The 72,089-nt window shown below is 38.7% G+C and overlaps 1 protein-coding gene and 1 long non-coding RNA gene across 3 annotated transcripts; one reads left to right on the top strand and one right to left on the bottom strand.

Annotated features, from left to right (window-relative positions):
• Positions 1–19,245: 19,245 nt before the first annotated feature.
• Positions 19,246–48,853, bottom strand: G3BP1 (G3BP stress granule assembly factor 1). Of its 2 annotated transcripts, none has more exons than XM_020964240.2 (12): positions 48,739–48,853; positions 31,118–31,231; positions 30,613–30,694; positions 29,526–29,699; positions 27,487–27,577; positions 26,347–26,440; positions 24,719–24,920; positions 22,881–22,982; positions 22,592–22,703; positions 22,268–22,396; positions 22,057–22,166; positions 19,246–20,357 (listed from the first exon to the last, which is right to left on the bottom strand). In XM_020964240.2, the coding sequence occupies exons 2-12, from the start codon at positions 31,210–31,212 to the stop codon at positions 20,151–20,153; spliced, it is 1,398 nt and encodes a 465-aa protein (XP_020819899.1). In that variant the 5' UTR covers positions 31,213–31,231; positions 48,739–48,853; the 3' UTR covers positions 19,246–20,150. The 2 variants fall into 2 exon arrangements, with proteins under 2 accessions (XP_020819899.1, XP_020819898.1); XM_020964239.2 differs by having other exon boundaries at positions 22,057–22,187; positions 48,739–48,848.
• Positions 48,854–49,821: 968 nt separating this feature from the next.
• Positions 49,822–52,251, top strand: LOC110192843 (uncharacterized). The gene is made up of 2 exons (XR_002320277.2): positions 49,822–50,909; positions 52,221–52,251. It is a non-coding gene; the product is annotated as an uncharacterized LOC110192843 (long non-coding RNA).
• The last annotated feature ends 19,838 nt before the right edge of the window (positions 52,252–72,089 follow it).

Raw genomic sequence — 72,089 nt, 5'->3', positions numbered from 1 at the left:
AAATGTCAAGCCCTGATTTGTAATGTTTGCCAATTTCTAAGATATAAATGCTCATACTGAATATTTAACAATCAGCTGTTAAAAGCCAGTATGACCTAGCTCCAGAACACACTTCAGTGTATTAGCCACAGTCCTCGAAGTATTGATAAATCATTCCTTAGCAAAGTCGATTGTATGATTTCTTTGATATTCACAATTACAATAGATCCCAATGGGAAGGTCAGTCATGATCAGTGTTAATCATGAAGGTGAACAAAACTGGATTGGCTAGCTTTATTGAATATCAGGGGTATGTTCTTTGCTGACTTCCCTCAGGGTGTCAAGTATAGAAGATGCAGCAGAACAGAGTAAAAATAAGGAAAGGACCTATCTATGTATTTTGATCTTAACTCTACTTTTCAGCTGAATCTGTAGGGATGAGCAGGAATGCTTAATCACACTTGGGGGTTTGAGTGGACTTCAGGCTGAATATGAGTCAGCAGTGTGATGTGGCAGCCAAAAATGCTAATGGGATCGTGGGCCGCATTTATACAAGTGTGGTATCCAGAACCAGGGAAAGGAGAGTCTCACTCTTCTTCATTGGATAGACCCCATGTGGAGGTCTGCCCTCTCTGTATCCAGGCCTGGGTGCCACATTTTAGGGGGGGCACTGACTAGCCGGAATGTGTCCTGAGGAGGGTGAGCAGGACGGCAAGGGGACCAGAAACCAAACCTTACGGGTAACTGGAGATGTTTAATCCAGAGAAGAAAAGATTTAAGCGCTGATAACCATCTTCAAGTATTAGAAGTAAAGCCACGTGGAAGAGGAAATCGACTTGGTTGACTAGGTGACAGTTCAGAACTAGGACCGACGTGCAGAAGGGCAGATCATTCTGGTCATCAGTTTCTCATTCGTAAAATGACATTAGGCGAGGTGATCTTTACTATTCCTTCCACCGAAGAAAAACTTACTATAAAGTATAAGTTGCAGAGATGCAGATTTCAGGAGGAAAAAAGAGGTATACTGAAGATAGTTCCTTGACTTTGAAGTATGGCACTTTGCAAGCATCACTCACAGAGGGGATTTTTAGCATCAGTCAGCTATATGTTAAGGTGCAGGGCAGGCAGCTGCCAGAGCCTAGATGACTTCATCCTGACAGCAGTTCCTCCCGAGTGGAAAGTAGGTCCCTTCCTTAATTGCAATACAATAATACTGAAAGGAGACAGGGCGTTATTAAAATTGTGGTGTTAACATCCTTACTTGAGGATGCTGGCAAACACTCTTGAGGGACCTTTTTGAGCTACGTGGAAGGTGTTTTGAAGTCTGATTGTCTTTCTAATTTACTTATAGAGTTCCATTTCCTCCACCATAATCCAATCCTGTCCCAGTTTTGATGAGGAAGGATTATTTCCTATAATTTCCTCTCCCATTAGATTGACAGAGACAACAGCAACAGTACCAACCCACAAAAAAAAAGTCTTTGGAGAGGCGTGAATTGTATTTAAAGAAACATTGTTTTCTGAAAACAGTAGAGACAGGTAAGTATAGTAAAATGGAGAATGAGCCCCCTCCTCAGAGCTTGGTAACATGGGTTCTAGTTCAGGCTCTACCAACTCACTGTGTGACCTCGAGCAATCAACTTTCCCTCTCTGATCCTCTTGTCTCCTCATCTGTCAAATGAGAGGTTGGACTAGAAGGTCTAATGATCAATGATTCTCTATTCTAAGGTCTCTTCTACCTCTGACATTTTATGTCAGATATGAAGTGGTTCCCAACTTTTTTCAAATTCTCACACTTTTTAATTTAAAAAAAAAATTCCCCATGGAATTAGTTGTACTTTTGGAATCCAGTGATTGAGAAAACACATACTGACAAAAACTACTATAAATTTAAGAACACTTTTCAATGAATGTATGCTTTAATTACAATAGCATCTCTGTATACATACTTGAAAAATATTAATGCATGTAAGTGTGAGGCATTATTCAGTCTATAAAAGGTATGTTTGCTTAGTTGTAGGGTGCCATATGAATTTGCAATAATTCTGTCTCTCATCCCAGGGATTGGAAACCACTGTTATATGCTATAAAACCACTTCCAGATCTAAGAATGGTTAATGGTTCTAAGGATACTTAACTACCTAGCTGTGTGACCCTAGACAAATCTTTAACCCCCAACTGCCTCACAAAAAAAAGAAAAAGAGCTCCTAAGAATACTTAACTACACTTCAGTCCTTGTTTCCGGGCAAGTCTTTAGAAGCTCTGTAGAAAATGGGGATTACAACTATCTGAAGTCAACACTTTCCACTGTTCTCAGGACGAAGCAAATTATTTATGTTCTAGTACAGAAATATCACCAGAGAATATCCACATTCCCCACTCCATTTAAGCAGTAAAACATCTTGGGGGATGAAGAGGTAGATGGCATGGTATTCTACAAAGAAATATGGCATATCCTTAAGCCTACTTATTATACGCGTCCCAGGCTTTTGAACAGATTGTGGTAAAGACCTGGGTGGAAAACAGAGCAAAGTATTCTGGGGAAATCCCTTCTAACATATGGCCCCAAATGGCCCTAAGAGCTGTAATATCATTACCACTGCAAACATATTTACTTTACCCAAATTTGGCTCATCAAATTGGACAGACAGGCCCCATCACAAAAACACAAGATCACAGAATTTTGTAGTTGGAAGAGACCTCAGGAGTCATCCAGCCCAACCCATAAGTGAAAATGAAGGCCCACCGCAAGATAGTGGACAAGTAATTATCATCTAAGCTCTGCCTGAAGACCTCCAATGAGTAAGAATGAACCCCTTCTGGAGGCGGCTCATTTCACTTCTGGATAACTGTGTGAGAAAGACTTCCCTGGGCATCAAGTCTAAGTTAAGTCTCTTTGCAGACTGTCCTTAGTACTCCTGGTCTGACCTCTGGGGTCAAACAAAACAAATCTATTCCTTCTTCCCCATGACAGCCCTACACATATTCAAAGATAGCTATCCTATCCTCCCAACTCTTCTCTCCTCCAGGCTGAATATCCCCAATTCCTTCAACCAATCATCTCATTTTCCAAACATAACAAATTTCCCAAAAAGCAGCTGAGAAAAACTTTCAAGTGGTACCTTCTTTTTATTTACCACATACCACAGTATTTAAGTTGACCTTTTAAGATTACAAAAATCTTCCCCCAAACTGGCGCAATGTACTAGAGCCAAAACCTCCCTATTCCAACTTAAAGTATTTCTACTGAAGTCTGCTACCAATGAGCTTTTGGGACTAGGGTAAGACTCACCTTATGAGCAGTTGGTTCAACATAGGCTAAGGAAATCTCATAGCCTGTTAATTGCTACTTCAATGGGTTAATCTACCTGGCCAGTGCATCCTGAAAAATGGAGAGCAACTTTATATCACATCAACTTATACCCCTAGATATTCATCAGTTTTAATTCATAGCTAAAACAAATTGTGGAGATCTTACAAAAATTCTCTTAGCAGAGAGCAACTGAATATTTTAACAATATAATTCTGTTTCTTCACCAAAAGTAACCTTGCCTCTGTTCTCACAAACCAATTTAAGGAGTTTTAAATGAGAGTTCTTTCTGTTACCTTCTGGGGCTCTAAGGCCATCAGTCAAAAGAATGAACCTTTACACTTTCCAATAGGATGGCTGTGAGCAAAATTTCTTGTTCTGATGTATTGCTTTTTTAAACCATCAGCCTTAGTGTGTGGAAAAATTACATTTTCTGCAATGGGCTTATCCATACAATAGAGAATTTATGAAAATCCTGAAGATAGCAGAGCAGCTACAAAGGAATATCTTAGCTTCCCATAAATTTTAAAGAAAATAACATCCTCCTCTACCACTTCAAGGCAGGGATAAGCAAAATGACCTCTCACTAATCCCCAACCCCTAGTCTGAGGATTCTAGGATTCTATGGATCTTCAGTCACCCAACCAAGACAGTATGCCTTTGCCAAACCTTTATTTTCTTACTTTTACAGCTGGTACCATTTGATCCTGTTCAAACTTGATTCTAATTTCAACTCCGCCACTACTTCATCTTAGGTGAAGACCCTCCTCACCAAAGTCTATTTCTTTCTCCATAAGATGAGGTCTTCAAAGCTCTGGCATCTTACATTCTATCTTTAACATCCCTTCCAGTCTGACAACTGTTTACCCTGTGATCCTTCTGGCCTAATACTCTAGGTTCTAAGGTTCTCTCTGCCCATCTCTCATATTTTCTATTTTATGTCCTGAGACGCCTTCCAGCTCTAGCAGCCCCATTTTCTCTTTGTAAGTTTCTTCCAGCCTAAAGCACTGTGATTCTATGGTTTTAAGCTACAAAGAAAGGCATGATGAGATATAAGACTGCTAATATGTAGGCATCACTTGATGCCATTTTGACAGAAATGTGTGGTTATCTAAAGCATTAAAGTACTTGACCATTCTTGGGAACAGCAAGTTGAGTTCCAGAGTAAAAATTATTGCCCCAAAATTTGGGGAATCATTAAGACTTCTTCAGATGGTGTCCCGAGTCATTAGTTCTTCCCTTTTGCTATTCTCTCTCTCTCTCTCCTCTCTCTCCTGACCCCCCTCTCTTTCTTTCTCTGTTGGCATCGACCGTTTCATCAGTTTGAGCATCTCATTTTGTCAGGCAAACCTACGCCGGGAGATGCTGATTTATTTCCAGGGGGAATGGGAATGGGCCTTAGAGCTTCTCTCCCTTTCCCCTGCATTTTGAGATTTCATTGCTCTGGAAAATTTCCATCAGAACATTGGGTCGAGAAGTCAGAGCAGAAAGAATGGCAAGCCAAAAATATACCCTTCAGAGAACCCTCTGATGAAAATTATATTCTCCAGAAGGCCATTAGCCGGCTATAGAATAGCACTAGCTACCTAATCTGGGGATGAAAGACATTTGCAAGTTGCATACAGATTCTAAGCATAATGGCTTTTCCCTTTCCTGCTCTCTGAATCACTGCATCACCTTCTTGCCCTGGCTTTCTTTGGTTTCAATTGTTTTATAACACAAACTCAGGGTTCCATGAGAAACATGAAGTCTACAAAGGGGAGAAGAGGAAATAGTGTATTCAGGGCAATTAGGAAATGGTAAAAATGACCGCCAAACATTTAAAACTTATTCATACACAATTAGTTGTTAGGGTGGGAGGGGGAAGCCTAAATATTTTTCAGAAGTCCAAACTTTCATCATTCTTTCTTCCTTTAGTTAGCAAATACTCTTGGTCTCTTTGGCACTCTGAATTACAATTCTGTCAACAGCCCTCCTACTAAGGACAGGGCGTATCAGATCTATAAAACATGCCTCTTGGGTTCCATGTCCTATTCATGAAGCAAAAATGCAAGTCAGGAAGTTGTTCTGCTCAGGCTTTAGGGTTTATACCTGTGAAGTGGCTACAAGTAGTTTCCTCTGGAAATTGTGTGAACTCTTCCTCCTAGAGCTCTTTAAAGAACTGGTGAGATACTGATCACAGGCAACTTACTTAAGAGAATTCTACTGCTTCTCAATAACCACAGGGGTATGGAAATAAGTCTCTTCTGTAATCCAATGATTCTTCAGTGCACTGATCATACCAAGGGTCAAGAGAGATACTTCTTTTTACCTTTAATCTTTGTATTCTTAAGTGTGTTTCCCAATTAAGAGCAGAAAGTCAGTACAGATTTGTTTATAAACTCTCTCTCTCTCTCTCTCTTCTCTCTCTCTCTCTCTCTCTCTCTCTCTCTCTCTCTCTCTCTCACACACACACACACACACACACACACACATACACACACACACACACAATCATAGGGACTGAACCTGTGATTTCATTGACACAGGGAACTCCTGGTTGAGCGAATTCCTTCTACCAATGCAGGTCAGTATCTTCTCTTCAACTTAGAGTCTTAGAGAGTGCTTCCTATAGCACTAAGAAGCTAAATGATTTGTCCAGGGTCAAATAGAGAACATGTTTGTATATTATACAGCTTGGCTAAGAGTCAACGTGATATAGAAAAGAGACCCCTGGAAAAGTTGGGTTCTGGTACTAGTTCTGTTACTAATTTGCTAAGAGACCCTCAACAAGTCATTCCTTACCTCTTGACCTGTTTTCTCAACTATGAAAGGTTAAAATAGATGATTTCTTTGTTTCCTTCAAGAATGTCCTTTTTATGATTTTCCTCCTCTGTAATATGGGGATAATAATCTTTGCACCAGTTACCTCCCAACGATGTTACAGGGAAAGCATTTTGTAAACCTTAAAGCACTATAACAATTGAGAGCTATGATTATGATCTATGATGGCATATACACCTCTGGGGAAGGACAACAGGAACAGAGAACAACAACCAATTACCAAAACTAAAACGTGAGAATGAAACAAAACCTTAAACAGCTATGACTTCCAATCCCATATCCTCCTATTCTCTTGGTTCAGAAGATCCACTTTTATAACTGGCAAACCCTGCTCCTCCCTCCCTCAGCAGGGACACACTGATGTCCACACATGTTATTTTAGTAGGGTGCAAATTCATCAATTTTTTTAATAGCCCGATATAAGCAGGAGGCCTCTGTTGTTCCTTTCCCCTTACACTGGTTGCAAAATTAAATACATGGCAGATCAAATAGACAAGCATTTATTAGGCACCTAATGTGTGAAATTCGCTATGCTCTAGTTTCTGAAGACACAAAGATGAAACAAGACATGGCCCTTTTTAACAAATAACTATAATGCCAATCTTGATATGACAGATCTAAGAACAAGAGGAAATGAAGAGATAATATAGCCTAGGAATATAGCTGGAGAGTAAGAAGTCAGCAACAGCTTCATGGAGCTGTTAGTATCTAAACTTGGCCTTGAAGGAAAGGATTTCAACAGCCCTCCCCTAGCATATGGGAAGTAGGGGTGGGAGAGTTGAGGTGAGAGAGCGTGCACAAAAGTACGCAAGCAGGAAAGGGCACGATGAGATCATGAATTAGGCAATTGTTCATAGAGTAGGTAAAGGGAGCAATGTGAGAAAAGGCAGAGGCAGGTAGAAGGCAGATTGTGGTAGAGGGCTTTGAATGTGAAGGCTACGTACAAAGTTTGGACCTCATGGGCAATGGGAAACCACTAAAGGTATTTAAGGCAAGACAGGTGCATTAAGAAGATCAGTCTGGCAGGAAGCAAAGAGGGGATAGGAAGGTGAGAGATTGGAGCAAGGACTGACACCTTTTCCCTGTGCTGGAAAGAATAAGTTACCATTGTAATTTCTTCCAGGAATAACAGAATACAAGCCAAATAGTGAATAATTGGCTCTGGGTTCCCCCTGCTTTCTTTGCTCCTAAGACCCCATGAAATGACTCAAACCACCAGCCAACTGAGAATGTTATATAAAGCCAGCCTCAGAAAAGAACGTTCTCCAGGGAAAGAGAAGTAACTCCCTGCCCCACTCTGCAAGTCCCATTTGCTACCTCTCTTCTTGATACTAAAATTCCAGGCTTCCTAAATTGCCTTTCTACATATACTTCCCAACTGTTCTCACTAGAAGACATCAGAGAGCCCTTTTTTGAATTGAGATTTTGTAACAAGCCCAGGATTTAAAACCTTTGCAGCAACTCAGAAACCAATGAGTGACTCAAGATTCCCTTGACTCAGAGCCTTAGATCATGAAAGTTCTAGACACAGCTCTGCCATTAACTTCCCATGTGATCAAGAGCAAATTATTTCTCTGAAACTCAACTCCTCATCTATGAGGAGTTCACAGGAATCTTGGGTTAAGTGAAAAAAATTACATGAAAGTAAAATATATTTTATTGTAGTAGTCCAAGTAAATCTGTTCTTCAGCAGTTTAAAAGATTGGTCTACGATCCCATCTGTGAGGGCACTCCTTCCACCTACTCTTATGCTTTCAAAGATTAGATTCAAAATCAACAAAAAGTTGATTACCTGATGGCTAACCCTCTGGTGATGAGGCTCTACACGCTGAATATTGATGGTCCACTGATATCAGTCATGTGGTCCATCACTAAACTCACATTCAAAGCCTCTCCAGCTTGGCAGGACTTAACAGAACTTTGTATGCTGCCAGCATACCTTTCTAGAAGCCAGGGGTCACTCTCACATCGAGATTAAGCATCAGAGACCTTTGGTGTGGAATTGTAACTCATTAAAAAAAAAAGTATGGGCATTTGCCTAAATGTAATAGATGATCAACAGATCAATGCGACTGAGATTGCCTTAAGAGCTTTATCAGGGTACTTTCCTGAAACTCATTCCCAAAGCACCATAGATCCCCAGTTAACAGGGGTGAGTGTTCCACATCCAAGGCCAGACTTCTCATGCCCTTTTCTCAGGTCCAAAGACTGCCCTTAAAATTGTCGGGACAACTTCATTATAAAATCATGTTCTTTCCCCAAAACTTCTGAGAATATTATCTTTAGAAGCAGAAAAGATTCTGAGTAAAACTTCCTGGGCTATTTGCCATCTACAAGAATCACAAACTAGTAAGATAAATTAAGATGAAATTGGAAAAATCCTGACATGGAACTCTGAGTAGGAGAAACAATTATCTATCCAGAATAACTCAGTCTTTCATGACCAATGATTTTCTAGTCCTAGACTTGCCACTGTTTGTTTTGTTTTTTCTCTGCACTCTTCTTCCTCATTTGTGAGATTAGAGGATTCTAGGATCTATTCCAGGTCTAATATTCTGTGTTCCAAAGTCCCTCTCCCTCACATTTTAAGTCTATTTAGCAAATGTAAAAGCAAGCATCCAAGAATGTTTAAGATTCATACTTTGCTAGCATTCACGTAGCCTGACCCAAGTCAGAACCTGAACTAAACCCCAGTATTTGAGCATTTGGTGTGGGGGAGAAGTGGGTGGGGCGTAGGATAGGGAAGAGTGAGGTAAGAAAGCACAAAAATGGAATGAGTTTTGAAGAGCCGAGTAAAAATGGTCTTCTCTTGGAGTTCTCTCTGGAATCTGACAAAAGGAAAAGCAGACTGAATTGTGTGCTTCAGAGACAGAGAGGTAAGCTGGGGTCTCTTCCAGTGCCAAAAATCTCAAGAGCATATTTGCCTATTCAAGACACAGTCAATAGAACATACATAGGATAAACCTTGGCTGGGCTCGAAATGGTTCACCAAGCTGAGTCTGGTCTGTCTTCCAACCCTGGGAAAATAAAGGCAGCTTCACCTGTCCAAATATGAGCCAAGTCTCAGAAAAGCCCACATTCCGAAGTAGAGACTATCCAGATCCAGAATTTCTCCCTTACTTTTCTCATCCCTACATTTGCAATATCCAAAGTAGAACTCCTCAACAGCAGAGGGAGACATCTGTCATGGGGAGGAGGATGTACAAGATGGCACATACCCAGTCCCATCCCTCTGGTGAATTGGGAACTGGTGAGTCTCGAGTAAGTTCAGGAACTGTCATTCTTTGCCCTTTCCTACTGCTCCGAACCCTCTTCTGTTTAATAGCTATCCTGGATTTCCCAAAAGTCTTAACCAAGAGAGTAGCTTTTAGCAACCCTCCCCTTCCCCCTCCTTGGAATCTGTAGGCCAGGGTGGTAGGTTACAGAGACGCGAGTGGCTGCAACAATCATCTTAAGATCGATCAGCCAAAATCTGCATAGGTCTCAATTCATAGAAGAGGGACCCAGGAAACAACATATAGCTGAAGACAAACTTCACAGAACCCATAATGTTCCCACAACCCTGCCCCTTTTCTTAAGCGTTTTGAGCCTTGTATTAACTTTCTTCCACTAGTCAGGTACAAGTAATGATGGGCACTGGTGAGCATCGGTTGAGTTTTGCTCTAGGGCTCAGGTCTTAAGATTAAAGAAGCTGCTTTAAGTAATGTTCAGTGACCACTTATCAAACTGGCTCATTAACAGCTCTCCTTCAGACAGACGGCATTTCAAGGCAAAGGACAGAAATTTGGAAAGTAGAAATCTGGGATCGATAGGAGATGATAGCATGTACAAGAGGGAGAAACAATCAATGAGAATGAAAGGGGAAGGTGAAGATAAATTTGCCCTGAAGTTATTCATGAGATTGCTTTCCGGAAAAGTAAAAATGGTCTCTCTCAAAGGAAGAGGCTTGATATCAATATTTTAAGAAATCTGGGGAATGCTCTCCTTTACAGCCAAGGGACAGAAAAGGAAATGTCTTGCTTTCCTTGATAAGTGATGTTTCAGTAGCTAGTGATTTCATCAATTCAATTTCCTCTAAATTAGAAATATTTCTACCTCATTTCAAAGTGTAATAACATACCTAAGTGAAAACTGTATCCTCAAAAATGGCTATATTGGAAATCCAGTGCTTCCATAATTAATTGCTCAGTGTTTTGTAGCATTTTGATTCCTGTTGTTTATGTCAGAAATCCAAGTACTTACATGTTTTAAGAGCCCTATGCTCAATTTCATGCAGAAAAAGTTCAAACCATAAATTTATATAACATTCAGGTTCATCATAACAATAAAAATTTAGTGTGAGGACTAACCTTGATCCTAATACCAACCTCCTTCCTTTTCCTGTAATCAGTGACAGAAAACAGGTTTGCAACAAAAGCAAGCAGTCTTGAGAAAAGATAACAACTAAATCACTTCTAATTTGAACAAACTGAAAAATGCATTTATCAAAACCTAGTTGATAAACTCCAACCATCAGGGCTCCCAATCAATTGTGGGTGAAATAACTGGTATTCTATCTAGAGTTGAAGGTATTCTATCTAGGATGAAGATAGGAAAAGTTAAAGTTGGGTGATAACCATACTGGAGTCCTTTCAGTTAATGGCATATACTATATTGCTAGGCACCAATGATGTTTAATCAGTCACTATATCTGGTTCCTACTGCTTGGGTTAGGTTTCCCTTAGTATTGCCTAAATGTTTTCAACCCAGAATCATCTCAAATGCTGGCCATGAATAGGGGCTACCTTGGTTTAGAAGGGGAAGATATGCCCTTGGGATTGATCTGGACTCATTTAGACTTTAAAGTTAAATAAGTTCAAAAAACACAGTGTAGTATTTCCTACTCACTGATTCTTCTCCATAAGGGAATAATTTCCTCTAGTGAAATTCTATCTTCTTCCTAACCACTGCCAGAAGGAAGAAAAAAAATCATCATTCTGACTTGCCCAAAGGTTAACAGTAAAAGCAATGTCTATACTTTGTGAATGGAAAATAAAGCCCATAGACTTATATATTACCTCAGATCAAAATAATGAATTAAATGCCATGTAACAGACGTTCTTTTTTGTCACAGACCCCGTTGGCAGTCTAGTGAAGTTTCAAACACCTTCTCAAAATATTTAAAATGCATTAAATGGAATCTAGGATTACAAAGGAAAGCAATGTTTAAAGTTATAAAGAAAAAAAAATTTTAATACAAGTTCATGGATTCCATCCCCCATGTTATGAAACTTATCCACAGCCCATGTCCAAACCAGCAGTATGTGACCTACCCTGATGCAAGTTTGATTCCTAGCTCAAAAAAAAAAAACCAAAAAGACAGCAATACACAGGGAACGATGAGGCCAAAACATAGCTGTAACTCCAAAACAGTCCTGTTCACAGATCTCCGAAGAATCCAATCAGTGCAGGTATGCAATTATATTCAGTACATCAACACAACCCACCTATACCTTTCTTATTGTGTGCAATTCTTATCTATATGCTTCCAAAAATCCTCCATGGAGAATCTAATTAACCTAAGGGAAGGCCTCTTCAAAGGCTTTTAACCTTTCAGATACAAGTGTGACCCTAGACTTGTCTATCTGTTCTCACTCTTGACACCTGACCAGCCTATTTTTCCCCAGCATCACGTCTTTGATGTTCTTCCTCACTCCTTGCATATAAACATTCTTATACTTTAGTCTACTTACACACACAATTTTCTATTTTGAAATCACCTGAAATTCCAGTACCTCACGATAGCCTGGAGGCTTGTGACTGCAGAACACGTGCTCTATGAGGTCACTAAAAAGCTATCCCAGCAATAGACTGTCTCCTCCCCAGAGAACAATGTAAATAAGTACAGATAGGTTTCACATACAGCAGGTTGAACACATTTGAAATTCTTTGACCATGGCCAACCAAAAATTATAAAATCCACCTCCTCTTACAACTTGTTAATTTCTAATCTGGAGTTCTAAATCTGATCAGAGTTTAAAAGGAAAAACATCAGGCTTTGTCCTCAAAGAACACTGAAGCTATTTTGTAACTTTAAATGGCTACAAACTTGTACTGGATGAAAATGTTTAATCTGCTCCAATTAGGATTGGAGGAGTCATTGGCTAGTTTCATAGAGAAGCAATAACCCAACCATGGCACACTACAAAACAATCCAAACTTATAATCTTGGAGATTGCTCCTTTTATACTGGAAGTTACTTAACCATATGGGGGCCAGGTAGTTTGCAGTGGGCCTGAAGGAAGACCAAAACTAAAATACAGCCTCAGATACTTACTGGATGTGTGAACCTGAGCAAGTCACTTAACCTCTGTCTGCCTGGTTTTTTTTTAGCTATGAAATGGAGACAACAGCACCTACCTCCCAAGGAGTGTTGTGAGAATCACACGAGATATTTGTGAAGTGCTTAGTACAGCCCTGGCACATAGTAGGTGCTTAATACATGCTTGTTTCCCTTCTTCCTTTCTTGAAGGGTGGGGATTAGGTTAAAAAGGATCCAGGGTAACTGTCTAGCCCTTGAAGTCGAAATTTTAGAAAAAGGCAACTACCATATTAACGTGGCTGCGCTCCTCTCGAAAACTAGTGTTCATTAACCAAATATATATGAACCATTTTCAAAAAGAAATTTCCTCAGATCCATCTTTCACACCTTTTTAAGAAAACCACCTTAACCTAGTTAATACGTGTTAATACTTAAAGATTTGGTATAATCACCAGTGCAGGTCATCATTAGGTAAAGGTTTGGGTTTTTTTTTTGGGGGGGTGGAGAAAGATTCAGGCAATGACTTGCAAAATACTGCAAAACATACAAGGAAAAAACTTGCAGGTTTCATTTATCCAGAACATTATTCGCTTCTAAGGGCAGAGAAGCCAAAAACAAGTCACTGTCAAAGAAAAATAACACACCAACACAAAGGGAGCCTCAAAGAAAGCTGTCTGGACAGAAAAACCTGTGCAGACTTACCCTTCAGCTCCCCTTCCACATTCTTTCCCCGCAGAAAATGTGATAATCCCTGTCTTTTATATGGGAATTTATTTGTACATATGTATAGAATTGGCATGGCCTTAATATCACAGTTAAGGACCTGTTTGGCAGCACATCAAGCAACTGCTTCCTTAATGCAACATTTTTACTTCAAACTAAACCCTTAACTTGTATGATTCCACCTCGTTTTTTTTGCATGAACTCATGACAAAAAGTATTGGTAGATATTTTTTGGCTTGAAAAAAATCTATTTCTGCAATTTTAAAATGGAATGTAAGATTTCTGTGGTACATGTATATAAAAATATATTTATTGAACCAGCTGTACACACCCATCCATGCTGATTCCAACAAACAGAAAAAAAAGAAAAAAAAAATAAAAATTTTCTGACATTTTCTCTGAGTGGACTGGTTCAACTTACAATTATTTACCAATCACTGATGACTGGGGCCAGGGGGCTGGGAAGGATACACTGATGCAGAACTAGATGAGTTAAGAAATAGATAGTACCTGAGATGTACAAGATTGGGGGCTGGGGAAAAGGGAGGTTTACTGGGGTAGTGTGGAAGTCCAACATCCTATCCAATTCTCAAAATCTATGTTTCCTAAATAGGAAAGACAGGTCAAGATCAACCAAGTCTAAGAAGTGCAGGTACCCTTTGTAGCCAAGTAAACATTACACTCCTGGGCTCCAAATAATCAAAAAAGAAAGAGAACTAGAAAATTCTCTAAGAATTAGGCTTTAGGGAACACCCTATACTTCATTTTATATTCTTATTGTAAGTGTTACGAGCCCTAACCTTGCCCCTCCTCCCACATACACATATAAGGAAATTCTCATTCTTACATGTCCTTACATAGCATCACAAACTCAGAGTTGTTTAATTTCCTGCCTTTTTTTCTGCCAGCCATCTTTACTTCCTCTCTTTCTCAGAGAAATAATCCCAGAGGCAGAGAAGATGAGAAAAAAGGGGCCTAACTACAACTCACTTAACCAGCACTGAGCATAATGCCCGTTTTAGTCAGCACTTGATGCTTATTGACTAATTCCATCAAGTGAAGCTGTCAACTAGACCATCCCCCAAATTACAATTTTCCCAAAGTTAACTTGTTATGGCCAAGATCCTCAGACTCAAATTCAGGCCTAGATGCTAATCCCAGTGTTAGCCACTAAAATTTCCTCTGAGTTACATTCATTTCCACTCTAGGCCCATAATTACCCCATGGGTCTAAAAAAAAAAAAAGACTCGACTAACTAAATCAGGGGTAGGGAACCTATGGCGTCAAGGCCACACATGGCCCTCTAGGTCCTCAAGTGTGGCCCTTTGACTGAATCCAAACTTGACAGAACAAATTCCCTCAATAAAAGGATTTATTCTGTAAAATTTGAATCCAAGTCAAAAGGCTGCACCCAAGGACCTAGAAGGCCACATGAGCAGGTTCCCCCCCCACCCCATCTAAATGTTTAAAGTTCTTTTCCACTGACATTTTCCCCAAGGTCCCCATCAGCTTTGCTATGCTTTTTGCCATACCCTTTCTGCATTTTGTTTCATTATTCCCCATTCGTGCTCCTGCTTAAACACATTAACACCACTCTTTTTTCTTCCGGTAGCTGTATTACTCTCTAATGCCACACTGGAACACAAACTACAAATTCTACCAAGACGTTCAAAAAAAGCTCATATGGCTAGAATGTGAGTTTTTCAGCCATGGCAACTCACACAAATATTCCTATCAAGGCACAGAGATTGGAATACCCACTAACAAATACGATCATTGGTTCCTGAATATTTCCTATAATAATTTTACATTAAAATGTTAAAAAAAAAATTTTCAGAAAAAAACATTCAAACATTTAATTTTCTTGGTTTTGTTTTTAAGGGCCTTGCCTTTAACAGAAAACAAGCCCTCCCCCCAACCTGTACCCTATAATCTAACACTCCTGTTTTTCTTTTAGATTCACACAGCTCTGTATTGAGTGGGTTGTTCTATCTACTGGAGCTCTGAATTCAAATCCTCACTTATTTTTACTGCAAAAATTTCACCTACCCAAGTTGAACTGTTCATTATTTCACATCATTCTATCACAGGGTTTTGCAAAATATTATGAATACTACAGAAATATGGGTTCCATGTCAATTATATCATGATGCTTAAGTCCTTAGAGCTCAATCACGCCTGTTTCAGAAAACTGATTTGAGGGACTACAATGGTTTTTTTCCCCATCCCTGAAGATTGCATTTTAACCTATTCTGATTATCCTTTATAAGTAATTGCTGTCATTGGGTCGTTTCAGATGCATCTTAATTTTCCATGACCCCATTTGGGTTTTCTTGGCAAAGATACTGGAGTATCCTGGATACTGGAATGCCATTTCCTTCTCCAGCTCATTTTAGAGATAAAGAACTGAAGCAAACTGGGTTAAGTGACTTGTCCCGGGTCACACAGCTAGTAAATATCTGAGGCCAGATTTGCAGTAACGAAGATGAGGCTTCCTGATTCCAAGCCCAGTGCTCCATCCACTGTGCCACCTGGGTGAGGTATGAAGTTACTGATACCTATTTCCCTATTAAATACAGTCTCAAGTATTCCAAAACTTTTAGTAAGGTAAGGGAAATAAATATGATGCCAGTTTCATATATTTAAGATCATAAAATGAAGGAGCTAGAAAGGATGTTACTCTTGTAGTTAAAACTCTCCAGAGATGTGACTTGCCTAATATCACAGTTAACTAGCACAAAGAAATAAGGCCCCACATTCGTATGGAATATTGAGCTATTAAAAATGGTCACTGATAGTCTAGTTCAGAAAAACCAAAAGTTCTAACGTACAGGAACAAAACACCACATACAAAAATTGAGAAACAATGGTTACGACGTACAAAAAGGAAGCAAACGTCAGAAAACTACTCTTGTCCATATGTTTAAAATGTCATGCAACAAAATACTTTTGTTTCCTATTTAGCAAGAGTGCTAGATGTTTATTTGTACTTCAAGCTCCAGATTCAACTCCATTTTGTGGCAAATATTTATGTAGCCCCTTCTTCCAACCCACTCAATCCACAAGGGCCTAAGAAAATTAATAAATAAAACCTCATCTGGGACATGCTGACATACATATCTGGAGTAGGTCACATTTCTCCATCCTTCAAATTCTTATTAAAAAAATTAAGCTGACCAAAACAAAATCTTTTATTAAAATTTCATCACTTATTTAACCTATGCTAGGAACCCTCTGCTTCAACAGAAGGCTGTCAAGTCAGAATCTTTCATTAATCTCCTCAAACATAAGCAAGGCTGTAAGGCCCAGTTAGAAAGGGTGTGTACAATGTGGCAGAACAGGCAGAAAGCTGCACTCATTAATAGTTCCTTCTGTTTCAGATTTTTGCATTGTGGCTACATCACTTTAATTAAAAATATACAGAAAACATAAGATGCCCATAATTAGAATTAAAAAAACAAACAAACCATGTTTCCAAAACAAAAAGTTTTTTTTAAATTTCCCACATCCCTGTGCCCCTTTACTAGCCAAGGAAATTAAATTCACAGAGAATCCACAAACTCACCTCTAAACAAACTGTGTAAGTCTCACACATTATACAAAAGCTAGTTTTGGTTTTTCAAGTGTACTTGCAAAAAGACTTATACTCTTCAAGCATAAACTGTCAATACCAATATAAACATTTACTTAACACCCTAATAGTAAGTGACTACACAGGGCAAAGGTAGAAACAAATCAACATTACTGCTGAAAAATCAGTGTCAGAGCTAGAAGAAACATCAGGAACTTAATCATCTAGTTAGGATCCTTCCTCTTCTGATTTTACAAATGAGGAAATACAGCTCTACATCAAGTTAGTGGTAACTCAGGATTAGAACCCAGGTCCCTGAGATCCTTGGAACATTATTATCAATAAAAGGAAATGCCAAATTAGAAAAGTTTTCAAGTTCAATGTTACCGCATGACTACCCTTGCACGTTACACCAAATCAAGGCTGACAAAAGGACTCAAAAATTTCAAGATTCCAAATCCAGAAATCAATGTGATTTTAAAAGAGAATGGGAACAGAGCTAGATTCTCTACCCTCCCCCCCACACCCCATTCAATTTTTATCCAGAAAGATAAAGTTGAAAATAGTAAGAATCCTTAGCTTGCTAACCAAGCAAAAGAAAACGATTCATGGGTATTTTTACTTTCCAGTTGCCTTTGTTCTCTCTACAATTCAACTGATTCTCAAAGTATATTTCATAGAACAATAAGGTACCACAAGGTTTTGCTAGGTATGAAACTCCTCCCCACAATCCAACACTCAGACGTCCTCACACCCTTAGCATGCTCTCTATGGCATCAGGAAGAACACAGCAGCAGCTCACACTTTCTTCATTCAAGTAATGGAAAATGGGGGTGGGGGGATCCCCCACAGGACACACCCCATGATTACGACGGAAGTTTGAAAGGAGATTAATCCCAAGACCCTAATATAATAAGGGCTGGAGGCCCAAATCCTTTTTTTGCTAACTTTGAAACTCAGTGCACCATGACAGTAAGCAAAGAGCAAAAAAAAAAAATTTCTGAAAACAATGGCATCTGGATTCTTGAATTATGAGTTATTTACTGATACCAAATCTTACTTTATATGTTCAAACAGCAATTCAACAAATGTCATCTTTGTGCCGCACTATATACGTTATTAAATAAGTGTGTTAGCCTGAAGGGAAAAAGTACAATAAAATCCCAACCAGGTTTGAATATATTCAATGTATTTGTCCTGTCTGTACCGAAATATATTTTCGATTTTCAAGTACAATACACAGAAATTAAGCTTATCAATTCCTTAGAACAGATTTCACTAGTTCTTACGAGTTTTTATTTCTTAACTAGTGCTGTGAAAGCATTTAGCTTCATAACCAAATCCTCCTTGTGTCCTCTCCCTTTCCATGTCGTTCAAACAGCTCCCAGATCCTTTAACTTGGCAACCTTCTTTCGACATATTTCATTTTGTCAATATCCTTCCTTAAATATAGTGCCCAAAACAGACAAGGTTAATAGCTCCCTCATTCTAGATACTATATTAATGGAACTTCAATTTTTTGACTTGTTACTAAAAAATTTTTTCAGATTGAAGTAGCTACCTATTTCATTTTTTTTAAACACAAGTGAGATTTTGAATTTGTCAAAGTTTTCATCTTGACATATTCAGTTCATCAAACTAGTCTGCAAAGATCTTTGGACTCTAGCTTCATGTCATCTGTAAATTTTAAGTAATTCTGCCTTTCACCTATGTTAAGGATGAACACAGTCCTGAGGAGACTGGAGCTCTCCCTTTTTCCACCCGGAGTTCAATCCATTAACCGCCCCTCTGGATATGATTGTTCAAATTCCCAAATACAAATTGTATGCTACCAACCAATTTATAACATGATCTGCTCAATAGTTTCAAAATAAAGTGACGTTTACCAATCCCCTTCCAAAGTAGAATATAACCAGCAATATAACCAAAAAAAAATTTAGAGATCCTCTAAAAAGTATCTAGGATTGAACAGCTTTGCTCTATGGATAAATAACAGAGAGAAATCAAAGCTAGATTTCACAAGCATCTAAATGAAATCCTACATAAACCACCTCCTAGCACCAACTAATCACAATACACATTGCCATTTAATTAGTTCTTACCTTTACATGCACCTTTCATCCAAAAAGCTTTTTTTTTTTAAAAAACTGTTCATACTTTGAAAATAAGACCTACACACTAAGAAAAGAACTGGAAAAAATAAACTTATCAGGCAGCTATGAATTTCTCTGATAGCTAGCCAGAATTCCAGTATAAGGGCTTCAAATTCCTTCTAATATGTTGTGACTATGGACCAGATATGGATTATGACTAATTGATAAGATGAATAATTTGAGGTGAAAAGACCTAAAATAATAGTCTCTCTTCCAATCAAGAGTGCCTCAAAAGTATTCCAGTTTAGATTCTTCTTCTGTATACCTTTAGGAACCAGGTAGTTAAGTATGAACACTTGATAAAATAACATAATTTGATAATGCTTAAGATGAAAAGAATCTAACAAACATTTCAGGGAAAAATTCCCACATACTCTGAACCTGATAAAGCAAATCTAGATGTTTTTATTTTTATTTATTTTAAAACAATTTGCCAAGACTGGAATGAGAGATAAATAGAAGGCACAACAATTTTGCTGTTTTTTTGTTTTGTTTTGTTTTTTTACAAATACAAACTAAAACATGAAAAAAAACTCCCTACTTCAATAAAAAATTTTTTCCACAAATTCAGGAAAAGCATTTTAAAGAATTGAATTCTACACATTTAAAACCTATCCCACAATCCAAAATTCCAAGTGGTAAAAACAGTAGTTTAGAATTCATTTTTATGTGATCACGTATCAAAAGCAAAAAAAAAAGTTCTATGAATACCCTTTATTCCGTTTTTTAACCATGCCACAGAGGAAAGTGCGACTGTCAATTTTTCCAGTGGCAACAATTCCAAACCAGAGAGTAGTCATGGCCCTCAATGAACAACTGGGGTTTTTCCTGCCCTCAAAATGTTTGCCAAATCCTGGGTTTCTGACCAATTCTTGGAAACGTGGAAAAGGAAAAAGAAAACTATTTCAATATCAGTTATAAGCAAAAGATATAGTCCTTTGGGATAAAACCGCTGTTGTAAAAATAAAAAGAAAGAAAAAGAAAAAAATCTAGTCCGTATATTTGAGGTGAGCAAGAATTTCAGTTTTTTTCTTCTTTAAAAATCGACTTTTCCTAAAATATTGTTCCACAAAACTGGAATTGGGGACAAGGACTTAGGGGGGCATTGGGGGATGAAAACAGCACACACAAAAAAACCATTAACACAAACAAAAAAGAGCCTGAAATTGTATCAAACGTAGGCAGTCTATATAACAGGCTAGGGTCACATTCCAAGACACCCAAGGCTGAAATTCACAACGCTGCAGGAGCAAAGGTTTGTGCCATCATGTGAAGATCCGTGTGCCGAATTCATTGACGCTGACCAATCCCCCTTCCAGCTCCAAATCCTGTTTTCTGAGACATTCCTCCACGGGGAGGCCCTCTTATTCCGCCACCTAGCCCACTTCTCGGGCCTCCTGGTCCACGTGGTCTGTTATCTCGACGATCACCTTCTCTGGCAGCTCGTGTCTTCTTCTCCTCCACATTCAAACGCACCTCACCTCTAAACATGATAGGCTGTAAAAATTAAAGGTTTCTAAAATTACTGTTCCTGAATGCCACTGAATATTGAATGCGTACATTAGACAAAAATGCAACATGTTTGTTCTAAAAATTCACTTTTGAGCTGGCTGTTAGGAATTCAAAATATAAAAGAAAAAGCAAGTGGGCTAAGAACAATGACATTTCACACTGATATAACACTGCGACTTTCAAAGCACTTGGGTTCAATTCCTAGACTAACCTTAAAAGGCCTTTATCTTATACAAGAGCAAAAAAATGGCCTCAGGATACATATGTGGCCCATTTCCTCTCCCCTGCCCAAGCTGCCACAAAAGGTGGGGTACTAACTATAAAGTCTATCAAGAGCTTGGAGTGGTATAATAAGAGAAACACTGAGAGCCTGAAGAGGAAGGGACACATAAAGAAATTCCTAATACTTAAAGTTAACCAACGAATGAATGGGTTATCTTGAAGGGTACCATGCTGTGACATAAGGTTTTCAAGAAGACGCCAGATCATTATTTGCCAAAGATCTCTTATGAGGAGATTCAGGCTTATATCACCTTTAAGGTCCCTCCCAATTTCAAGATTTCATTACTCTTTTAGAAACCACTTATCAAGTGCCTGCTAGTGTGGATAAAGCATTTTGCTGGATACCAGATAGTAACACACTACTGCTGTACTGCCAGGCCTTACAATCCAGCAGAACGTAATGGGCAAAACACAAATAACAAACACTACATCAAGCTTAGAAAAGAATGGATTAAATCATCAATTAAAAAGTGGGTAAGAATACCAAATTTTGGATTAGCTTCAAATTTTGTTTCTTTTTTTATTGGTTGCTTAAACCATTAGTAAAAAGTACACACAATATAATCTTCGGCAAAAACAACATTTTGTAGATGGTAGTTTTTTCTACAAAATTTTAACGTATAAACACAAAAGAGAAAACAATGCACCACCCCAGTGACATGAGTAGGTATTCTCTTCTGACACCAAATTAATCTTCCTAACAGTTGTATTGGGTTGCTGTATAGAAGAGTTTTTCTGTAAGGAACTCATCTCTACACAAAAACTGGGGGTGTTGATCAGTCTCAAGTAATTTATTGAAACAATATGATTTCAGTCTTTCCTTCCTCTCACCTACCACAACATCTTGTACTTTATTTCCACGTTACATATCACAATTATTTGTTTGTACACAATAACTACGCTAGGCAACAGGACAAGATTTTGGAATGAATGGTAGTATTTTTGAACATCTTGGGTTTTAGCTATAAAGTTGCTATACATATAAAGTCGCTGTTTGCAACATAGGATAGAGGTGCTTTATGTAGTTTTATGTACTTTTTAATATTTTAATAATTTTTTTCACATAAAGTATTAAAGAGACCAAAATGGAATTCAGCAATCACTTGGTCAATTCTAACAAGAAAAATGAACATTCTCATAAAATAAGAGCCATGAAATGTTTTGGGTTTTTTTTAGCAATTGGGTTAAGTGACTTGCCCAGGGTCACACAGCTAGTAAGTGTCAAATATTTGGTCGGAGGCCACATTTGAACTCAGGTCCTCCTGACTTCAGGGCCGCCGGTGCTCCATCCACTATGCCACCTTGCTGCCTCCATCAGATGTTTTAGAACACACAAACTTTCACTACCAATACGCCACAATTACTTACAAATATAATAATGTATGTATGAAAATATTCTTACTCTGCTGCCAAGGATCTTCTGAACTGGCTCTGGGTCATCAAACACCACAAAACCAAAATTGGGTAGCTTCCCACCGCTATTAATTCGAAGTTCCACAACATTCCCGTAACCTTTGAACGAAACACAGAAACCTTTGGTCATTTGTTAGGCCTGTTGTTATGCCAAAAGAACTTACACTTTCAATCCAAGTTTCAACAATTCAGTAACCTACTTTGGAAGAAATCTTTTAATTCTGCTTTGTCCACATCGTGTGGAAGATTTCCAACAAAAAGCTGATGACTGTCTGGATATCTCACAATTCTCCTTGTATCCATATCACCCTGTTCACCACCTTCACGAACTTGAAAAGAAACAAAATGCTTCGTCATATTAAAAAAAAAATCAATAAAGGTTTGTACTGATTTCAATGGCCCATAAATCACATATCAATACAAGCCAACTATTATTAACAGAGAAAAAAAAAACTCCATATCATCTAGTCTGAAACAAAAATCAAAACCTTTAAGACAAGGCATACTTTCTAAAGTCTTCTTACTTGGCCTGGGTCCCCTTTGGGGTGGGATATTAGTTCGCTGTTCCCTCACTCTCTGGTCCCTCTGGGGCCTCTGTGGTGGTGTCTGAGATTCCGGTTTTGATTCTGGGCGAGCCTGGATTAAAAACAATTTAATTTGTACGTAAATAATCAAATCTCACCATGTTAGATCTAAGTTATCTGGGAAAATCTTTGAACCATTTCTTTCCTCTACCCTATGGAATCAACAAAAAGAATGCTTCTAAAGCCAAATCAAGAGTAGGTCCACCCAACTTTCATATTAGAACCTCACCTGCGAAGCTGGTACTTTAACAACATGAGGTGGTATCCCAGACACTGGAACAGCTCCACTAGGTGGAAGGTTCTTACTGGTCACAGATGCCCAGGAAAATGTCTAAAAGAAATAATGTGAACAAAGAAAGATCAGCCATAACATACAACTTTATATAATAGGTTTTTGTTTCTTAAAAGCAGAGACCATCCTTGTACAAGTTCTCAATGCAACAAGTTTACATACTCACCCACTCCAGCTTTCAAGAGTGTTTTTCAGCCTTAAGGTTTGCCTTAAAGCCTGGATAGAGTCCAGACATAGATAATAATACTACCTAAGCAATCCTTAAAAGGAAGTGACCACGATGTTATCTGCTTTAGGACAGAGTTATTGTTTCATTAAAGGTAACGCAGTATAACATGAAATACTTCCCTAGGGAAAAAGGATTCATTCTAGAACTCAGATAAATTAGCTTAAGATAACCTGAGCTTGTCAAAATACAAAAGGGAAGGCAGGAGGAGGAGACAAGAGTCAGGGGCAAACATAAGGACAAGACATTTAACCAAAACATGACAGATGAAATAACGTGCCACAGAATACGTGTAGGGGAAGCAGAAAAAAAAAGAGGGAAGAGGTGAGGTGATGACTATGTTCCTCTGGCAAAGGAAAAGAATCAAGGGGCTGATTTTTAATAGGCTGATACCAAGGACTAAGTAGAATCGTTATGGGTACTGAGCACTGAGCAGGCAGAATGCAAGAGGACATGGAGGTTATTAACAGTCAAGAACACACTGACAATCCACCAAATCAAGTTAAAAGGAAGGGGTAAAAGGCTGTCAGGAACTCCAAATTTTTTTTAAACTCTCATGAGGTAACATGAATTTTCATACCTAACGCATATAGCCTTCAGAGCTTATTACTCACATCTTGAAAAGTGGCAAAAATGATAAAATTTGGGAATAGTCAATGTTATGGAGCTGTAGAAAGACAGGTACAATTAGTGCATTGTTGATGGAGCCGGCGGAGCTGTCAATCAGTACAATATTTTTGAAAGCAATTTGGAATTATGCAAATAAAACAACTAAAATGTCCATACCCTTCAACCCTGAGATTTCAATACCAGCCTTATACTCCATGAGGGCCATTGTTAACAAGTCCAAACACAGAGATTAAAATATTTATAGCAGCACTTTTTGGTTATAGTAAAGAATTACAAACAAAGCAAATGCCCCTCAATTGAGAAATGGCTAAATCAACTGTGGTACACAAATATACTGGATTATCATCATGCAGTTAAGAAATGACAAATATGATGAATACAGAAAAGCATGGATATACGTGAACTGATACACAGAGAATTAAGCAGAGCCAAGAAAACAATACGCGCAATGACAATGTAAAAAAAAGAGAGAACCATAAAAGTGAATGTTGCGAATTTACAAAGAACGAGCAAGCGCAGCTCCAAAGAAGAAATATGAGAAGACACCCATTCCATTCTTTTGTAGAGGTGGAGAGGCCCCCAGTTGTAATAAATTACATTTTTCAGACTTTTTCAATGAGCTGATAAGTTATTCTTTTTTCTACTTTTATTATTTGTGTTTTAAAAATATTTGTTATATGGGATGACTTTCTGAAAGGGAATAGTGGAAGGAATACAGAGGACTTTAGTGAGATTTTTAAAAAGACAAAATTTATTTTAAAAAAAAAGTTAAGCACCTTGAGTTTTGTTATCAGACAGGCAAGACTATGAGAATTTAACATGGAACTTTCCTTAAAAACTTCTGCACATATACTATACAAATTACTGGAACATGAAGAATAGGTACTGCCAGACAGAAGTAATCACTAATCTTCCTCACCCTCAAGTCCTCCTGTACTGCTGGAGCAGAATCCACGGGCACAGGAGAAGAGCTCTTTTGAGTCTCCTCAGAAACAGGTTCTTCCAAAGCTGGTTCAGACTTTTCTTCATGAATTTCAGGTTCAGCTTCTTGCTCAGGCTCTGGTTCTGGCTCTGGCTCTGGCTCAGCAACAGGCTCCTCCAGGTGCTCCTCCAGGTCATTGCTTGCAATGTGAAGCATCAACAAGTCATTCTATTTCCTAGAGTCCAACAGTAAAGCTGACCTATGTCTTAGTTTTTGACCCCAGCCATGAACCAAAAACAAGAAATAATAATTCTCCAGAAGACTGGAGAAAAGAATCACAGGTTGGTGGATTTTTAAAAAATGCTTGTTGGTTTGTTTTAAACTGGAAATGAATTTTCTGAAAAATAAAGAGTCATCTTTCTCTTTCTCTAATACAGCACACACAATAAAAGCATTTTATAACCATTCAAAATTGGATCAAATTAAATATCAAAAACAATGTTTCATTCAGCATAATTCTGTCTTACAATACTTAATTCTTCTATTATTGTTGGTCATGATGCTTTGTTTCTTCCAGTTAAATTCCAAGCTCGAGGAAGATAAAGCATTTAAAACAATGTTTAATAACTGTGACTAAACAACATAAGGTAGTACTGTCCCTAAACCTTTTTACCTTTACATATGGTTGATGTAATTTTGGTGAATTCTTTTAAGTATAAGACAAAAATAAAACACGTTGAAAGGTATTATATATTTTGGAACAATAACAATTCACATTTAGGTTTGCAAAGAACTTCTCACAACTACCCTATGAGGTATAGAGTTCAAAGAGTCTCCATTTTACACATGAGGAAATTGAGCCTTTGAGAGATTAAGTGGCTTTTCCATACTGATTTGAAAAGCCAGGAGGTATCTCAGAGATGGGGCAGTTAGGTGACTCAGCGGATAGAGTGTCAGCCCTGAAGTCAAGAGGACCTGAGTTCAAATCTGGCCTCAGTCACTTATTAGCTGTGTGACGGTGGGCAAATCACTTAACCTTTGCCACAGTTCCTCATCTATAAAACGAGCTAGGAAAGGAAAAGGCAAACCACTTCAGTATCTTTACAAGAAAACCCCAAATGGGGTCACAAAGAATTGAACATAAATGAAACAGAACAACAACAATCCCAGAGGTAGGAAATGATGAACCTCCTTCCAACTGCAAGTCTTCACTATGCTACTTTGTCTCTTAACAATTTATAAAATATAAATTCAGGGTTATTTTACCATTTAGAGCTCAAAACACTCCAAAGTACTGTTTTCCTTCTTAGAAAAGACTCTAGAATCTATGATTCTAAGGTTTGTTTATGAATTCCTACTAAAATGCATGGAAATTGACTACAGAAACAAGTTTCTATTTGGTTATAAGAAAGTTTCTTTTTGTTTGTTTGCTTTGTTTAAATTTTTATTTTTACGTAGGCAAAAATCAAACATACATTTAACCCAATTTGGTTGCAAGTTCTTTAGCTTTTGCCTTTTCCAGCTTGGCAACACAAGCCACTGATTTTGGACCCAGACCACTGCCACCCCAGTGACGACGGATCTCATCATATCTGTCATTGTGATTTATAAGAAAGTTTCTTTACCTGACAGTTGGGTCGTAAAAATTTCCAGAGTCATCAGGAACTACCTCAGGGGTCTGCTGTCTTTCCTCTGGTTCTTCTACTTCTTCCTCAGATTCTGTATTGGGGAATAAGATTAATTAAAACAATTATGCAACTATTCAATCAAGAGGTATAAATTTGAAAAAAAAAATTACATAAAACACATGGAGGGGCAGCTAAGTGGCTCAGTAGATAAGAGTACCAGCCCTGGAGTCAAGAAAACTTGTGTTCAAATCCAGCCTCAGACACTAGACACTCACTAGCTGTGGGACTCCAGACTAGCCACTTACCCCCGACTGACTCACCAAAACAACAACAACAAAAAATGGAGAGATATGCAACACATAAGAAAGCAACCCTAGTTACCAGATCCTTTATAATAAATTTAAGGCTTTAGCTCTTTGTGGAAGCATCCTTCAGTGGAAACTACAATTTTACTAGTGAAAAGAATTTATAAGGTATAGCCCAGAGTATACAGTACAATGTCTGGCATTCATTACATTCTTTCTTATTTATAAAGTTGCTTGTGTTACCTCCTTTGCCCTCTAAATAAAAATGAATTAAGACGGAGTATATGGCAGGATCATCTTAAACCTCAACTAGGAATGAGTTACTCACATCAAAAAGCTCACTACAGTAAGGAACCTATCAGATTGTCTTGTCATTTGGAGCCAGCAGTGTGCTGGTAAATATTTAACTAACAACTAAATGGCTTTCTGGGAGGGAAATGGTATATACAGTATACACTTTTAAGTCTAATTTGCATTGTTACCATTTTTCTTTATCACTTTCTTAAAACTGGACAAACAAAACAATAAACCCAGCCCTGATTTGTAGGTTTGCCAATTACCAAGGTGCAAATACTTTGAAAATTTAACAATCAGCTCCCATGAGCTGGTTCTAGCACAAGGTGGTTAACAGAAAAAAAAAAAACCCGTAGATCCTGACCCATTCAAATTGAATAGGAAAAAAACTTTTTATTCAGGTAAGTTACAATTATAAAGGTTCAAAAAGTGGTCAATGAACTAAAAATGTTAGCCCTGTATGTGGTAGCCCTGAGACACTGATAGCTGACCAATAAACTGGTATATAAAAAGGAAAGTCGGTATGTATTTTCTTTACCTTCTTGGGGTTCAGTGACAAAACCACCAAAAACCTCATCTTGGTATCGGAAGATGTCATTATGTACATAGAATTTGTTTGCAACAGAACCCTGAAATGCAAGAAGGGAAAAGCATTCACTTACTCAGCTGGCATTTCAAGAACCTGATCATCTCAAGTATGAAGACTGACTAAAATGAGCTTAACACCATTTTTTAACTAACTGGAGTAAAAACTATTGTGCTCAATATTATAAACACTAGCAAAGCTCAAAACGCATTTAAAAAAAAAACATGCATCAACACTTGAATACTACATGGTAACATCCTTTATATTTAAGATCCCTTAAATTAAGAATAGGGTATGGATGGACACAGGCACTCAGAAACAAATTCAGTTTACACTATCCAGCAGCGATGAGGGTAAGTTAACATAAAGTTTCAGGCAGAAGTTCAAACAAGGCCAATGACAAAAGGCTAAATAAAGAAACTAATGAAAGCTGCCTTTGAAGGTAGCAGGCTCAGGGAGCAATGCAGCATTGGTTGTAATAGAGTATAAGGAAAACAATGATGTCCTGGCACCTCCAAGAGTGAGGCATACAGCCTGCAAGAAGCAGCTGATAACACCAGAAGTGAAAGAGAAAAGCCAATGGCACCCCGATTTGCAACTGGGCAAAACAGCACCAGAGCCCTGATCAGCTATAGGAAGGGCCCACAACGGGGTCACATATGACCCAGAGACCTCTGAGGAAGGGCCCCAAATGGCTAAGTAGGTCAATAAGAAGGGCTCAAGCCTCTCCTTTGTGGCTGTTTTGATGAAGCCCTTGCTAAAAGGATCAGGGGGCAGATGTTATTGTGCTGTGAAGCTCATATGTGACCCTGGCCACTCAGGTATTGGTAATCAGAGTTGGGAGTGGTATTGTGAGCCAGGAACCAAGTGGAAGAGCCCTGGGGCAGTCTGAGTTAACTTTGCCCTCAGGTGGACTGATCTCTGACCCAGCTATGAGCAATCTAGGCAAAGCAGCATAAAAAGTTTTAGGTTTTTGGCTGAAAGCTCCCGAGATTCCAGGGAAGTTCCCTTTACATTACTTTTAGTCTCCTCAGTCAAGGTCTTTCTCCTTTCTTTCCAGGCTACTTTTTACTAATTGTCTTGGGGTTGGGGGGTTGTTGGACATGGTTTAAGTCAAGGAATTGTTCACCTGAACTCCAAGGTTCTAAGGAATTCATTAAAGTAGATGTGGGAAACATGACCTGGACAGTACTTTGTATTTGGCTTATCTGAAGGTCTAGTAAAATGGAGAAATTATTCTAATTATGTGAATGTTAAAGGCTTCCTTTGAGCTGAGACTCAAAGCAGTACTATGTAAACAATTTTTCCAAGTGCAATGAGTTGTGTTCAATTTATCCTAGGTCTCACCTTTTAATAAGAACACTGACAAACTGAAATATTATCTAAAAGGGAATAACCACAATGGTTAAGGACGACTTCAAAATCACGTTCTGTAAGAATGCATCCCCACGAGTGACAGAAAAAACATAACTGAAGAGCTGTCAAGTGAAAGAATTAGAAATTCCACACAGCCCTAAAGAACAAAACTATGATTACTGGTAGGCAAGTTACATGAAGTACATACCAGTGCAATATGATGTCAAGAACTTCCTACTAATCAAAGCTGCCAAACCGTGAAACTGGCTGTCTCACAATGAGTGTCCCTTACAAGAAATACTCAATTTTACATATGTCTTGTTGCAGATAGGGGATTCAATACCTCTGTGCTATGATTTTATATTTCCAAATTTTTTTTAATTGACCTCTTGTCCACCAAGAAAAAACCCAAAGCAACAGACTAGAGTTACAAATTAGACAACTAAAACAACAACTACTGAGACAGACAAAAGAAGAAAAAGAGAAGTCAATAACTTCGTTATTATAAAAGCAGTCCAACTTGTGAGGTTTAAGTAGTCTTAAAAGTCCTTTTCAGTAGTTATATGCCAATTCACTATTTCTTTAGATTTGAGGTTGTAACACATTAAAAAATGACAGTTCACATCAATACATACCTCTGGTGCAAGTACAAATGTCTGCATGAATCTCCTAAATGCTTGGTTATTATTAGACAGCAATCCCATCACCTGGACCACAACACCATCATTGAGGGTAGCATGAGCATCCACATGACGAATCTTAGTGTGACAATTTGTAAAGTTTTGGGACATCACTTTCCGATGGATTTCCTAAAGATGCCAGACAACAGTCAGCTAACCCAATTTAAATTTATGCAGTCAGTTTCAACAAGAGACCAAATTAACTAGCATTAATTCATTTTGTAAGTTTATAGTTTCAAGGGCACTTTTTCTTTTCTTTTTTTGCTTTTAAACTAGAAAATTCTATTATCTATGGCTAAAAGCCCCAAGTTTTCTTAATAATTTCACTACATTAATAGTTTCCTTTCTCTGATCTCCTACATCTCCACTCAGCTTCAAGACCTACCTAAAATGCCACCTTAGGGGCAGCTAAGTGGCGAACATAGAGCACCGGCCCTGGAGTCAGGAGGGCCTGAATTCAAATCCAGCCTCAGACACGTAACACTCACTAGCTGAGTGACTCTGGGCAAGTCACTTAACCCCATTTGCCTCACAAAAAAAAAGTATAAAAATATAAAAATAAAATGCTATCTCGTCCTTGTTTCCCAACCTGATTCCTTCTACTTACACATTTATCATATCCTTTCACAGAAATCCCATTTAGCCCAACTTGCTTCTAAGCTAGTTGAGGGCAGGAATTATCTTTATCACTGAGCATACAGTACATTGCATAACTGTCACTTGAAAAACACTGAATGAACCCAAATAATCATGATTTCTAGGATTATCAAATTATCACAAAAGGTAAGGAAAAGAACTAAAAACCAAGTCTCTATTAAGAAATTTGCATAAACCAATTATCCTGTAATTATTTTGATTTAAAAATTTTCTTCTTTTAAACTAATTATAGCTAAATGCCTAAAATCCCATGCCAGTAAATTCTGGTCAGTTCAAAGTCAGTCTATTTAGAAATAGTTATTTCTTGTAATTTTACATTTTATTTTGAAGTTATTCGATTTAACAATAGCCTGAGGAAAAAAATTGGCAATTTCAAAATACTTACTTTTTGTCCATATACAGCATCAGCTGGTTTTCCATTGGAATCCAAACCTCCATGAACATAAGATGAGTTCTTTCCATAAAACCTATAAAACAAGACCTAATGACCCTCAAAAATCTTGCTTAACTTTTTATTCTTAAAACCTGCCTTCTAATTCAATTACCCAAGTTTTCTTTATACTTAGGAAGTATAGCTTTAAAAGAACCAATTCCTGTTTTACCTATATAGTCCTCAAGCAGGGCACACCTGAGAACTTTTTTAAGTGCATACAGTGACTAGTTATCATTTAGAAAGCACTTTCCTGCACAGCCATACAATCAGTAAAAGCATCATTACCTGAATTTTACAGATGAGGAAACAAAAGTTTAAAGTTACGGCTAATAAGTGACAAACAATTCCAATCTAGTTTCTGATTCAAAGGCTTTCTACTGTATCATGACACTTCTACTGATAAGAGGAAACATTCTGCATTCTATAACTGTCCAGCTTAAGAAAAAAGAATGCCTACCTATGCAGCATGTCTGGTGCCTGGTTCAGCAAAGTATAATACTGTCTCACAAATTCCCGCCCGACCAGCAGGGGACTTGGCTTCTCCATAACCATCTCTTTGGTCAACTGCAACCTGGAAAAAAAAAGTGACAAAACTAATTTATATTTACTCTGTATCCAGATGGGATACTTGTAATAACTTAAACCACAAAACAGATAATTATATTCAATCAAAAATAAAAGAAGAGCACACTTCACTCTAAAGGTCACTTTAGAAGAACTGTGCACTAAGTGGGCTTTTCATTCTCTCTGAAATCACTTACCCAGCCACCACAAGAAAAACTCAGGGTTAGAAAAAAAAAATTCTTATAAGCTTTGTGGTGACATTAGCCAATATACTAATAACAGGATTCCAAAAAAATTCTAAAGGCTAGAATGAGACTGAAACCAATTAAAATAAATTTTAAAGCTACAGGTTAAGTTCCACACTGAGGTAAGAAAATTCAGTTATAAAGTCTAGGATAGAAGGAAGAATGACTTTTATTGTACTGTGGAAATGTTTTGGATTGTGTTGGGTTGGGTTGTTTTATCCTGTATGGGATTCGTGAGACAACAGTGTAATGTGGGTTGGTGAAGAGGAAGACACTTGAAAAATAGCCCTTCAAATATCTGAAGAACTGCCATAAGAAAGCAAACATCCTGTGTAGGTTCAGAGGGCAGGACCATAACCAAAATAAAATTACAAGGAAGAAGCATTCAAATAAGGAAAAATTTTCTAAATAAGGAGAGCCATAAAACAATGAAATGGCTTACCTCAGGAAGTAATAAATCTTCTATCACTGTGAGAGTGTTCAAATAAAAGCTAGATTGGACTAACCAACCTTCCTAATTCAGAGATTCTATATATACATGAATTAATCAATGAAGGAAAAATAGAACAAGGCTAGATTCACATAAAATATTTATAAATTTTTTTTAAATCACAATTTTAAAAATCAGAACTAAATATATTTACAATGGAATTTATAAATAAAAATTCTTAGAAATGGTGCAAGTCATAAAATAATACAATCTATAATACAATTCCTACAGAATTGAAGTAGAGGCTCTCCTAAAGAGCAAAGGTCCAGTACAGACTAGTATAAACATTCTAAAGAGCATCCATTATCAATTAGTCACAAAACTGGTCATACTTTTTGACCCAGCAATTCCTCTGCTAGGATTCTATCTCCACCAAATCTCTCCCCCCTACACAAAATGGGGAGGAAACAAAACCACCTCTCTACAAATATTCAGGGCTAATTCATTTGTAACACCCCAAAAATGGAAACAGTATGTCCAAAAATTGGAGAATGGCTAAATTATGGTATATCCATTTAAGAAAATGCTGTGGGGCTAATAAAAAACCAGTAAACATTGAAACCTAACAGGAAATATGGAAATGTCAGTATGAGGCAACAGTGAAATAAGCAAAACTACAGCTAAATACATATTAATGGGGACAGGGGAAAGGAAGGACCAAAAAGAGTCAGAATTTCAGACAAGTCTATATTAAGAGAAGAAAGCAAACCATCTTTTCTTCCCGTTATTTACTCATTCCTTTGGTTCTGCCACATTAAAGGCTAGGAGTTATGCTAAATGTATATATGTACTTTCTCTTCCATTTTTTTTGCAGAGTTAAATAACTCAACATGGAACACTACATGGACTTGGATGTATATTCAGTTAGTTCTGCTGAACTGCCTTATCTTCCTCCTTTTTATACAGGATGGTTTTTTTTAAATGGAAAGAAAACAGTGGGAAGTGAAGGTGATGTAAAGATTATCAAAAAGTTTTATAGATTATAAAATATACGGGGGCGAAATGCCATGATTGTGGTAAATACTCAGATAAGTATGGGGAGAAGAGAAAATCGGATTTATATTAGCTAGTTATATTCTCCTAGATGAAAAAATTTAGCTTAAAAGCCTTAACTCTGTTGATTTTTTAACCAAGCAGTTTAGAAAATGTGTTATCTGGTCCATTCCTGACTTTCTTACCCGAAAAGGCCCAGGTGCTTTACAGTGCTAGAAAAAGTTCATTTGAAAGTATAAAATAAGTACTCTCAAGAACATTTAATTCAAACTAAAAGCATACCAAGATCTTACTACTCAAGTTCTTTTGATATTCATCAGAAGTATATTTAAATCTATGTGAAGGAAGATATATTTAATTCTAAAAAAAAAGCAAAACATTAAATCAAAGGTTGCTTCCTATTCTTATCTGCAATACCAAAATATGGGCTAAAAATGTCTTAATATGCAAGACAGACTCTGGCTGGTGGGCTATACACAGCACATTAAGTGGACTCCAATCTTCTCTCCAGATGTACCTGCTGTTTATGTGTCAACACCATCTGCTCACTTCCCAGCTAATAACTGATTGTAATTTTACAAACTTCATCTTTATATGACTGACACCTTGGATGAACATTGTATTCAGTGGCTAATTGCCATTATAGAATAGCTTTATTCCAGGGTTCCTTCAGGACCACAGGCTAATAGATTTAAAGTTCTAGGGGACTTCACAACATTTCATCCAACCTCATTTTACTAAGAACTGAGACTCAAAGAGAATAAGTAACATGACCAAGGTCATTAAGTGACAAAGCCAGAATGTGAACCCAGGTCCTGCCTCCAGTTACAACATTTTCTACTATGCCCCACCCAGTGCCTCCATAAAAGCATCTTTCACATCCAACCTCCTGTCAAGTAATAGTTTAAATTAAAAGGTTAAATGAAATAAATATCTGTAAACTTCTATCCTTTCCTTGTTAATATCATGCCCATTCTCATGATTATCTGAGTAACCAATCCAAATAAAGGCAACAAACCTGTGAACTAAATTAAGTACCCCTAATCCAAGTATCTTTTTAAAGATACATAGCTAACTGTAGACATAGTTATGCTAAACTAATTTTCACCTGCTTTGTAGAATTTTCTACCATCTGTTGTAATTCTGCAGCTTGGAAGAAAATCAATGTAGTCTATCCAGCAAGTTACCAAATTGCAGTTATGTAAATGCTTGATAGTGCAAGTAAAATAAAAATTTACCAAATTTATTAGCATTTTTAATTCTAGCAAACAGATGCTGCATCAGTTTGTGCAATAACCATGTAAACCCTCCTCTTTTTTTCAACAAAGTATTTCTGCTATAATTTCTTGTTTGTATCAGATTTCCTTCAAATATCCTTGTCATTTCCCTTGCAGCTTAATAAAGATTCACAAGACTGCAGATGAGTCAACTGAAGTCTTTCCTCAGTAGCTACTTTACATGCTGGTCAACAAAAAATGCAAAAAGGCAGATACGGCAAGAGGACCGGCTGGGTCTTTTTAATTTAACTCCCTAAGTTCATGATGGTTTTGTCAATTAGTTAATACTGGCGGCACAAGTACTCAGAGGTTAAAAATAAAAGTTACTAAAATGCTACTGTACTGGGTATAGTATAGATTTACACGACCTGATACTGAGTAAAGTGAACAGAACCAGAAGAGCAATTTATAAAAGGACTACCACCTAAAGAAAACTGGAAAATTTAAGAATTATGATCAATTTACCGACCAATTGTGCCACCAGAAAACCGATAATAAATCAAAGCATTTCTAGGCAGAGGTGATGAATTCAGAGGTGTAGAATGAAATACATTCTGTGTGTGTTGTTGGTTTTTTACTATGCTTACTCATTACAAAAATGACTTGGGGGAGGGGTAGTTGTGGGGTGGCCTCAAGAAATAGTGACGATGCAAAAAAAAAATCAAAGAACTAAAGCATTTTAAAAATACAGAAAAGACTGTGGACAGTCAGAAAGGGATAAATAAGCAAGGTGAATAATGTCACATTTAATCTTTTTCATTGAGTTCATAATGAAAAGGAAAATTTAATCTAAAAAGGCAAATAAATACCCTCCCCTAAAGTACTATCCACTTGCCTTGCCATCCGTGTGGAGGTGATCTTAGGCCAGGGGTGGGGAGCCTGCGGCCTCAAGGCCACACGTAGCCTTCTTGGTCCTTGGGTGCAGCCATTTGACTCGAGTCCAAGTCTTACAGAACAAATCCTTTTATTAAGGGGATTTGTTCTGTGACGTTTGGATTCAGTCAAAGGGCAACAATCGAGGGCTTTGAGGCCCAAGGTTCCTCACCCGTCCTAGGCTATTCAGTAGATACGGTCAGAAGACTAGCTAAGTACACAGCTGCCTATCACACATCACCAAGCTGGCCACAGGGAAATGTATTTATTGGTTAGAGAAAGTCTCCAAATGAACTGTGTAAGGAAAACAGCACTCAAAAGAATTCACAGATCCTTTAAGTAGAGACTTTTTTTGGACCAGACCTGTGATTGGAACAAGAAACTCCTCCTACACTCCCTTTACCAATGTACGTGAACACCTGCTCTACAACTTAATCTCAGAGCTGCCTGGGGCACTAAGAGGTTAAATGACTTGCCCAGAATTACAGAATTATCAGAGATAGGACTCGAACCAGAGCATTCCCTACTCCAAAGCCAGCTGTCTATTCACCACACCAAGATATCTCTCATTAAATACTATGAACGTAGATTGCATACGCAAACCCTCCTTTTTGGAGCTCTGCCAAAAGGCTTAGACACAAAAGCACTGGGATGGGGTAGCAGTAAGGGTTAAGGGGTGAGGATGGGGGGTGATGATGAACAGTCTTCCCCTTTCCCAGTGTTCTCTGAAGTCTTAGGGTTATTTTGGAGTTTACTTGAGGGCAAACTACCCACAGGGTCTTTGACCCTAACCTTGGGAGGAGTTTGTAGGCACAAAGGCCAAAAGCCAAGCCAAGTAAAGGAGACAGAGAAGATGGAAAACTTTGACACTGGCGGGAAAAGGAGAATGTTGAGGTTAGAAAGAGCAGAGTATCACAGCTGGAGTCTTCCTATGGAATTCATCCAGAACTGAGTAGATAACTAGCGGCAGAGGGGCAAGCCCTAGGAAGACAGGGACAGAATTCCAGCTGGGCAGCTACTATTTAAGACAGAAGAACAAGGTGATTAGTGAAACTGCCATGACAATTTTCTCCTACCCTTTCCTGAAACCGAGACCCACTCTCCTGTTTACTCCCTTTGTTGTACTGCTACATACTGTAGCTACTTCTAAAAGTAACATTCTTGTAAATAGCATTAAGTATTTTTTTAATATGCACGAATGGCCAACTGAATCTGTGCCAATTCGGTTTACTTGCAAGCAATAGGTGAGATGATAAAGAGAGGAAAGACAGCTAGAAGGGAAGCAGAAGGTAAAATATTAAACTATTTTGTCAGTGAAAATGGCTGAGGGCTTGAGCCATACACTTAATTGAGCGCATTAGAGGGAAAAAGTGAATGTCATTAGGGCCAAATTCCTTCCAATTATCTCAGCCACAAGCAAGTATCCCAGGCTAAGAATTAAAACAATCTTTTCTTCCTCTGGGATAGCTTTGTTGAAAGAAAAATCACCCTTCTCCTTCTCTCCCAGTCCCAAATCAAGCAGTGACAGCTCAGCCTACCTGGCTCACTAACGCCAGTAGATATAGGAACAGACCAAATAACTGACTAAAAGGCCCTAGATGATTCCATAAAGTTTTAGCAGCTTATAAATCTATAGAGGAAAAACTAGACATCATATACAATCCCATTTTACAAATTTAACAAAACCAAAGAGGTGAAGTGACCTTCCCAAGGCCAAAGGTAATAAGAACAGATTTTAAACTCCCCTCCTAACTCCAAAACCAGTGTTCTTTCCCACTACACCACAATTCTCCTCACCAACCTAGTTACTAGTTCCAAAGTATGAAAAAAAAAATTCTGGTTAGGTTCTAGAAACACTGATTTTTACGTAACTCAGAATGGGGAGGAAGGTGTGGTAAGAAGTGTCTTGCATGTGGACTCTAAATACACTTGTATCAAATCATTTGTATCTATGTCTTATACCACCACCACAAATTGCCAGAATTTCTGGTTACATTCATCTCTGCCATCTAAATTCCTTCCTTCAATCAATCAATGTGTTTAGGAAGTTATCTACTATGTATCAGGCACTGACAGAAAGCACTGGGAAAACAAATAGAAAAGTGAGACAGTTCCAGACCTCAAGGAGCTTACAGAGGAATAAAACACATTCATCAATCACAGAATACATACAAAATAAATTTGTTTTAAAGTGACAGGGGAAAAAGAAGACAGAGAGAAACTAACGACTAGGGAACAAGGATACAAGGAAAGACCTCTATGGCACTTTCTATGTCACTGGTCATGCAGGTTGTTTTTTTTTTTGGTCTAAATGTCTATCACTTAATACTCCAGAACACTCTCTACCTAACAGAATATGAAGAAAATTTCAAGCTATATCTTTAATACCACATCTTCTAGAAAGGCCAGATTTTTTTAAAAATTCGGTCATTTTGTGTCACCACTGCAAAAATTTTAAAAATGAAAAAAAGACTTGTCTTTCAAAACACATATTAAAAGCTTCAATTGGTCTCCAGCAATATGATATGGAATTTCATATTCTTCCACTGCACTGTAAACTACCCTCCTGTGGCATTACCACACTAAGGAAAGTTTCCAAAACCGAACAAGAACAACAGATTCTAGAACAAAAGACTCTAGGAGCCTGAAGTTACACCAAATCACAGCAAATAACCTTTAGTTTCAAGTGGCAAAAAGCTAAGCCTTTACCTCCCTCCCTTCCCAACTTTTTGTAGTCATCTTTGTGAAGGATGGAAGCTTGGCCCAGAGATACATGTACAGTTAAAAAAAGTTCTTTTATAGGCTTTCTCCAAAAGATGAATTCGAAATCAGATTCTATTTGTGATTATCCTCTTATCTCTGACACACAGAGGTTTAAAAAAAATCACAAGACAGGATTATTACTTTGAAAGGACTATAAGGAAAATTACTAAGGCTTATTAAGGTCAAATTAACAAAATATAATGGGAGTTGAGGAGAGTGAAAAAAAATCACTGTTACTTTGATGGGCTGACTGAAAAAAAAAAGGCATTAAAGCCTTTAAAACTATTCCAAATGATTAATTTTCCAGTATTTCGTTATCTAGAAATGAAATAATGTCAATCTTCATGGTTCACAAGTTTATAATGAGAGGGACCTTAGATGTCATCAAGTCCAAGCCCCTCTCATTTTACAGGTAAGGAAACTAAGGCCCAGAGAGGTGAAGTAATTTGCCCAGGCACAAAGGTAGTATAGGTAGAAGAGATAGAATGTGAATCCTCATCCTCTAAATTCCAAAATTACTACTCTTTCCACAGTACTATGCTGCCTGTCACAAACCAAATAAACCATAAAACTCTAAATTCAGAAACTGTCTTGTCCAACTCTTCATGTCTCCATTTGGGGTTTTCCTGTCAAAGAAACTCAAGTGCTTTGCCATTTCCAGGAAAACAGAGGCAAACAGAGTTAAGTGACTTGCCCAGGGCCACACAGCTAGTAAGTGTCTGAGGCCACATTTGAACTCAGGAGCCAGTCTTCCTGACTCCAGGCCCAGCACTCCATTCACTGCACCACCTAGATAAAATTTAGAAAAAACATATATGCATCCTTCCTTGCAAAATAAATACTCACCAATTTCTTAATTCTATAAGACAATTAAAACCATATTGCAAAAGGTACATTACACCAATTCTACTTAGAATTGAACTGCCTTAATCTAAGAGCTAATTAAAAGTAGACAGATTTGTTTTAATAAGGCCATCTAATTTTAGTACTATCAGAGGGCAAATAAACTTTGGGAGGCACCATTTTCAACATGGATTTTAACAGTGCAAAGATGAACCACAAAGAACAAATTCCAACCAACTTTTTTTATTCAATCATTACCTTAAGTCACATGACTTCTGAACTCAGTTGAAATGTTATTGTACCAATGGTAAAGAAAACTAAAAGCAGCTCTAATCTGGAGGCCTTTAAATAGGGAAAAATTCCACAGGGTATCTAAATAAATTAGCCTAGAGGCTCTCTAATGCTTGAATCATGACAACTAATTCATAGGTCTCAAGCATTAATTACTACCTTTACACAGGCTTCCCTTACACAATGGTCAAGTTTAGAGTCAAGCTAAGGAGTACAAATTGCCCTATTATAAGTTAAATGCCATAAATATAGAAAATCTCTTATTTAGAAAAGTCACTTAGGGGCAGCTAGGTGGCGAAGTGGATAGAGCACCGGCCCTGGAATCAAGTGGACCTGAGTTCCAATCTGGTTGCAGACCAGACACTTGATAAACACTTACTAGCTGTGTGATCCTAGGTAAGTCACTTAATCCCAATAGCCTTGCCAAAGAAAAAAAAAAGTCACTTAAGAACAAGAAGGTACCTAAATAAGGCATTACCTGCCAATGTCATAGATTAACAAAAGATAGAATGTACATTTCAAGGACTTGGGGATCCAAATTTAAAATTGGTAGGAAAGACTAGGTAGATTATTTCTTACATACACTTACGTCCTAACTTTTGTAAACGAATCCAATACATGTCTTATCCCACCACTACCCTGTGCTTCAAGTCATTTGGAATACTGTAAAACACCTAAATTTAGTACCTAAATTCATGGCAGTTGTGGTTGTGAACTCAGTATTTAGTAAGTAATTAAGTTAAATAGTAAAGAGTCAGCTTTTTTTTTTTGATGACCTGTAAAAACAGTTCCTCTATTTAAAAAAAATTAGAAAACTTAGTTCCAGAGCTTTCTTTCACTACTTTTATTCTATCATCAGTTTAACTTATTTACATGTTGGATATTCACTTTAAATAACCATAACTGCCCTGAAATTAGCTCCTACATTTTAAAAAATACTCCAAATGACAGGAAGCTTTCCCTTCTCCCAACAGAAATCACTCTTGCAGATCCATGAAATGCAACTTTCCCCAATTAAAAAACACTTAACTTCCCTCCTTTCAGCAGATAATAGGGCAATACAGTTTCACACGTGGTCACACAGTCATGGTTAGATGGTTTTGCTTAATTATGCTACAAAAAAGCATTCACAGAGAAATGTAGGGAGAGGTTATATACAGAAAAATGTCGTCATGTAAAAGAAACACCAACCTACTTTGCTGTCAACATGCTTTAAAAAGAAAAGATTTGGAAAGAAAATTCACCTCCTCTTCATTGCAGAAGTATACTATGCATGTAGAATGCCACTTATTTTATCAGATAGGCAAATGTATCGCTTAGCTTCACTAAAACTTTTTCCCCTTTTTTTAACCTTTGTTTATAAAAGATGGCTCACTGGGCAGAAGAAGAGAGGGATATATTCAGAAACAAATGTGATATGAAAACAAAGCATTAACACAAATAAGGAAAATTCTAAGTCCCTTGAAGACAAACAGAATTACAAAAACTTGGCAACCTAATCATTATTCACTATAACCCCCTCCCACTTTTCAAATCAACCATTTCCATAAATAACATTATACACCAAGATTCTGAGTAAAATTTCCCAACACAATTGAGACTCAGAGTAAAACCCACTAGGTTTAAGAACATTCTAGGTATGTATCATAATAGTGGAAACTAACAAATCTATTATTGTTCTGGTTAACCTACTAGGTTATGTAGTACAGTGCAAAAGAACATAGAACTTCCAGTAAGAAGACCTGAGGTTAATATTCCAGCTCTGATATTAACAATTTGCGCTATTTTGAGCTCATTTTTTTCATATACAAAAATGAGAGGGTCAGACCAGATGATATGTCTTCCAGTTCTGATCCTATAGAATGATACTAAAAACTCTGTTGAGTTTCACAGTTCTCCTAATTGTATGCATTATATTTATAATATATGGGCTAACTCAAATCTTTTCAATATACAAAAAGGGTTTCCATGATTAGTTATTTTTCCACTAGTCTATGTCCCTATCTATTAAGGAGTGAGTCTCCCCCAACAATCTCCATAAAGAGCTATAACGATTCTTAATGGCAATTTAAGATACTCTTATGTGATTCAAAGTGCATGTATCACTATCATTCCACTTTACTTAACTATAGGTCTAAAGAGTTCATAGGGACTTTCACTTTTCTACCTCCATTTAACCAAAACTGAGGAAGAAAGAGGCAAAAATAACTTTCTAAGGTCAAACAGGTGGGTTGTAGATTCAAGGCAAATAAACCTAAGCCTTATGACTACTCCCAGTCCAATGCACTTTCCACCATATCACCTGGTACCTTTCAAAATTTGATTTTGCTTTTTTTGTATAGCTCAAGAAGTAAAATATATTTTAAACCATTCAATACCGAGTTGGAAACAGCTCTTACCACCAAAATACTTCTGTGATAGTCTCTTTTTAACTAGGAAGAAATTGGAGCCATCACTTTGCCAAAAACTAATAGTGATACACTGAGATAATCTTAAACACCTACAAATACTATAAATACATAGCATATATTTATAACCTTCTAGAAACTAGAACATTAGGCACCTATAAACAGTTTCATATTCTACTAGATCTTCACCTAAATTGATGCTGGTTATTTTATTTCTTATGGAATTTTGTGACAAGATGAAAAAGATCTAAATCGCCTTCCTTCATTTTACAAATGAGGCAACTTCAGGGCAAGGATAATACCCATCGTTATAAAGCAACTAGTTTGAGTCCTACGTCTCCTGACTCAAGTTATAGACTGACATAACTCAGCTGTCATATCTAGCCCAGTGGTTCCTTGTTAGGGATTTGTGGGGATATTTGTGATGTTGGTCCAAGGTACCTAAGTAGTAAATAATTATCCATATGTTATAAATATATTTTTACTCAGTGACAAGCACTTGCATATGTGAAGCACAGGTTTGTTTCTGCAGCAATTCAAAAGTATCATGATCACGCCCACAACAATTTTGTAATTGATTACTTCTAAGTAAGTACATGTTCTTGCACTTTCTAATTATCATCAAATTGTTTCCAAAATGCTACAAACACAGCTGAGGCAGAAATCCGATTTGCATATCTCTATGTATTTGTGACGTGTTTTATTTTTCTTGCTTTCTCAAAGACTGGGAAAAGCGGAGATAAAGTGAGGGAATTTGGAACCAAAACAAAATTGAATTTTAAAAAACTGCCACAAATAAGGGTTTGACATGAGTGCAAATAAGATAATCAAACGTATGCATGCTCTCAGTGTTCTATACAGTGGTGATGGTCAAATGCACACGCATACCCCATCTGTGCACTCTATAAATCGCCAGAGCAGTCCCTTCGTTTCAATTAGCCTGTAATTGTACCTCGTCAGCTATCACATGACCAAGATGTTCCTAACTTTACGTTTCGGTAGCACAAATAACAACCTATTTTGAAAACTATGATTGGGGGCATGTGTGTTACCAGCCATCTTGAAACCGCCACAAACTTTTACAGAGACAAAACCTTACATTGCTTCTCGTTGCAGTATTAAGACTATTTTCTGGCAGATTTTCAAAATGAACTGTTTAGCAACACTTCTCAGTCATTCATTGACAGAAATTTCCATGAGCTTAGAAAGCCACATTTGAAGAGATTTTTTCGTTACTAAGGGTTACTTTACATGTAACATTGTTAAAAATGAAGTAACATATACAACTGAACATTGCACATCTACTACAGAATGCACTTGTCATTAACCAGTGGAATAGTAAATACTTTATATCATGCCTTCTTTTTGTAAATTGGTTAGGGGGCTAAAAATAAATGATTTCTCAGGAAGCGCCTGTAAAATTCTACCATTTCCATCACATACTTGTGTGAGTGAGCATTTTCACCTTATTCCCGTTTTAGATAAAAATACAGAAATAAACTTGATGCAAAGGCAGACTTAAGACTATATTTGGTATTGGAGCAAATACTGAAACTGTATTCAAATAAAAATCCCAACACAGAAATTAAGTTTACATTAAACACCTTCCAAATTTTAACATATTGCATTAAAAATATCATTTGACATAATTTGTAAAATAAATTTAATATGAAGTCACAATATAAGTATATAAGGATTGGATTACTTCAATTCTTACACATAAAATAATTTTAAATTAGTTTTGTAATTTCATATTTGAAGTTTTCCTAATTATAGATAAAATAAAATTTTATAGTTTATTTTGCAATTATATAATGTAAATTTTTATTTGGAACTTTTGGGAACAAAAATCTACCTTTGCAGTTATTGTAAGCACTTAGTAGATTTAAAAGAATATCATGAGTTACATATTAAATTACCCAAAGGGTTCATAACACATTTTTTATTAAAAAGGATTCACTGAATAAAAAAAGGTAGGAAGCACTGATTAGTTCAGCCACCTCTTTTTACAAAAAATGAAAGGACAAAATGACCTGTGCACTTTCCAGGAAAACTGCACTTCTAAGTACATATATATTATCCTCAAAAATTAAAAATGTTATCTTAAAAAGCCTCAATGACAATGATGACTCCAATAAGATAATCATTTGCTACATATTACCATTAAACTGTACTCAACAAGTTTCTAAATTGCAAAGATAAGGCATTGAGTAATAATAACATGGTGTTTTCTGTGACCTGAAGACTCCTTCAGCTCTAACACTCTGTTTTAGACATGGTCTCTAAGTTGCGGTGGAAACTTACTAAAGAAAAAAGGGGGGGGGGGAGGCGGCAGAGAGACAACTTGACGACTCAAATGATTCAAACCACAACACAGCATCAAACACAGTAATTAGCATTACTGACACTGCATTTGAGCAGATCTGCTTCATTTTAACCCACTTTTAAATGCTCTCTTTATACCTACACACTTGCCATTTCCATCTCCTTTTTTCCTGACAGAAAGGGCTTGAAAGTGGGAATACTATAACTGCATCAATTCCCAACTGTGCTTGGGAACCACAGACCTATCAAATTATTGTCAGCTATTTCTTTAAAATTTTTTTTAAAAAAGCAGCTTTGCCTCTCCTCATCCTTTATGGGCATGCACATCAAACAGAATCTTTAAGACCAGCTTTCCACTTTTCATACTCTAGATGAAAACTGGTTTGTGGCTGAAAAAGTCTAAAACTGTTTTGATTTCCCTAGTTTATTTATGAATTTACCTGAGGGCTAGGCAGTGCAGTGCATAGAGCTACCGCCTTGGAGTCAGGAGGACCTGAGTTCAAATCTGGCCTCGGATACTTGACACTTAGTAGCTGTGTGACCCTGGGCAAGTCACATAACCCTAATTGCCTCACCACAAAAAAAAAAGCAAAAAAAAAAAGCAAAAAACAAAATGAATTTGCCTCAGGAAACAGAAATTCATATAAAAATTGAAGCATGCTGATTTCCAGCCTCAATATCTGAAGTTCTTCATGATCAGAATGAAACTTCAGTTAAGAAAACCTTGGGTTTGTGTTTAAACATCTTTTAAAGAATCTGGCGCAGCAATTTTTAAAAATTACAAAATGCTGGTAATCACTAGCAAAGGATTCAAGAAACATTGATCATAACCCCAGTAATCATCTTTCTCTGGAAAATGAAATTAATTACACTGACTCTGCTGCCTACCTTAGTTATAAAGCTCAAATTAATATTAAAGCTCTTTGTACCTTGTAAGAACTGCACCACAAAGTTTTCACATTTTCAAGTAAGTTGATTTAGAATGCAAAACAGAATATGACTAAAAAAGTATCCCAAGATGCCAGATTTTCTCCCTTGCAACATCATTAGGATCTACTTTTTAATGTCTTGCTTTTTCTGGTACTCTAAGCTAATTCAACAGGTATAAAGGAAGAAGCAATGTGGCATGGCAGAAATACTAAGCTAGAGCAACAGAGAAACAGTGGGGTTACTGGATATCTGATTGACCTAGCAAACTACTCAAGGTTACTCTCTCAGGGCCTCTTTTTCTCTCATCTGTAAAGCAAGGAGTGTGTCTCTTTCACCTCTGAAGAGTTTTAATGAGTCTTCAGAAATGATAAAACTACAATTTTAAAACTTTTTTGTTCTTCATGTAATATCCATGGCAAATTATTATCACTATCAAATTTCACTCTGCATACATGCATATGGAAAGGCAGCATGGTGTAATGAATAAGTATTGAACTTAGAATCAGAAAGCTTCAGCTGTCCCAGGTTCAATTGCCACCTGTGACATTGGCTCTATCACACGGTCACATCACAACTGCTATGGCTCTGTTGTATAGATGAACCATTACTATACATCCCAATGATAGGTGGAATACCATGAGTAAGCATAAGTTACTTTAAAAAAAAATACACTTCAACAGAAACACTGAATATGGTGTTACTGCAATTTTTATGGCTAGAAAAAAAAATCAAAATTTAGTAACTTCTGGGAAGGACTCAATCCACAGATTTTTCTCACTAGTTCATGGTTGAATGGTAAGATAAAATTAGATAGCTTCATACTTTCCTAACTACCAGCAAGACTGCAAAACAAAATTTTAGATAAAGTCAAGGCTTCTGTTTTCAATGAAGCCCTGAAAGCATTCCAATATCAAGAAAATGAATTCACCAAAATGAGACTGGGGAAAAAAAAATGTAGCAACCAAATAAATGTTACGTCTAATTAACAGTAAACTCATATGGGAAGACGATGCACTTTCAATAAACAAAAGAGAAACCTTGGGGTTTTTATCACAAACCTTGAGTTTTAGATTAAAATCCAACCACCTTAGCTTCACTTTTCTTCACGCTCAAAAACCAATCTAAGATTGGCAAATCCTTTAAGTCCATTGATTTGAAGCAGTGGTTAATAAAGGAAAACACCCTTACACTGTTAAAGAAGTTGGCCAAAAGGAGGTCATAAACAGAACGTTATCAAATCTTCCTAGAGCTCCCTAAGAGAGCTGCCAGCCCAACAGAGTATGAATTCAACGTAGAACAATCACTAGTTTTGACCTATTAAATCAAACTCCCAAGAAGTTTTATACAGTCTTTCTGTAAAACTTAACCCTCCCTCCCTTTTTCTTAAACCTGTTGCTTATGCAGAAAATAGAGTATCTCTTGGCTGCAAAGTTGATGCTTTTTCTTAAATTGAGAGAAATCCTTAAAATGTTGAAAGTCACAATTCATGTATCACAGAAAAGATAATAATTCTCCAAGACTCTGCATACCAAATCTACATTATGTTGGGCTTTCTCCCAGGTAAACATAATTTGTCGAATGTGCACTAAACAACGTTTAATCCAAAGACTTCCTATTACTACATGTTTAAGAAAATTTGACTACTGACAAGTTATTACTTGAAGACTGTAAAATAAAGGTTCAGTTATCCAGCAGATAAGCCATTTTCCTGGGCCAATAACAGGAATATGTACAAATATCTCCAGGCTGCTAAGTTTACTTCTATTAATATTCCAATATGTTCTAAGTACCCAGTGCAATGTACTGAATTATGTACTAGGGATGTAGATATAATCCCTGCCCTCAAATAGTTTATATCGTAAGGGGTGGGAAAAAGGAGTTGACAATTGGACATACATAATAGAGATAGGTATAAATAAAAAAAGGGATGCTACAACTTATGTTAATTAACTCAGACCTGAAACTAAGTCATTTGTTAACCTAAAGCACCTTTTTTCTAATGTAGCAATTTGAAATTAATTCAGATATGCTGAGCAAACTGAGCATCTTTGTGCTAAATCAATGTGTTTAGCATAATATGAACTTCAGTATAAACCTGACAGTACTATCTTTACTTCCTAAAAGCCAATCCCTCTAAACCAGAGTTTATTAAATTGTGTCTCGAATTCCCTTTGGCAGTCTGGGGAAGTCCATGGGCTTTTCTCAGAATGTTTTTAAATGCATAAAATACAGGGATTACAAAGGAAACAACTGTACTGAAATAGTTATTAAAGCCATCATAACCAAATTACCCCACCTCAGGTTTAAGAATACCTGCTCTACAAAGTCAAAAATAAGGAAAGAATGAACTTGAGTAGCTATGTACAAATATTTTTTCTAGTGAACATGTTAGTTTTATTCACATGTATTATACTTTCGATTTGTTTTGAAAAAATCTGAAGTTTTACATTTTCGGCCAAAAATGTACTGCGAAATGTATACTTTAACAGTTCTTTCCAAACAAGACACAGAATATTTGTGCTAGCTACATTACAGGGTTATTTTCAAGACAAGTTTTAAGAAGAATATCCAATAGAATATTAATTTCAGTAGGTGCTGGCTTCCACACAAACTCTTAAGATGCTAGCTGAAATGGTCTTTGTATAAAAAAAAAGCTTTCCCCTTAACCAGATTATTCATGGATTCTGAAAGAAAAACACACAAAAGAATTTCTAATCCAACAATCAGGTTTTGCATTCAAGAATTGTTTTTTATTTGTACACCAGTACCGATTTTACAAAGTTATCTCCATAACATATTTAGCTGGACATAAATTAAGATAAGGTTAATTTTCAAGTTGCTAAGAGCTATATATTCGAAAGTTCTAGGTTTTATTTTCTGAAATTCTCCCTAACACATTTCCCTTCCCACTTTCCTCCAGCTGAACAGCTCTTCCTCCCCAGAAAACACCTTGTATCTCATCTAGTTCATTCAACCCCCTCATTTTACAGATGAGGAAATTTGAGACCCAGCGAGGTTGCTTGGCCTGCCCACGTTTATGTGGGTGGTAAGTAGCAGAAGCCGGTGTTTGCCCCTCTTCCCCCAACGTCACTGTAACTTTGGAAATCGAGGGCTACGGAGTAAAATGAAGATTTTTTGGAGAAATCCCTCAAGTCTCCAACAGTTCTAAATACAAAGGCTCCGCCGGATCCAGGGCTCTTTCCTCCCCACCACGCCGACTCTGCATCTGAAAACTAACGGAGCTGCGCTCCGTCCCGAATTCCCTCCGCTACAATGAGCTCTTCGCCCGGGTCCCCGCCGAGCCCGCTCCCGATGGCACCGGTTGCAGCTCGCAGCTCCAGCGGCCGGAGGCCTCTTCTCGGCGGCCTCTGCCGCAGGAGGCGCGGGCCGGAGGCCTCCAGCTCCGGCCGGCGCTTTTTCCTTCGGCACACGTGAGGAGAGGAAGTAACTCCCGCGGCGCCGCCGGCCCGGCGGGGAAGGGGCCGCTGCCACCCCTCCGGAAGCGGCGCTGCTCAGCACCCATCTTAGAGCCACGCTCCCCGCGGAGGCCCCGGGGAAGGGACCGCGGGGCAACCGACAACGGACCCTCTAGGAGGAAGCTCCCCGCTTTCCCGCCCAAGGTCGGGAAATCCCGGCATTCCAGCCCTTCCCACACTCTCACACGTATTCGCTCCCTCCCCTGCTCTCCCTGGGGCCCAGGAAAGCCAAGGCCAAGGGGCAAGCCCGTGGTGCAGGTGCCGGAAAAGGCCGCACGGGTCCCGCGGAGAAGTGATGGGGGCTCCGAGCGCGAGCAGAGAAGCGACGCGCACTGGGCTCCGGGCGCTGCGAACAGCGGGGCGGGCGGGGGAGGGAGGAGGGTCGCGCGCTCGTGGCCGTTGGAATGAAGTGGAGGAAGAGGAGGAGGGACGCTGGGAGAGGAGGAAGCGCCTCGCGGCGGCGCTCGCGGCGCTGCTCCCTCGCAGCGCTATTTTTCTCCTTTTCCTTTTTTTTTTCTTTTTGTGGGCAGCAGCAAGGCTCCAAGTGAAAATCGTCTCGCTCATCCCCTCCTCTGTCCTCAACAGCCTTCCCCCACCTACCTGCAAGGCTGAGCGGGAGAGGAAGAGTCTTCACTCCGAAGCAGGCCGGGTAGCAAAACTCTCTCACGCAACGGCGTCCGCACACACGCGTGCTCAGCCGCCGGTACATATACCAGGGCTCAGCCTACCCTGTTGCTGCCGGGTCGTTCGAAGCAATAGCCAATCGGAAGCTCGCCCTCAATTACCTACGAGTGTCAATTGGACGTAGCTCGAGGAAGGCGGTACAGCTATTGATTGACGTGAGGAGTAACCTGTGACACTAGGAGGAGGTGGTTTCCCCAGTAACGGATTGACACTAATAATAACCAGTAGCTGAGGCACAGAGTGGAAACGAAGGTGGGATGAGACTCATCGACAGTCTTCTTAGCCAATAGGTTCATAAACCTTCCCTTGTTAGGTGAAACGTCTCCCTGGGGCGGAGAGTGTTTTCCGTGCAGGAGCGGTTGCTCCGAAATGTGGGACCCGTGTATTTCGGCGTAGGAAACCCTGAACATCAAGGGGCGGGGACAAGGGGGGGGGTACCATGGCTCCTTCAGAACCAATTGGGGTTCAAGTAGCCGATGATTGACACCGGGATGGGGCGTGGAGGACGGGGTAGGTAGTGCCAGGTTCTCTAGAGCTCTGGAAGGCGATGACGCTGTGGGGTTGGTGCTCGAGTCCGTCCCAGGCCTGGGCTCTTCTGACGGTGAGGGAGAAGGCGGGACGGCCCCTCCAAGGGTATAAAGAGCCGTAGAAGGGCCTGGGGCAGTGGCAGAAGCCCTAGTTGCGTGGATTGGGTGCTCGAGAACCCTCAGAATCCTCTCCCAGTCGCCGTGCCCTTCGGGCCCCTGGGCACCCTGAGTCTAGCTCTGCGGGACGCATCGCTGCGGACCACCTGATCCCCGCCCCACCCCTCGAATTTGTGCGCCTGCGCGAGGCGCGCACGCGCGCACTCACACACTCTCTCCCCCCTCCCCCTCCCCCTCCCCCTCCCCCTCCTCTCCCCTCTCCCTCTCCCCTCTCTCCCTCTCTCCCTCTCTCCTCTCCCTCCCTTCCTCCCTCCCTCTCTCTCCCCCCTCTCTCTCTCCCCCCCCAACACTCACACTCTCTCTCCCTCCCCCCCCTTTTTCTCTCCTCCACCATTCCTTTGGCCATCCGCAAATCCACAATAGTAAGAGCATTTCTATAGCGCTTTGAGGTTTCTCAGCAGCCTTGTCCTATTACCAACTTCACTCATCACTCCCAACTGGCCAAGGGCCCCAATGCATACTTTTGATATATAAAGCACAGAGTTCCCCCAGAAGAGATAACGTTTGGCAGATGATCAAGTTAATAAAAATGTATCTTGGTGAAGGACCAACCAGCCATTAATGAAGATGGCCTCTTCCTTCTCGAGCTTTGTTTAGAGACAGAAGTTTAATGACTTGATTTTTTTAAAAGTCCACGTATTATTTTGACTGTCTCTGTACTTCTAGGCACAGAGCTTCAAAGCAATTTCACTCTTAAAAGAAGCCCAACCAAAAACAACGAAAAGTTTACCATGAAGATCAGATAAGTCAATAAGCATTTACACCTACTATGTGAAAGGCACTGTGCTAAACACTGGGAATTCAAAGAAACATCAAAAGGAAAAGACAGCTTGGGGAAAAAGAAAGAATGCTGGAAACAGGCAGATAAAGTGAGTGAGTATAGCTATAAAGAAGATATAGATGTAGATATAAAGGATATATTTAGATACAGAGGAGAGAGAGAATTAGGTTCTCCTACCAATTAATCTTGGACAAGACCCAAACCTCAAGTTTCCTGAACTCACCATCTGGTAGGAATGTTCCTGAAAATCAAATGAGATGTCTAATGTATTACATAGTTTTAGAACTATAATGCAATATACAATTGCAATTATTTATCAGAAACATACACCTTTAGAGTCAGAATGACCTTAGCAGTGAGTCAGTCCAACTCTTCCATTTTACAGAGAAGAAAGAGAACAGACTCAGAAAAACTAAACAACCTACCTAAGGTCATATGAACAATAATGATGAACTAGTGTGTGAATCCACCAGGTCCCCTGAATCTAAGTCCAGTGCTCAGTTCTCTTTCCAGTATAAGAAGTTGTCTCCATGTTTGGAAGAGGAGGAAGAGAAATTGCTACCTCTGTCCAGCAGAAGTTTGGATGAAATATGGAGAGAACAGTAAGTAGGTCTGTCTTTCAGTATTCTTTAGAAGCACTTCTGCCTTTCTCTCATTGTATGTTCTAAGAAAAAGTGGCATCCAAAATCCAAAGTGTTTTACCGATAATTTGAATGTGTTTGGTTACATAGGTAGTAAATAGAAAAACTACATTTCAAAACCAGGTATTTTCAAATCCAAGACTCCTTTCACAATATTACGAAGAACAGACCTCTCTAGTAGAGTGGCTCAGATCTTTTTGCCAGTAGAAAGGGTAGACCCCTGAAATGATTCCAAAGGGGTGCAGATTGCCAATAAGAAGTTAAGCTGGAGTTACAAGGACTTTCTCTAACCCTAAATCAAACAGAGCAGGGGTGAGCAAACTATCTAAGGCCTGTTTTTATAGGCAAACAAAAATGATTTTTACATTTTTAAATACAACAAAATTTAAATACAACAAAAATTTGCTGAACCCTGAAAGAACTACCCCTCCCAACCTCTACCCCTGTACCCTCTTCAAGAAAGGAAGACTGAAGACAGACTATGCCTGAAGGCACTCAGATGGATGGCTGTTCTATGTTATGAAAGAGCTTAGCACCTGGAAAACTAGAGAGAAAAAATGGTCATCACACTCAAAGCTTTTAGAATTGATAGACTCAGCTTGTGCTGAGAAAAACAGCTTAAGATTTTCACTGTTTGAATACCGGACATGTTAATGCTGGAACAACTAAAGCCATACAGGACCAGCAAAGTACTATAGAGCACAGGCAAGAAGCAATACCTGGATGGACACCTGTCAGAGACTGCAGTGCCGCACTACGAGCCAGGAGTAGACCCCAAAGACCTGGGATCCCTGTAGCATTGGAGGCATGAGTTACCTAGTTGGCAACATGTGTTCACGATATACATAACCCTTCACACATGTACCTAGCTACACTTGTTCTCTACATGTGTGAACCTGGTCACATACGTTCTACTTTCCAATTGAGGAAGAGTGTGTTACATTTCCTTTGATGGCGTATATATTTGTGGGAGAAAGTGCTCCAGATTTTATGGGGGAAGTGTTCTATTCTTGCTATTTCATTAAATGTTTTTACTTTGAATTAATCCTCTAACTAGTAAGATTATACTTATCCAGAGAGGCTTGTAAGCTATGTTTTTTGAGAAAATGTGGATTCACAGAAAACCTTAAAGGTAAAGAAGCTTTTCTGGGGGTTCCATTTGCTACATTTACTAGGAGCTATATTTTGAACCTATCTAAAATTGATAAAATTGATTTGAACCTATTCTAAAAATGAATGGTTTGTGATGCTAAGTGAGATTCTTCATTGTAGCAACCACCACCTTGAAGGAGACTGGGAAGAAAGACATAAGTGATAAAGGAAATGATGTGAGAAACTACCCCATCTCCTCCTGTGTTTCACATGGAAGCCTTCACCGAGTTCTGCATACCAGTGAGTGTAAACAGAATGATGGAAGACAGTGATAAAGGCACTTTCCTCTCACATGCCCTCCCAGAAAGAACAGGATTACCCTCCATAAGAGCTATTGTCTTATCTGCCTTCTTTCTTCCTAAGCTTTATAGGCCTTAGGCTGACATTAAGCCATCTTCCGTATTACTTTCCTAGCTGCATGCTATTTATACATGAACTGGAATACAGCACCAGCATATCACCAGCTGTTGGCAGCTTGTAAATTTGGAGGCTCAGGCTTCATGTCCCAAAGGCAAGAAAGACAGGGCCAAAAAGGAAGCCACATGCAAAAGTACCAACAGTTAGGAGACCTGGATTTGAGTCCCAGATTGGCTGCTAACTAGTTTGGTGGTATTGGGCAGGTCCCTTTCCTCATTTGCAAAATCAAGGGTTTGGGCTAGATGATCTCTTAAAATTTCTCTGAGCTCTAATAATCTATGAGTCTATTAAAAGGACCATTTCCTGTTTCTTAAGCACCTCCTTAGAACCGAGGATAAACTAAATTGACAAAACTATCTAACCCCTCTACCTATGCCTAGTCAACCTTAGGTGTAATGAAAAGATCCTGAGGACTAGTAGTAGTTTACCGAGTGACTTTTTCAGAACAGCCCTATGAGTTAGGTGACTGAATTGGCAGTCAGGAGGCCTGGAGTCCAGTCCTGGCTCCACACTAGTGGTGTTAACTTGGGCGAATCACTTAACTACTGTTAAGTATCAGTTTCTCATCTGTAAGATGCAGCTAATGGATGCTCATTTCACAGGGTTTTTATGAGATAATTTTTAGAGTCATAGAATCTTACACGAGAAAGAGACTTTAGAAGTTATACATTACACCCCAAAGAGTCATGACCCACACTTAGCAGGAACCCCACTGTGTAAAAAATAGATTTGAAAGTGGTTTGAGAAGTATAAAGTACTACACAGATACAAGGTAGCATGATGAAAAAATGGCAAAGCAAGTGAATAATGAGAAAAGATGAAAGAGCATATGTTATGTAAGTAATTGTTTTCAGTCAATCAGTTGAGCAATTAACATGTTGATTTAATAACAACTGACATTTATATATTGCTTTAATGCTTGCAATTATAATACATTGTTCCTTCACAACAGTCCTGTGAAGTTGGTACTACAGGTATTGTTATTTCCATTTTACAGATGAAGAAACAGGCTCTGAGAGGTTCAGTGAGTTGCTCAAGGTCAAAGGTAGTATCCAAATCCAAATCTTTTCCGACTCCAAATCTAGAGCTTATCCGCTATGACAGACTGCTTATTTTGAGAGTTCAAGCCATTCTTATCTATTGGTGAAGGCAGACCTCCCCTAAAGAGATCCACTAGTTAGCATTTATTCAACCTTTCAACGGCCAATTATTAAACTGCTTACTTGAGTGAACCAATTAGCCACTCTGCAGCCTCAGTTTCCTTATCTGCAAAATAAGAATTCTAATACTTGGAGATCACCTACCTTGTAGGTCATCATAAGGAAAGTGCTGTTGCTCCTGCTGGTATAGTTTTCTGAATCATAAAATACCACTTCTTCCTTTAACCTTCGGGGAGCTCTGACTTTTTGCCCCACCTCAGGTGGAAACTGGGAACTTCATTATCTGGATTTGCCTCACGCTACCACCACTTCTGCTTTATAGCCATCGGGCTCCCAAGGATTCAGAATAGACCATGGTTATTTGCATAGGAAGAGACACAAAAAGGACATGTACACTAATGCAAGGATAACCGGAAGCTCACCTCCCTACACAATCATCCACAGAAAACTCTGACTTACACGAGTGGGTGGGGCCCCAGCAAGAGAACAGAAGGGCTTGTCCTTCCACACTTGTTCTCGGAACATCGGTGCTCTTTCACTGGCAGCGCTTCTTCTGCTGGCACTCTGCTTAGCTGCCTTTCCCAACGGGCGTCACGAGCGCTACTGTTAGCTGTCCTCTGCCTTCCTGATTGAGCTCTACGGTCTGGTTCTCCTCTTGCAGATAGTTATTTGTCTCTCCAGCCTTTGAGCAGCTGGAACTATTATAGTGGAGCTTCAGCTGCTAGTGCTATAGTTCTTCCCAGCATCCACAGCACTGAGTGATTGGCTTATTTAAATTGCCTGATACTTTCCACCTAGGTCCTATAGTCCCACCTTTCTGCCCTAAGAGAACCTCATAACTATGGCATCAATTCCTTCTTAGATTACTCAGAAAGGTCTCTGTTCCCTATTCCACGTCAACTTATATTTGATGCTTACGACAAGTCTGGGAGGTAGGTGCTATTATTCTCCCCATTTTGCAGATGAGAAAACTGAGGTTAAGTGACTTGCCCACAGTCACATAGGTCTTAGGCTAAATTTGAACTCAGATCTTCCTGACTCCAGACCCGGCACTCTATTCACAGTAGTACCTAGTTGCCTCATTTCGTTGTTCCATTTTACATTATTGTTCCATTTCACAGGAGGAATCTAAGCACCAGAGAGAGGTAGTGACCTGCTCCAGGCCGAATAGTAAGTGGCCAAGCCTGAGCTTGATTACGAGAGTTTTCTGCCTTCTCAGTCCCATGATCTTTGCACCATATAATATTGCCTCCAGGAAGGATTTTTAGGACAGAAGAGTTTGAACAGAATAATAATAATAATGCTAGTCCTGACTCCTTCACAATGTTGCTGTAAGGATCTAGTCAGATAATGAACATAGAGTATATCACAGGGTCCTAGGTTGAGAGCTAGAAGGGAAACTTTAAGGTCACTCATTCTAACATCATCGTATTGATGCTTGTGTAGCTAGTAAAGTACCAGAGGTGAGACCCTGGGCAAGTCACTTAACCTCTCTGGATCTCAAATTTCCTCATCTGTAGAATTAGAACATTGTACTACATGGTCGCTTCTAGCTCTAAATCCATGATTCAAATGTACTTCCTTTTCTTCTTTTAGATAAATTTTATTGATAACTTTCAATTTTTACATAATCAAAATTTCCCTAGTACCCTTTTCTCATTCTCCCAGAGACTCATCCCATACACTATGTAATATTTTTAAAGAAAAAAAATCAGCAAAACTAATCAGTGCACCAAAAAAGTGTGAAAATGTGTGCAATGTATGACACCTATGAACCTCCCACTTCTGCAAAGGGATAACAAATGTCTCTTCTTTGGAGCCGTGCTTATTCTTTGTAAATTTACATTTACTGTTGATTGTTCTGTAGTTGTTATTTCTGTTTACATTGTTATAGTCATTGTGTATAATGTTTTCCTGGCTCTGCTTACTTTACTTTGTATCAGTTCATGTAAATCTTTCCATGTTTCTCTGTATTCATCATATTCATCATTTCTTACAGCACAGTAATATTCCATTACATTGATGTACAACAGTTTGTTCTGCCATTCCCCAATAGATGGACATCTACTTTGTTTCCAATTCTTTGCTATAACAAAAAAGTACTTCTATAAATATTTTGGTGTATATGGAGAGTTTCTTCTAATCAAGTCTTTTTAGGTTATAAGCCTTGTAGTGGAATCTCTAGGTTGAAAGGTATGGACTTTTTAGTCATCTTATGTGCATCACTCTAAAGTGCTTACCAAAATGATTGTAATGATTCACAGCTCTACCAACAATGCAGTAGTTTGCCTATCTTGCCACGACCTCTCCAATACTGACTATTCCCATCCTTTGTCATCTTTGCCAGTATGCAAGGTCAGTCAATCATCAAACATTTATTAAAGGCCTACTATGTGCCAAGCACTGTACTAAGCACTGGGTGTACAAAATAAGGCAAAACACAGTCCCAGCTCTCAAGAAGTTTATAACCTAATGAGAGAGACAACTTGCAATGAACCATTTACAAACAAGACATATATAGGATAAATTTGAAAAAAAAATCAATAGAGGGAAGGCACTAGGATCAAGGGAGCTTGGGAAAGGCTTCTAGCAGAAGGTGGGCTTCTAGATGGAATTCCAAGGAAACCAAGGAAGCCAGGCGTGGGGGTCAGCCAGTGACAATGCCTAGAGTTAGGAGATAGTGGGAGGTCAGTGTCACGGGATTGCAGAGTATGTAAGGGGAGTAAGGTATAAGAAACTGGAAAGGGAGGAGGGGGCCAGGTCACGGAGATTTTTATTAGCCAAACATACGCTTTAATATTTGCACCTAGAGTCAAAAGGGAGACACTGGAGTTTATTGAATTGGGGGGAAGGGTGCATGGTTAGATATGTACTTTAGGAAGATCAGTTTGACAGCTAAATGGAAGATGGACTGGAGTGGAGAGATACTTGATGTAGGGAAACCAATCTGCAGGCTGTGGAAATAGTCCAGGTTTGAAGTGGTAAGGGCTTTCACCAGGGTGGTGGCAGTAGCAGAGGGGGCATATATAAGAAATATTATGAAGATGAATCTGTGCCACCCTCCCCGCCACTAGCCAGCTAGCCTTCCCAGAGTCCTGGTCGTTAGGCCTGTCCCTCTTTCCTCTACCCCAGCTGAGCTTCCTGAGCTGATTCCCAGGCTGGGTTAGCCAGGTGCCTGAGCCACCCCATCCCCTCTTCCCTCTCAGGACATGTCCTGGGACCCTGGCCAATTTCCCAGAGAGAAGCCTGGAGAGCCAGTGTGGGGTAGGGGTGGGAGGAGAGCGGAGTGGACCTGGGGCCTAACTCTCACCACCGCTGAGCTTGTGGCCCTAGCTCAGCTTTGTACCTCGTGGCTGAAGGCAGTGGTAGAAGCATGTGTGTTCCCCCTCCCTTCTTACAGGGGTTGGGGGGGTGGGTGCCTACTGGGGGGCACCTAGGCCAGCAGTATTGCCCCATTGTCCCTTTTTCAAAAACAAAATGCCCTTGTTTGCAAACCCGTCTTAGAAGCTTGAAAATAAAATAACAATAATACTAATAAAAATAATAAGACTTGGCAACTGATTGGATATGGAGGGTGGGAGAGTGAAGATTCAAGGATGAAACCTAGGTTGTGAGTCTACGTGGCTGGGAAGATGGTGGTCCTTCCACAGTAATAGGGAACTTAGCAGAAAACAAATGTTTTGGGGAAAAGATAATTCATTTTGGAAATGTTAAGAAGTCTATGAGATATCCAGATCAAGATGTCCAGTAGGTATTTGGAAATGCAAGACTAAAGCTTAGGGCTTGGCAAGCAAGCCTGAGAATCATCTGCATAGCCTCCATGGATAATTGAATCCATGTGAGCTGAGTGGATCATACAGTGAAAGAATATAGAAGAAGAGAAAATAATCCATGACAGAGTCTTAGGGGACACCCACGGTTAACAAATATGCTCTGAATGAAGGTCCAGCAAAGGGGACTGAGAAGGAATGGTCAGACAGAAGGAAATCAAAGAGAGAACTGTTAATAAAAAAAAAAAAGGCAACCCAGATAGAAGAAAATGTCAAAAAGAAGAGGGTGCTTGACAATGTCAGAGACTGCAGAGGTCAAAAAAGATGAGAAGCAAGAAAAAGACCATTAGATTTGGCAATAAAGAGATCATAAGTAACTTCAGAGAGTGTAGTTTGGGTTTAATGATGAGGTCAGAAACAGATTGCAGAAAGTTAAGAAGAGAATTAAGGGAGAGGGAATGGAGGTATCTGTTATAGATGGCCTTCTCAAGGAGTTTAGCTACATAAGGGAGAAGAGATATAGGATAATAGCTAGCAGGAATGGAGAAACCAAATGAGGGTTTTGATTTTTCTGAGGATGAGGGAGTCATGGCATGTTTGTAGGCAGTTGGGAAGTAACTAGGAGATTGAAGATAAGTGAGAGAATGGAGATGATAGAGGGGTAAACTGTTGGAGAACATATGATGAAATAGGGTTATTTGTTTATATAGAGGGCTTTGCCTTGGCAAGGAGAAGAGCCATCTCTTCACTGTGAAAGAGACAAAGGAAGAGAAAGTGACAGAATAGTATGAGGTAAAACTTCAATGTTGTTTTGATTTGTATTTCCTTTATTATTAGGATTTGGAGCATTCTTTCATATAGTCATTAATACTTTGCAGTTCTTTTGAGAATTATTTGTTCATATACTTTGACCATTCATTTACTAAGAAATGACTTTTGGATATGTGACATGTCTCCCTAGTTTCAACTCCACAGAACAAAGTGCCCCTGCCAGGATAAACTGATCATTTCTCTTCTCATCACCATGCTGCTATCTCAAGCCTTGGCTATCACCTCCCTGAGCCTCCTCTCCCCTCTTATTGTGGGGATAGAGTATGTAGTGCTAAATTCCTCCCAAAGCTTTCCTGTATAGAGATCAGAAATTAGATTTCCAGCTCAGGCCACTTTCTATCTGTAGCTCTGCCTGGTTTCAACCACATGGAATAAGATGCCCTCACTGCAGATAACCCCCTGATATTCCCTCTCTCCTCCCTTTTCCAACTTCCTTTTCTATGTTGTCTTCCCCCATTAGATTGTAAGCTTCCTATTTCAGGGCAGAGACTTTCTTTTCTTGTTTGTGTCCTCAGTGCTTAACACAATGCCTGGCATATAGTAAACACTTAATACATGTTTATTAAATTGAAATAAAACACATCTGAGGTTTTACCTCACACACATCAGATTGGAAGAAGACCAAAAAAAAAAAAAAAATTGACCATTGCTGGAGAGGCTGTATGGGAGGACAGACACACCAGTGTGCTGCTGGTGGGCTTGCGAATTGATTGCTACTAGGCATATACCCCAAGGAGATCAAACCAATGAATTAATTAATGATTGAAAAAGAATTTATGAAGTGCTTGCTATATGCGAAGCATTGTGCTAAATGATGAAAATACAAATAAAAAATCTAGATGGTCACTGCATTCAAGGAGATCACACTCTAAATGTAGAAAACAATACATAAAATAAAGTTCAACTTCAGGGCATGTGGAAAGGCCTAGAAGTGGTAAGGATACGATGGTAGGGCAGATGGCAGAGCCCAGAGGGAAAAGATCCATATTTACAAAAATGTTTATAGAAGTACTTTTTGTAGTACAAAAGAACTAGAGACAAAGTGAAGGACCATAAATTGGAGAAGTACTGAACAAATTATGTTATGCATATAATGGAACAGTGCAAGAAATGATGAAAGGTATAGATTCAGAGAAACCTGAGAAAAAATGTATGAACTGATGAAAAATAAAGTGAGCAAAAGCAAGAGAACAATTTATATAATAATTATGACAATGTAAAGGAAAACAGCTGTGAAAGACTTAAGAACTATGATCAATGCAATGACAACTTCTTAAGACTGATGATTAATCATGCTTTCTGCCTCTTGGAAGACAGGTGATGAGCTAGAAGTGCTGAAGGAGCCATACATTCTCAGAAACAACAAATGGGTGAATTTGTTTTGCTTGATGGTGTTTATTTATTAAAAAGGAGATACTTTAGTGTAGGTGAAGGGGGTAAATTATGGGAGTATTAGGGGGTTAGTGATATAGATACCAAAAAAGAAGAAGATAAAGAAGACAAGGAAGAAGAAAGTGAAACATTTAAAAAATATACAAAAGAGAATAAAAGGAAGTTTAGTAGGGGACATATGCATGCAGATTAGTGTTGTAACTACTGTATTAAATTTAAATCTATGTAAGGGTTCAGATGCATTCCCACCTCAATTACTCTCAAAAGGCCCATATATCTATTTTTGAATCAGTCAATCTAAAGTAAATTAGGTATGAATAATTCCTTAATCAATTTGAAAAGATCATAGGGACTTTGGGTATTGGATGAGTGTAGATGTTACCATACAGGAAATATATTATGATTGGAAAAAAATCAGGTATACCTCTGGGACTATAAATAATACAACTAACCCATTTGAAATTGCAAGTTCCAGCAGTGGTGGCTGAATCCAGCAGTGAAAGATTCCAGAGAAGATGGTGTTCTGTGATGAGAGGTATGGGGTGGGGAGGGGGAAAGGAATGAGGGGATAGTGTTATCTTTGGTCATTGACCAGATTGACCAACTTGTGAACTTCTAAAGGTTGGAATCATCACTCAATAAACTGGAAGAGGATCCAGCAAAAAAGAGACAGAGAAGGAACAGTTAGATAAGTAGAAGGAGAACCAGGAGAAAGTAGTGTCACAAAAGCCTAGAGAGAACAGAATATGAAGGAGGAGAGAGTTTTTGACAGTGTCAAAGGCTATAGAGAGGTCAAGGGAAATGAGGACTAAGAAAAAAGCATCAGACTTGACAAATAAGAGCATTAGTAACTTTGGAGAGAGCAGTTTGGGTGAAATGATAAGGTCCTAAACTAGATCGTAAAAGAAGTGAGAGGAGAGAAAGTAGATGCACCTGTTATAGATGGCCTTTTCACGGAGTTTAGCTATGAAGTGCAGAAGAGATAAAGGACAATAGTTAGCAGGGATGGAAGGATCAAGTGAAGGTTTTTTTTCAGAATGGGGGAGACATGGGCATATTTATAGGAAGTAGGGAATGAGCCAGTAAACAGGGAGAGATCAAAATTAAATGAAAGAGTAGGGATAATCTGTTGGAGAAGATAGGATAGAATAGGATTGCATAGTCTTGGTAAGGAGTAAGGCCACTTCATGGAGGAGTGGAAAAGATAGTGGCAGAAGGTATCTGAGTGACAGGAAATAAGGAGGAAGGGAGAAGATCGAATTCGTGGTGAATGACCCCGATTTTTTTTGTATGATATGTGGCATTCTAAATGATCTAGAGTAGAGATTCCCAAACTTATTTGGCCTACCGCCCCCTTTTAAAACATCACTCAGTGCCCCAGTGGAAATCTACTTTCCTTAACCCTTTGACAGTTTTTTTAATTTGCGTCATTTCAAAAAATTATAAAATATATTTTTAAATGATGCATCTTAAATTTAATAATTTATTATAAATTTGTGGGGTTTGTCCTACATTGAAATTTTGATAATGCAATATTGTGTTATGTAACTGTATAGTACCATATTGTAAACAAGTTATTACATGCACATGTTCCTGCCAATGTATGCTAGACTTCCCAACAATTCACAACATGCTGACCTGCCAACACTTGCTTGTTAAGACCTGTTGGTGGACTCGACCATTGATTGGTTATAATTTACATTTTGTGTGTTTATTTGGAAAACAGTATAATCACTATGACTTTAATTTTGTTATACAACAGATAAAATATGTATGAATGGTTATTTAAATTTTTCTTATTTTCTCTTTTCTTATGCTTCCATCATCCCCTTATTTTTATTCAACAGCCCCCAATTTCACCCGAGGCTGCTACTGACCCCCTGGATCATTCCAGCACCTCCCAAGGGATGGTGTCACCCATTTTGGGAACCTATGATAGAGTTTGTAGAAATATCCACCGGAGCCAGTCACTGAGTCCTTGGAGAAGTAGTAGCTGCATCATGAGCTAACAGACGTATTGAAACTAACTAGACTCACCAAGTAAAGGTAGCTTCAGGATTCTACAAGGGCACTGACCCCCAGACTCCAGCAGAGAAACCTGCCTAAATGGGAACTTCATGAAGGCTGAATGAGAGGAGAAAAGAACTGCCAGTAACCACAAGCTGTGAGTTTACTGTTTGGCCAAGTCTACTTTCCCTAGGAACCTTGTATATGCAGGGGGAGAGTATGCTCCTAGTTTGGGCAGTATATTTCTGCCACAACTGTCCTTACCTATTAAATACCTTTTCTAAAAGCTATTTAATTCTAGCTGATAATCAGTGGGGAGCACACCAGTGGGGCCTTATAAACTACCATACTAGAAAGCCCTAGACCCTCAGATTTATGCTGAGAACCCTGAAGGAATAGTAGTCTTTTGTCCTCTGGGAATGTTGCCCACCAATGTAAGTGGAAGTTGTGAAAGTAACCTAGAAAAGGTGCTACACATGCTTTATTTTTTTCCTTTTGTTTAAAAAATATTTTATTAGCTTTAATCAGCCAAAATTTGCTTTCTCACTCTCCCCTGTCCCGCCCTTCCCCTCCCCCAACTGAGAACATAAGAAAAACAAAACCTATTACAAGCATATAAAGTTGGTTACAGCAAATTTCCACATTTGCCATGTCCAAAAAATATTTGTCTCATTCTGCAATCTGAATCTTTCACCTTTCTATGATGAGGTGAAAAGCCTGTTTCATCATTGGTCCTCTGGAATCATGGTTGGTCGTCATCCTGATATGAGATCAATACAATAAACTTGTACACCCATTCCTCAATTTATAGACACTTCTTCAGATTCCCCTTATTTCCACCTCAAAGGGCTATAAATATTTTTTGTTTTTGTTTTTGTTTTTTTGTCTTTTGGCTAGGCAATGGGGTTAAGTGACTTGCCCAGGGTCACACAGCTAGTATGTGTTATATGTGTCTGAGACCAGATTTGAACTCAGGTCCTCCTGAATCCAGGGCCGGTGCTCTATCCACTGTGCCATCTAGCTGCCCCGGCTATAAATATTTTTGTGCACCCTTAGAATTTGTTTTGCTTAGGACTAATCCCTCCCTTAAAATACCCTCCCTCAAATTCCTCTTCCTCCCTTCTCCCCTTTCCCTCCTATTGCCCTGTTGAGTGAAATGTATTTCTGTACCCTGTATGTGTGTTTATGTGTGTGTGTGTGTATTCTTCCTTCTATTGACCAGTTCAAATTAGAGAAAGTTCAAGTGTCAGCCACTCTCCGTCCTGCCTCCGCTCCTTGTTTTTATATATGTATACTTATACACTCTGATTATGTGAGATAATTTTCTCTAACCATCCTTTCCCTACACACACAAATATATTCCTCTTTCCCTCTCTTTCTATTCTTAAGATCATTACAACATAACAGAGTCACTTCCAGATCTTTTCTAACTGGACCCTCTATGACTCCTAATAATGATAGGGCCCCAAAGGGACATGTATCAATGTCAAGCAATAAAAATTTATTAAGTACTTAGTATGTACCAAGTACTGTGCTCAACACTGGGGTTACAAAAAGATCGTCCCTGCTGTCAAGGAACTTACAGTCTTCTAGGTGAGAGAACACAAAAGCAAACATACACATACATACAAATGTACATGTGTGTGTATATATATATATATATCAAACTATATACAGGATAAATAGAAAATATTTAAGAGAGGGAGACACTAGAATTAAGATAGGTTGGGAAAAGTTTCCTGAAAATGATGAGCTTTTAGCTGGGACTTAAAGGAAGCCAGGGAAAGAAGTGGAGTTGAGGAGAGAAAGTGTTCCAGCCGTGGAGAACAGCCAGAGAAAAAGTCTAGAGCTGAGAGATGGAGTTTCTTGTTTTTTTTTTGGAATAGCCAGGGGGCCAGAGTCACTGGATCAAAGAGTATGTGGTAGGAGCAAGGAATAAGAAGACTGAAAGATAGGAGGGGGCTAGGTTATGAAGGGCTTTGAATGCTGAACAGAGGATTTTGTATTTTATTCTGGAGGCAATAAGAAGCCTACTGGAGTTGATTGAGTAGGGAGTGAAATGGTCAGACGTACTTTATGAAAAGCATTTTGGTGGCTAAATGGAGGACAGATTGGAGTAGAAAGAGAGTTGAGGCAGGCAGGCCCATCAGCAAGTTATTGCAATAGTCCAGGTGTGAGGTGATGAGGGCCAGCACCAGAGTGGTGGTCAGAGGAGAGAAGGAGGCATATGAGAAAGATGTTGCAAAGGTGAAATCAACAGGCCTTGATAATAGCTTGGATATAGGGAGTGGGTTGGGTGTGAGAGATAGTGAGGAGTCAAGGATGACTCCTAGATTGTGAGTCTGAGGGAGTGGGAAGATGGTGTTGCCCCCTCCCATGATAGGAATGGAATGGGGAGGGAATTTAGAGGGACAGATAATGAATTTGGTTTTTAATATGTTTAGTTTAAGATATCTACTGGACATCCATTTTGAGATATATGAAAGACAGTTGGGGATGTGAGATTGGAGGTGAGCAGAGAGGTTTAGGACAGGAAAGGTAGACTTGAGAATCATCACCATTGAGATAGTAATTAAATCTGTGGGAGCTGATGAGATTACCAAATGAAGTAGTATAGAGGGAGGCAAGAAGAGGGCCTTGGATAGAACCCTGAAGGACACCTGTGGTTAGATGGTCTGGATGAAGATCCAGCAAAGAAGACTGGGAAGGAAAGGTCATTTAGGCAGGAAGAGAACCAAGAGGGGATATCATCTCCCCATATTGTGACTGTAAGCGGTTCCGTCCTTTGTCATTTTTGTTTCTCTTCATTCCTATGTTTGAACAAAGTTTCTACACAGCTCTGATCTTTCTTATCAGGAATGTTTGGAAGTCTTCTATCTCATTAAAAATTCATTTTTTTCTCCTGTAGCAGAATGCTCCGTTTTGCTGGGTAAATTATTCTTGGCTGTGAGCCCATAGCCTTTGCCTTCTGGAATATTGTATTCCAACTGCTCAGCTACTTTAGAGGGCAACTGCTACACTTTGTGTAATCCCAGATGTGGCTTCTTAGCACTTTGATTCTTTCTTTCTGGCTCCTTGCAACTTTTTCTTTTACCTAGAAACTCTGCATTCTGGTTATGATGTTCATGGGAGTTTTCCTCTGTGGGGTTTCTTTCAGGTGGTGACTAGTGGATTCTTTCTATTTCCATTTTACCCTTAGTTCTAAGAGGTACGAGCAGTTTTAAGATTTCTTGAAATATGGTTTCTAGACTCCTTTTTTTTTGTTCATGGTGTTCAAATAGTGCAGTGATCCTTAATTTTTTTTCTCCTTAATCTGTTTTCCTGGTCTGTTTTGTTTTGTTTTGTTGCTATAGGTTATCTTAGGTTTCTTCTATTTTTTTTTCGGTCTTTTGACTTTCTTTTAATATTTCTTGTTGCCTCATATAGCCATTGACTTCTATGTGTTCCATTCTAATTTTCAGGGAGTTTGTTGCTTTTGTCGGGTTTTATACCTCATATGCCATGCTGTTAATACCCTTTCCAGTTCTTTCTTCCCTAGCTCTCATTTCCCCCCCATTTTTTTCTCTAGGCAATCTCATTTAATTTATAAAAACTTTTTAAACTCTTTTTAAAAACTCTTGCTTCATCTCTTGCATGAATTCTAGTTGAATTTTTGCCCAGGCAGTGTTTTTCTTTGAGGCTTCACCTGTAGATGTTTGGGAGCCCTTTCTTCTTCTTGGTTTGTGTTTTGAGCTTCTCTGCCACCTTAATAGCTCTTTTTTTTTTTTTGGCTCATTCTTCCAGCCTACCTCCTGACTTTGGATCTGATGTTAGGGCTAGACTCTGTGGCACTTCTAGAGGGAAGGTCTGAGCTGGTGTTGTGGTTGCTTTCTTGGAATATTGAATGTTGTATATTATTCCAGGATCTCAGGGACAGGCTGCAGATTTTCATTGCTCCCAGAGTGATCTGATTGCTATCCTCTTGGTCTGAGTTCTGCAAGTTCCTGACCTAGGTCTGGGTCTGAACAAGTCTAAACTATTGATGGATTCAGCCCCTGTCAGCTAGGTGGAAAGCTCTGTTGGTTCAGAGTGGCAGAATTATAGGTTTCCCTTTGGCCTAGGATTCATGCCTGGTTATTCCTCTGCAGGCTGGGCTAGATGCTGGAAATGAGATCCTGCTCTAAGCCTGACATCTGAGTCACACTGCTGCTGCCAGCTGCCATTTGCTTCTGAGCTGAACTTCCTCCTTTCTTGGTATCCCATTCATTCCCTACCTGGGAATGCTACCCCTTTCTGCAAGCTAGGTTTGTGACCCATAGTAGGATATAAAGTTGCCAGTTTGTACCTGTTACCATTTTAGTGCCCTGGTGGAGTTCAGGCATGGAACTGGAACTGCTCTTGCCCTGGTGCACAGCCTCTTCCTAAGCGCTGGAGTACTCAGCATGAGGCCTGCTTCTGGCCTGACCCCAGCCCCAGTATCAGCAGACCTCTATGTCTGTCTCCTTCTGCCAAGCTGGGCTGAACATATAACTCACTGTGATGTTTTCTGGATTTCCCTATCAGGATTCAGTCTGATGCATTTTCTGATCTGTGTGGAGGAGATTTATGTGTGTGTATGTATGTATATATGTATATGTGTATATATGTATATGTGCGTATATATGTATATATGTGTGTATATATATACATATATGCTTAAAAAACAACCTTTTTTTTTTTAAGTCATTTGGGGTTATGGGACTCGCCCAGGGTCACACAGCTAGTGTCAAGTGTTTGGTCTGAGGCCGTATTTGAACTCAGGTGCTCCTGACTTGCCGGCCCATGCTCTATCTACTGCGCCACCTAGCTGCCTCTTAAAAAACAATCTTAAAAAAAAAGCCTAGCAATTCACAGTATCATATACAATCCCTTCTGTTCTTTCTGTAAGGAAATGTTCATACTTAAATATTTATCAAGTTTATAATAAAAAATAAAGTGTTTAAAAAAACATTGGTAGGGGTAAGGGGTTCCTAATGATACTGTAGAGAAAAAATGGCAAACTTGGAAAATGATTGGATATGGAGGGTGATAGTGAAGGATGACTCTGAGGTTGTAACCTTAGGAATCTGTGAGGATGTTGTTGCCTTTTACAGAAAGACAAATGTAGAGAAAGATGTGTTGAAGATAATTAAAAAATAACTCATGCTAGTCCTCTTCTCTGTGAAGTAAAGTAAACTAAATCTTCATTTAGAGATTTAGAGAGTTGTAAAACGGGATAACATTGAGGGGGGATTCCAATAAAATTCAATATACATATATTAAGTGTTTACTATGTGATATGGGCTGTATTAATCATAGGGCATCGTTAGTGGTCAGGAAGGGGTACCCAGGAAGCAGACCAGGAAGTACCCAACATGGGAACATCATGTCTATGGAGTTGAAACCAGAGAGAGCAACAGGTGCAGAGAAAGTTAGACAAAAAGTCCAGGTTTTGCCCTCTATAAAGGAAGGTATTGGGAGAAATTTGGTGTTCCACCCTCCAGCCCTCCAGTCAGACAGGAGAGAAGGCTGAGGGAGGTGATGTCAGTCAATGATTGCATTAACAAGATAGTGCACTTAAACTGGAAGGGGCATCTAATTAAAACCAGGCAGTGTAGCAGATGCAAAGTGAAAGAAAAAGTGGAGCCTTTGGGAGAAATGATAAACTTGCTGGAGGACCAAGAGGAAAAGTATAAAATCACTACTCTGCAATTGTAAGAGTGAATATGAATGTAAATGAGGTTAAACTAGTGTTTATGGTTTCATATCATTATTTATCAGGTCTCTGTGGCCTAGGAGGCAGGAGTACAGAAAGCCAGACAGTAACCCAAGGATTTCCACAGCAGAAAATCAAAGATATGTAGAAAACTGAAATGATGGTAAAGGCAAGAATAAAGTGGTGCCCAAAGAATCTAGGTGTATAGAGTATAATAGTACCACAGTGGTACTTACAGACTAACTAACATGACAGAGGTTGAGTAATTGATAGAGAAGAGTACAATGGAAGCTGGTCATCAGAAAAGAGAAACAAACCCTAAAGTTTAAAATCTTGGAGATAGAATAATACCTTGTGATGAAGAGATTCAGGGCATAATGCTTATGCTATGTGATTAATATGTAATGGGGATAGTGGGTCAATAGAGTCATGGAGGTCACAAAAGCATGAGATCAAGGATTCTGATGGATTATCAAGTTGTATTCTGAAATCATTGCAGAGGATGGCAATGGACAGAGTACAGAAGACAAATGTGAGCTTGTCTGGAATAGTGAAGATGTAGGGGGCTGGCAGACAACAAAGGCAGAAATAAATGAATCCTGAATAATGATAGTCAGTAAGAATGAGGCAGTTTGATGGTTTGGAAGTGAAACTTGAGAATAAGGAAAATGCCGCCTACTCTTCTTTTCCCTTTTAGTGAGAGGAGGAAGAGATAAGGTTTGCATCAAGGAGGAAGCAGCAGGTAATGTTCAGTAGAGAACTAGATCTCTTTTAAGGAAAAGATATGTAAAGAAGAGCTTTAGAAATAAATCTAGGATAAAGGAGAGTTTATCCTCACTAGAACTATGTTTGGTGGGACACAGTACAAAGAGTATAGAGTAGATGAATGGTGAAAGGACACAGTTTTCAAAAGAATTGCAAATGACCAACAAGCACGCGAAAGTTTGTTTTGACCACCAATAAGAGAAATGCACATTAAAACAACTGAGATTTAAAAATAAAGGAAAGAGTCAACAGCGGATAGGCTACAGGAAGACTGGAATACCAATTCACTGTTGGTAGAACTGGACTAACTGTTCTTGAAAACAATTATTTTTTTAAAAAACAGTAAATTGTTGATCTGGTGATACCGCAGCAGGGACTATACTATAAGGATATCAAAGGCAAGAGACTCATCCAAATCTCTATATCAAAATACTTATAGCAGTACTTTTTGTGGCAGCAAAAAAACTGGGGAAAAAATTGTGTGCTCATCAATTGGGAAATGACAACAAATTGTGGTAACAGAACACCATTGTTCTATAAAAAATACGGAATATGAAGAATTCAAAGAAACATGGGACAACTTGAATCAACTGATGCACAGTGAAGTAAGAAACAGGAGAAAAACATATAAAACGACCACAATAATGCAAATGGAAACAATACCATAAAAGCAACTGGACTCTGAATAGTTACACTGATGAATCTTGATTCTGGGGAATAGATAATAGGCCTCACTTTCCTCCTCTCAGTGGAGACTATAGATATGCAGTGCATAAAATGCCGTCAGACAACATGCACCTTAGTGAGTGTCATGCTGACAAGCTGGAAGTGCCTGCAGACTGCTTGTATGTAATGGAATCCTATGGCTGCAATCGAGAATGGACTTGTCCTCTGAAAACCAGGTGGCCATAGGAAAATCATTCTCTTCATTAAGGTGGTGAATGAGCTTGTATTCAGTAGCTGCAGTCACCATCCCACAACATTCACACTGATGAGCTAGTACAAATATAGAAATATTGAAAGCTGGAGTCCAGGAAGACTTAAGCTCAAGCCCTATCTTTAACACATACTGGCTATGTGATCCTGGGTAAATCATTTCATGTCTCAGTGCTCTAGGCAACTCTCTAAGACTATAATTTGCAGAGAAAGTACTGGCCTAAAATGGCAGAAATTCCTAACCTGAGGCTCCTTATACCAATTAAATCATAGGTCCCATCCATAGCCTTATCCTATCCATTAGAGAATGATTTATGCTGTGTGACTCTGGGCAAGTCACTTAACCCCAAATGCCTCAAAAAAAAAGAGAATGATTTATGAGAGTTTTTATAATGGAAATATCCAGACAACACTTGATGTAGAATATCCACTGTCCGGCATGGTTGTTCACTGATATTTGGGGCTGTGGATCAACTGAAAACAGAACTTGCTAACAGACTTTCAGATTCCAATGCTGTTGGAAGAACTATGATGCATTTTTTAGTGTTCAGAAAGGGTCTAAGTAGGATGTAGCAGGACACATCAAGGATGGACTACTGAAATTTTTTGCCTCCCACATTGAGAAGTCATTACTTGGACTATTGCCCATATCAGCTACAACCTAAACCATTCTTTTGGGGATCTCTTTCAGGAGGTGATCAGCAGATTCTTTCAATTTCTACTTTGCTCACTGGTTCTGAGATATCTGGGTAGTTCTCCTATATAATTTCTTGAACTATGATGTCTAGACTTCTTTTTTTATCATAGCTTTCAGATAGTCCAATAAATTTTTAAATTCTTTCTTTTTGATCTATTTTTCAGGTTAATTGTTTTTCTTGTCAGTTATTTTACATTTTCTTCTATTTTTTCAGTCTTTTGATTTTGTTTTATTGTTCCTCGATGTCTCATAGAATTATTAGCTTCCACTTTCTAATTCTAAATTTTAAGAATTTGTTTTCTTCAGTGAGGTTTTATACATCTTTTACCATTTGGCCAATTCTGATTTTTAAAGAGTTATTTTCTTCAGTATTTTTTGTGCCTCTTTTACCAAACTGTTAGTTCTCTTTTCATAACTTTATAATTTTCTTGCATTGCTCTCATTTCTTTCCCCAATTTTTCCTCTACCACTGTGATTTTTTAAATCTTTTTTATCTTAAAAAAAGAAGTCTTCATTTAGCTGTTCTAGGAATTCTTGTTGGTCTTGTGTTCAACCTGCATTTTTTCTTTGAGGTTTTGCTTGTAGATGTTTTCAAGTCATTGGTTTTTTTGTTTGTTTTTGTTTGTTTTTCTTTTTTAAACATTTAATAGTATGTTTTCCAATTACATGTAAAGATAGTTTTCAACATTCATTTTTGTAAGATTTTGAGTTCCAAATTCTTCCCTCTCCTTCTCTTCCCACCCCCTTCCCCAAGACAGCAAGTAATCTGATACAAGTTATACATGTACAATCATGTTAAACCTATTTCCACATTAGTCGTGTTGTGAAATAAGAATCAGAACAAAAGAGAAAAACCACAAGAAAGAAAACAAAAAGAGAAAATAGTATGCTTTGATCTGCATTCAGACTCCATAGTTCTTTCTCTGGATGTGGCTAGCATTTTCCATCATGAGTGTTTTGGAATTGTTTTGGACTGGAACAGAGCCAAGATGGTAGAGAGAAGCCAGGAAGTTGCCTGAACCATTCCCAGTTTCCTTTGGTAACAACATTAAATCAAGCCTTTAAACTGTCTGAGTAACAGAACCCACAAAAAGATGGAGTGAAATAGTTTTCCAGCTTGAGATAACTTAGAAGGACTTCAGGAAAGGTCTGTCTCACTTGGGTAAAAGAGGAGCACAGCCCAGCACAGATGGTGTCCAGGCAAGCCAGCAGGAGGCTCTTAGCCACAGCACAGATCAGCAACCAAGCTCCCTCAGTCCTGGCTCAGCAGGTCAACAATGAGGCCTCTAGCATTAGTGCAGAAGGCAAATTGTGACCCCAGAACCCCAGCACAACAGATGTGACTAGGCTGGGCCACTCTCAGTGTAGTGGGCAAACTGCAAGCACCTGAGGCCCCAGCATGAAAAGTCGATGACCAGACCCCTGGCCCCCAGCATAAGAAGGTTGGAATAGTGCTCCCTGTGCCCCAAGAGCAGAGCTCAACTTTAAAAATCAGGAAATGGGCTGAAAATGAGTAAGAAACAGAAGCGAGCCCTGACCATAGAAAGCTACTATGGCAACAGGGAAGATCAAAACACAAATTCAAGAGGATGATGTCAAAGTGCCTATATGTGAAGCCTTAAATGGCACTATGAATTGGTCTCAAGCCCAAAAAGCCTTCTTGGAAGAACTCAAAAAGGGTCTTAAAAATCAAGTAAGAGAGGTAGAAGAAAAATTGGGAAAAGAAATGAGAGTTATAAAGGAGAATAATGAAAAAAATAGTTAACAGCTTGGAAAAGGAAGCACAAAAATTGAAACTCCTTAAAAACAGAATTGGCCAAATTGGAAAAAAAAAATCCACTGAAGAGAACTCCTTTAGAAGCAAATGAAAGGGGCAGCTAGGTGGCACAGTGGATAGAACACCGGCCCTGGAGTCAGGAGGACCTGAGTTCAGATCCGGCCTCAGACACATAACACTCACTAGCTGCGTGACACTGGGCAAGTCACTTAACCCTATTGCCTAGCAAAAAAACAAAAACAAAAACAAATGACAACAGAAAAAGCAAACGGAAAAAGGAGATACAAAAACTAACTGAAGAAAATAATTCCTTAAAAATTAGAATTGGGCAAGTGGACATTAATAACTCTATGAGACATCAAGAATCAGTCAAATAAAATCAAAAGAATGAGAAGATAGAAGAAAATGTATAATAGCTCTTGGGAAAAATAATTGACCTGAAAAATAGATCCAGGAGAGATAATTTAAGAATTATTGGACTACCTGAAGGCTATGATCAAAAGAAGAGCCTGGACAGCATCTTT

Source organism: Phascolarctos cinereus, unplaced genomic scaffold (genome assembly GCF_003287225.1).
Source record: "Phascolarctos cinereus isolate Bilbo 61053 unplaced genomic scaffold, phaCin_HiC Scaffold_2;HRSCAF=192, whole genome shotgun sequence".
Classification (NCBI taxonomy): Eukaryota; Metazoa; Chordata; class Mammalia; order Diprotodontia; family Phascolarctidae; genus Phascolarctos; species Phascolarctos cinereus.
This window is presented reverse-complemented; position numbering and strand designations above follow the sequence as displayed.

Excerpts from the sequence above, each read along its gene's own strand:
- G3BP1 (XM_020964239.2), bottom strand. The coding sequence starts at position 31,212 with ATGGTTATGGAGAAGCCAAGTCCCCTGCTGGTCGGGCGGGAATTTGTG. Across the intron at positions 24,921-26,346 it reads TTTTACGACCCAACTGTCAG|CAATGACCTGGAGGAGCACC; the intron begins GTAAAGAAACTT and ends TCACATTGCAAG. Across the intron at positions 22,397-22,591 it reads CCAAAGGGGACCCAGGCCAA|TTCGTGAAGGTGGTGAACAG; the intron begins GTAAGAAGACTT and ends TTTCTTTTCAAG.